At 49.0% G+C, this 57,744-nt stretch overlaps 1 protein-coding gene across 1 annotated transcript; it reads left to right on the top strand.

Moving 5' to 3' along the window:
• Positions 1-5,519: 5,519 nt before the first annotated feature.
• On the top strand, positions 5,520-56,184 carry MGAT4B (alpha-1,3-mannosyl-glycoprotein 4-beta-N-acetylglucosaminyltransferase B). Its single transcript, XM_086470881.1, has 15 exons — positions 5,520-5,616; positions 41,054-41,233; positions 41,930-42,070; positions 42,866-42,999; positions 45,576-45,622; positions 47,748-47,861; positions 48,298-48,373; positions 48,751-48,865; positions 49,626-49,756; positions 52,705-52,812; positions 53,773-53,966; positions 54,339-54,417; positions 54,872-54,959; positions 55,939-56,051; positions 56,161-56,184. Exons 1-15 carry the CDS (start codon positions 5,520-5,522, stop codon positions 56,182-56,184), a joined length of 1,641 nt encoding a protein of 546 aa, XP_086327007.1.
• Positions 56,185-57,744: the final 1,560 nt, after the last annotated feature.

The raw sequence follows: 57,744 nt of genomic DNA on the forward strand, positions 1-57,744 counted from the left end.
CCAGCATGTCCAACTCGTGCCCTATTTCTGAGGACCCCACCGGCCACTTTTGGTATAATTTATAGAGCTAGAGACTTGCATTTTGGGACCCAGCCCCAATGCATTCATTCCTCAGGCACCGGGCTGCTGCAGTCCCAGACAGGACCAACTCCTCATCCCCCTCTCCGTCACTGCCTGGGTGTTTGAGGCACAGCAGGTCATCCTCAAGTTGCTGGGTCTTTTCAAGACAGTTGTGTCTCCAGATTAATTGATGCATTTAAAACTATCAAGCGATGCACCAAATTAAAACCAGAAATCTAAGTTTTCCTCTGTGTGAACTTTAATCCAATTGACAAGTATGGAAGGGGCCAAAAGCCAGAGGGAATTTCCCTTTTTCTGGTGGGGCATGCTGAGTCACGCTCAGCTTTCTGGTCCTGACATCATGCACTTTTACAAAACATAAGGGAAACAAGGCTCTCACCAGCCTGCTGTCAGCTTACCTCACCGGTCACGGGACAGGGGTGACTCAGTGAGCCTCCTACTCCTCGAGGCCAGGGATTTCCTCCCAGCAAGCCCTTCTCTAGCGAAGACCTCGGACCTGTTGCCCCCAGCCTTGGGGATGTGCCTGCGGGTGGTTTCTCAGCCCCCTGGAGAGGCCGTGTGAGCAGCTGTGCTGTATTCCCACGTAATTAACTTGAGGTGATTTTCCCTCTGTTTGCTGGAGGATCTGGGGTTTGGCGTTCTCAGCGTGAAGCACTGGCTGCGTGGATGTTTCCTTACGGTTCTTTTAGAAATCCCATAGCAAGCCCCGCCTAAAACGTGGTTTCTCAGTCCGAGCTGCTGAGCAGCCAGCTTGGCAGATGGATGTGGCAAAGGAACAGCAAAAGGGATGGGAAAAAAAGCTGTTTGAGTTTAAAATTTCAAGGTTACGGAGGAGAGGCTCAAAAAGGAGCAATCAGCATCCCTGCAGTGCTCTGCTTTCTCACTACACCCACTTTCTGCTGGGAAGTGTTTAAAAATATTTGGTGGAGCTCCTGCTCTGAGGGCACCATCCCCAGAACTGCTCTGTATGTCCAAACTTTTCATGTTCGCAGTAAGTCCTGGCGGGGGGTGGGGGGCAGCGGGGGGAGGAGCGGGCAGTGTCCAGTCTTTTCCTTGCTTTCACACGACAACAGAGGCTGCTGCTGATTTTCCAGAGGGAATTCTTCCCCAAATCATTGCTCCAGCCTGAGGCCCCCATCACTGCCTCAGCACTCGTGGTGAGGAGGGGAAGGTTTGGCCCCTGTGCCCCCCCCGGCTCTGGCAGGACGGTGCAGGGCAATGGAGGGATGGTGCAGAGCCCCAGTGAGCCGGCCCTGGCCAGGCTGGACCGGGTGCCGCGGTCCACAGACTGCCACGGTGCCACACGCTCCTTCCAGAGGCTTCTGGAGAGGTGCAGGATCCTCCGGACGCATCGGGTCAGATGCTGGTGACTCAGCCGGGTCCCGTGATGGCTTCCCTCCTCCTCCTCCTCCTCCTCCTCCTCCTCCTCCTCCTCCTCCTCCAGCCCAGCGAAAACATTGTTCGCCGCCCCTGAAGCAGAAACCCTCCTTCCGCAGCAGCGCAGGCAGAAGGGAAAGCCGAGTGGAGTTATTTTGCTGTCTCATTTTTGAGGTTGGGTTTTCCTGAAGGTTCTCTCTGCCACGTCAGGTGTTTACACAGGCTCGGCACCATCGCCTGTTGGTGTGATGTGAAACTTCTAAGGGCAGAAAACTCTGGGACAGTTTTTTTTTATTGAGACAGAGGGAGCAGATAGGGAAAACGGGTGGGGAGCAGGGACAAAGTACAAGCACGCTATCGATGTCATGCCAATGCATAAGGATTTCATGTTCCCAAAGGTCTGAAGGAACTTTTTGCAACCTACTTTGCTCGGGGTGAGCGTTGCTTTGAGAACCTGACTTGTAGCTTTTGCCCTGAATTAAAGCATCAACACATCAACACATCGAAGGTAAGCACCCTGTCGTGATCTCCATCTCGTGGCTGAGGAGAATTTGGAAACCTTTGTACTGCAGTGAAACAAGCCCTGGTGATGTTTGAACAGAGCAACCTGTAAAACACATAGAAAATAAAGTTACTTGGTTTTATTGAAAAACAACAAGTGCTTTTGCTTAAAGCAGCCCAGGAAGGACCGAGCCTGACCTGCTCACAGATGGGCCACACTCCAGAGCCAAGCTCTTTAGAGAGCGAGATAAAATCAGCCATAAATCTGGATTACATTTTATATCTAGACCTAATAAATGTTTTCTCTTTCTAATTTTTGCAAGGGCCTCAGGACCTGTGGATCGCTGTTGGAGTCCTTTCCGTGGAAGGCCCTCATTTCTGCAGCCTGCTTGGTGTTGCCAACATCAGTGGTTCAAAGACCGTGAAATCACCTGAACAAACCATTTTTGCTCTGTTTATTTGCTGCTGGGGTCTTGAGCCTCTGCAGTTCATATGTTAAACTTTGCTCTGCAAAAGGACCAAGGCTCAAAACTTGCTTGTTAAAAACAGAATAAAAGCCAAAACTGGGATAAGAGGGGGGGTTTTGAGAATAAAAGGGAACTTTGCAGATCCGATATAAAAATCACAAGTGCTGGCAATTTTGCTCAGTCCCTCATTTTTTCCTAAGGTTTTTGTCATGCGAGGGTGGTATAAAGCTCATTTGTTTCCACAGACTTTTATGAAGACAAAATATAACAGCAGAAATTAGATTAAGCTTTATCCTTGGGAAAGAGTGTAATTGTCCTGGAGAAATTATTAATGTTATTCTGTTCTCTTCCGCTGCAGACACACCACGTACCCCGAGCAGCGGGAGCGTTTTGCACATCTGAAAATAAACAGCCAACATCTAATGCACTGAAACGTGCCGTGTTGTTTCTCTAAATCTTCAGTAGGAGTTCACACGCCTTTCCCACAAGCAGCTCTCACTTATCTGTCACGTCTGGAGGGGTTTTGCCATTAATTTGTGTGAAACCTCTGTTGTCTCCTGGGTTTGACACGTAGGTTTGAGGCGAGAAAGCAAGCAGCCTGGCTGGGACAGAGCTGCTGGGGCTTGTCTTCTTTGCTCTACTGGTGAAAATGACATTGCTGGTGTGGTTCAGGCTTTACCTGCAGCTGAGGAGAGGGTTGCGGTGGGTGTGCTGGGTTTGGGGTCGGAGCCTGGGGACGTGTCTGCTCTTGGTGGAGCCGAACAAGGACTCAACTGCTCCGGGAGATGGGACGTGCTCCTGGCTCGTGTTCTGCAGTGACGGTCGCTTGGGCAATGCCTTGCAAAATCCAGGTGAGGAAGCACGGATCCAGCCTCCCTCGTTTTTTCCCTATATACCCTAGAGTGATGTTCAGAGCGTTTCCCTACTCAGGGATGTGCCTGGTGTGAGCAACGGCCTGTGCTGGGGCCCCGCAGCCCCTCGCTGGCTTCTGGCAGCGGAGGTGGAAACTTTTGGTTCCACCCAAAGGGCTCCCTCTGCCGAGTTCCCTCACGGATTTTCTCACCACCGGGAGAAGCCGTTTTCAAGACTTGAAAAATGTGGTTTATTTTATAAACTAGAAAAGAGTCTGAGGACGCAGGTAGGCGAGACCATCTCTTGCAGAAACGGGCAGTCTGTGCTTTTCCTCCTACATGTGTACGGCTCTCACAGAGCTCCTCGAGGCAGCCCCTGCACCCACCCCTCCTGGGTGCTGAGCTCTCTTCACCCCTTGCCTTGCCAGAAGCGGAGACCTGGGGATGCGTTCACTGGATTTCCCCGTTTCAGAAGGATTCCCGCGTCGGCTGGAGTGCTGCCCGGAGAAGACGTGCCCGTGGAGCCCGGCTGGCTCCCAGCACATCCCTGCCTGATGCCTGGGCTGGCTCTGAGGTGGCGGCAGAGCATCGCCAAGCGCCTGCATCGCTGCTGCTGCCTCCAGCACGGGCACACACTTTCTTCACGTTCCTCCCTGACTGATCCAAACATTTCCAACAACAGAATTCAGTCGCTGGAAGCCAGTCCTACAATATTTACATGCCTGAGAAATATTTACTCACTAAAAGAGCTCCGGGGATCGGAAGATGACAACTTTCGCCAGAGGAATTATGTACCCGCGTACGGGGCACAGGAGCTGCCGCCTCCTGTTTGACCTCACGAGCAACCGCAGAAGCAAGTTCAGGTGATGGAGGCGTGTAAACCCTGCGTTTCGAACCCCACCTGGCTGCACAGCTCCTCCTGGCCTATGGTGAAATAAAGCCACACACATTAACAGAAGAAAACACAAGAAAAATAATTATTAGATCTGATTTCTTCTGTCCTTCATCCAGGCAAGCAGCTCGAGGCCGTAACCCCTGAACGCCAGGTCCTTTGGAAGAGCAACTTCACCTGGCACCGATTTTCCCTCAATAGGCACCCGACGTTGTTTCCGTAGCCAAGGTGAAACGCTGCTGCGGAACGGCAGCAAACAGGCATCGCACGGCTGCGGGGGCGGCTGCCCCAGCCCTGTCCTGCACCCCCAGCTGGGCACCCGCCTGTACGCGGGGCCGTGGGGGCACCCCTGTGCACAGGGGCTGAGCACACGCCCCCGTCCGTGGGCTGGGACCCCCGCACAGCCCAGGCCTGGGGAGGCGTTTCTGCACACCCCTGTGCACGGAGATGCGCGCGGCCCCGTGCAGGTGTGCGGGTGCATGTGCACACTCCCCCACACACATATGGACCCAGGTGTGTGTACACACACGCACAGGCCCCCACAGGCCCCCATGGCTCTGTCTACACGTGTGCAGGGCCGCAGGCAGCCTGTGCGCAGCCGTGCCGGCAGACCAGTGATGCGGGTGGGTGCATTGATACCCGTAACCCATGAACGTGCACCCGGGCACACACGTACGTGTGCACATGCACATGCACATGTGCAAACATATGCACTCAGACACACACACACACACACAAACGTACACACATAAACATACTCACACACACCCCCCCCACACTCACACACACACACTCTCACACACTCGTGCACACACACTCTCACTCACCCCCCCACAATCTCACACACACACTCACACACTTGCACACGCCCCCCCCCCGCACTCACACACAGACACTCACAGACACTCACACACCCACCCCCCCACAAACACACACACACTCTAAACACACACACAAACACACTCACACACAAATTCACACTTACACACACCCAAATTCACACCCAAACACACACACTCACACGCACAGACACACACACACACACACTGTCACACTCACAAACGCACTCGCACTCTCACCCCCCCGCCCCGCTGCGGCCCCTCAGTCCCCCGCACGGGGGCGCCGTCCGCCCGCTGCCGCCCCGCCCCTTAGCCCCGCCCCCTCGGCCCCGCCCCGCCCGCCCGCCCGGCGCGGCCCGGCCCGGCGCGGCGCGGCCCGGCGCGGGCGCTGCATGGGGGCGGGCGGGCGGTGCGCCCCGCTCCGCTCCGCTCCGCGCTCGCCGGGGCCCCCGGGGCCGCCGAGGCCGCGCCGCGCCCGGGACATGCGGCCGCCCCCGCCGGCGAGGAGGCGATGAGGCTCCGCAGCGGCACGGCGCTCACGCTGCTGCTCGGTTGCCTGTGCGCCCTGCTCTCGCTCTCCTGGTACGGCGCCTTCGGCGGGCACAAAGGTAAGGGGGGCTCGGCCGCCTCCGCCCTGGGAGCCTCGGGCCCGGCCGCGGCCCCGCCGGCGGGGCCGGAGGTGGATGCTCCGGGAGCCGGGCCCGGCTGGAGCCTGGGGGGTCCGGTGGGATGCGAGGCCGGGGGGGCATCCTGGGGGACCCGGGGGATGCTGCCCGGCAGGATCCTGCTGGAGCCTCAGGGGTCCGGACCGGGCGGGATCCTGTGCGCCTCTGGCCCCGCGGGACCCCCAGCCCCAGCGGGACCCCGGTGCGGGTGTGCCCGTGCCCGGCAGGGCGGGAGGGGCCCGGGGGTCCCTGCTCGTCCCCGGGACGCGCTGCGGCCTGGAGCGCCCGCGGGGGGCTGCGGGGGGGACGGGCGGGATGTCGTCCGGGTCGGGGTGCGGTGGGCTTCGCTTCGGTGATGGGCTGCTTCGCACCCCCGTGTTTATGGTGCAAGCCTTCGTGGGCGGTGGGAACCACGCAGTTTAAACCCTCGTGGGGAAGGGGCGACGCCAGCAACTGGGGGAACCCCTGGGCTGGGTGGGTCTGTGGGTAAACTGGAGATGAGGGGAGATCTGAGGAGCCCTGCCCTCCCCACACCGCACACGGCTCTTGCGACTCGATGCCGAGTCCAGTAACTGAAGTGCGTGTGGGATGGGTGCGAGTGCTGCCGGCTCCGGCGCTTAAATATCGGTGCTGGTTTTGCACCGAGTAGGCGGGTGCAAAGCAGGGGTGCAGGGCCCCGTCCCGTCGAGGCGGCGGGGGAATCCCGCAGAGGTATCACAGAGATGCTCGCCGCTGGTTTTGCCTGACAACGTAATAGTTGCTTTCCCCTGTCCTGTCACTCACTAAGGCAGCGCACTGGATTTATCCTGGCTGGAGGACAATTCTGGTAGTTGCTTCTGAATTGTGTATCTGTCTCGTGTCTGGGCGTGCAACTTCTCACGCCTGTGCTAGTCGACTAGCTCAGCTCTTCCAGTTCCTGCAATTTTAGAGGTCACTGAAGGCGGGCGGTCCGGCCATCCAGCCCTTGACCCTCTCTTCCCACTCGCCCTGTAAGCATCTCTCCCCACTACAGATGAGAAGCAGTTTTTGCTCAGCGTAAGATGTGACTTGATGGCTTTGCGGTCCCGCAGCACACCATGTGCAGTCACCAGGCACAGCTTGTGCGTGGTGCAAGGCCAGTGTCAGGGCTGGGGCCTCTGGGAACAGGGGAGGGTTTTTTTGGCTCCAACGGGCAGGATGACACAAGCCCATATAGGTGCCCGTCCAGCCCAGCTCCTTCCCTGGCAGCAGGGCAGGAGCGCCTGGGACATGCTGTCTTCTGGCAGCTCGGATGTCTGACGGGCGGCTGCTTGGACTCCTCTGCCTCGTTCATCAGCTGAAAGGCTCTCCTGTCCTGCTGCTAACGTGATTTAAATCCCACCAGGATGGCAGGCGTTTGTCACGCAGGGGTACCACCGATGGATCCGTTGGCTTCTGCTGGTGGGATTTTTAACTGGACAAAAGGTTTGCACATCCAAGTGGTGGTGTATGTGCTTTCAGCCAGAAATGCTAGACTGTGGTAAGCTGTGCAGAGACAGAGGAGCGCTCTGAGAGCTGCTTTCTTGTGGTTACCGCTGAGCAGTTGCTTTGCTCGTAGCTCCTTCTCATAACTGAAGTGAAACCAGCGTGCGGTGCTGCACAGGCTCCGAGCAGTCGCTCCTGGTTTCTGAAGCAGGGTGACCAGCCCTGTTAGGTAGTCTGTGCCATTTGGACTGTGTCGTCTATTGACTCAATTTTGGTTTTTAACAAGTAGCTTTTCCCCATTGCTAATTCAAGTGCCAAAATAATAACCTTGGGTAGCACCGTCCCTGTCCTTCTTGGTAGGACCCTCCCCAGGATATGCTTTTTCCTCCAACAGCAACAGATTGTTGCTTGCAAACAGCGATCGCTGCAAGAGGTCACGAATAACACAGGTCGGGCTGTGTCAGCACAGCAGGTTTCCGACTATTATGGTCATTTACGTATCAGGCTATTACTCAATACAGAGCTAGAGAAGACCTTGAGAGGTCATTCAACCCATCTCCTGCCCCTACACAGGATCGGTGATAACCAACCCCTTCCTGACAGATGTTTATCGTATTCACTCTTAAAAACCTCTGATGACAGAGATGCCTAAGCTCCCCAGACAATCTCTTTGACATTTAGCAGCCCTGCCATTAGATTTTTTGTACAGTCTGAACAGAAACGTCTTTTCCTTTAGTTTGGTTTCATGATTGCTCTTCTTTTTCCGTTTATTTGGCACAGGCAGAAAAGTTCCTTCGTTCTTTGCAGGAGCCTGTTAGAAATTTAGGAGTTGCTACCGTGTCTCCCCTTAGTCCCTGCTCATATAGATTAAACCACGCTGGTCCCTTTGGTCATTCTTCTTAGGTCAGGTGTTCTTGGTCTGTAGTTGTTCTTGTTACTCTCTTCTGGACCATCATCCTTCATGAAGAGAGATGCTTAACCTGCCATACAGGACTGAAGTCGCTGCCTTATTTTTGCTCAGAAGAGTGAGGGATTACTTCAGGTCTTTTGCATACAATGATCCTGTTTATACATCTCGGTGTGTTTGCTTTTTACTTTTGCCACAGATGACTCTTATTTAATTTTTTTTTTGTCCCATCAGCCCTTCAGCCATTCTTCTCCAGAGCTTTTCCTGCCTTTCATTCCTCATCTTATATTTGCCTGGTTAATTATTCTTACCAAATCACATTACCTCACGCTTGTCCTTGTTGAACAGTGTCCTTTTATTTTCCCAGACCGCTTCTTCTAAAGTGTCAGGATTGTTTTGAATTCTGATCTTGTCGTCCCACGTGCTTGCAGTCCCTCTCAGCTTGGTGTAGCCTTCGAAGGCCATCAGCATGTTTCCTCTGCCGTCGGCCAAGTCGTGGGTGAAAACACCAAGCGGCATCAGATCTGGGATGGGTTCTCCTGCAGCCTGCTTTGGTAAGGTCCTCCCAGTCTGTGCTCAAAGAGCAACGACCTGTTCTCTGGTGGACTTCCCAGCAGCTGTGCACCCACCTTCAGGTGGTTTGGTCCAGCCCATGCGTCCCTAGCTGTGTGATGGGGATGTCCCGTGAGACACTATCAGAGGTCTCTCTGAAATCTTCGTTTCTTCTCCCCTCCCTACAAGTCCTGGTACCCTGTCACAGAAAGAAATATGGTAGATTTGATGTGATTTGTTCTCGATAAACAGGTTAGCTCTTCCTTAAGTCCTCCTTGTCTTCTAAATACTTCAACTGAAGTTAAGCTGATTATTCCATTATTTCCTGGATCCTCTTGATCCCCATCCCCTTATTTTTCAAAGACAGGCTTTGTGTTAGCCAGTCCTCTGTAATATCAGCCATCCCCTGTGAGTAGCTGGAGACAATTTCCAGTGATCCTGAGCTCCTCATATCATTGCATTCTGGGGAAGGCTGGCAAAGTGTCCGCATTGCCTCCAATGGGGAATAAAATGATGTTAAAACACGTGTAAAGCATCACAGAGCCTGCTTGTCTTCCCGCTCTGTGTTGGGAGGACAAAACAATTAGTTGAAAGAAAATAAACCAGGTCAAACCAGCTCTAGAGCTGCTTTCCTGTGACCGACGCAGGGCTTGTTTACCTGCTAATGGTGTTTTGCCGTGCTGTGATTATTAGCAAAGTTTTGACCTGCAAAACCAGATGCTGCCTCTTTCCAATTATAAATGAGGTTTGAAATAGTCTGCTGGAGTAGGAAGAGAAGGGCAGCCTCAAATGGCACAACCAGTCACCCAGACGGCCGGTGTCCAGCATCACGGGGTGGTTCAGAGGTGGACCACATGCTGTGCATCATGGTGGTGGGTGTCTTGGCCAAGGTTTAGTTCTGTCTTTGCTGATATTTGGTTTAAGTATGGCTTAACTTTCAAAAACCAGTAGCTGCCTTGGAAGAAGCTATTCTGTAACCTGCTGTCATGAGGTAGACCTGCAGGGTTTGACTGTGGAGGGGGACCTGCAGTCAGAGGATCAAGCCTTGGGGAAGACACGGGCAGGCTCAGGCATTAGTGTGTCCAATGTGGGGATTACAGGGGCTGTTTTACTGAGGGCTCAGTAATACCAAGAAGCTTTCATGACTTTAGATAAATTACAGATAACAGAGGTACAGAGGGGATGAAGGCAAACAATTTAACCTACCTGCAATTAAGTTGTGGGTTTTTTTCATTCCAATGATGAAAACTCTTCAGTTCTCATCGATAGTGTTTGCTCTCATCTTGACTGACCAACCAGCCATGTACCATCTTTGTAGCCCTTCTCTTTGCTCCTTGCAGCCTACCCCAGAGCCATAAATGCTGCAGTATATTTGGGGTTTAAGTGTTCCGTTGTTTTTTCTATTGCATAGGAAATTCTAAACCTTGTATGAACCTTTAAGGAGACTCACGACGTGCTGCCCCTTGGAAATGCTGTTTTGAAGTTGGGATTGCACCTCCACGGTGTGGCTGCATAGCTCAGGGTGGGCTCTGTACCCACGCTGCCTGTGCGGGCTTCACCTGGCAGGTTTTATCCTCCCCAAATTTTCATGATTTCTAGTTACCCAGTAGCAGCCAGCTCCAGGTTTCCGTTGTAAAACCACACCTGCAGGCACCTCCGTACCTGTAGATTTGCCTGTGAAGTGGCGTGGCTCTTTCCATAGTGGCTTCACACCCCTCAGATCAGTTTTGATTGTGTGGTATTTTGGATGCTCATCCTATGGGAACTGGTCTTCCCATGGGCGTTGTGAAAGTGTTTTGGAATAGCTGTGCAGAGCTCCTTGAAGAACTTGCCGCTCGCATCCCGGGTGGGTATCTCTGTGCAGGTCTGAGCACAGGGTCTCTCCCTTGACTTACCAACGTGGTGGGGAGAGGGGTGCTGGGGTGCTGCTGACTGCGAGGCACCGGCTGCAGCGTGGACATTGCTCCGGTGCCTGTTGCAGCGGGGCAGGCTCAGGCAGCAGGTCTGTAAAGAACTACAGCTCGTTTGGTGCTGTGCACGGTGGGGTGCTCCGCTCGCTCGGGGTGTCCTTTGTGGGAAGCAGACTTTGTCCTGGAGGGAAGTTCCTCTGAGCGTGTTTACAAAGTCGTCTTATATAATGCATAAGAGCCGTGAACGCTAATCCGCTCTAGGAGCAGCAGAGTCAAAGCTTGTGATACCGCTAAATACGAGCCGTATCTTGCGGCATGCGGGGGTTCCCACTGCTTTTTCATTGCTGTTAGCTGCACCAGCTTGACGTCACGTTGTTGTAGTTCCTTTGAGGTCTTGGGAACAGGCTGCAGCTGGACCACTGCGAGTGAAAGCTCTGGTCTGAGCTGGGCTGGTTTCACGGCAACCCTTGGAAGCATTTACCGGGAGGAGAGATGGTGGCAGAGACCCAGCCTGTGCATCTGATGGCTGAGGAGGTGCAGGCGGGGACCTGGCTGAGGAATTGTAGAGTTTGGGATCTGTCATTAAAATGCATGGGGAATAAAAAGATGTGCAGGAGCATTTCTGAGAGCCTTTACTTGGCCCATGTGGTGCTCAGCAGATGTGTGGAATTGGCGGCCGGAATGCAGCAGCATTTATAAAATTATCCTGCATATGATTTGACCGAATTCATCCCAAGTGCGAGTGACATCATACAATCTGTTGATATGCATTTACCAAAATAAATCTTTCGTTGTCTGGAGTCACCTGTATTCCTGTTTTTACTTCTTTGCTGGTTTTGTTGGGTCTTTAAGTGGAGCTCTTGACTTGTACTGCGTGCGTGCTTGCCCGTTGCTGCTCCAGCGATAAGAGTTGCAGTTGTGTGATGGAATTGAAGTTACTGGAAGTGGAGACGTGGATTTGGGTCCCTGCCATGCCATATCCCTCCCAGTCTTGGGAAAGTCAGTCGGCTGGTTTCATGCCTCAGTTCCCATCTGCTCTCTGGGGACAGTGACCTCTCTTGTCACAGGGGTTCGGAGGACACAGCCTTGTTTCTGTGATGGCAGGGTCTGTGTCAGTGCGTGGGAGAGGAGCAGGCAGAGCAGGTTAACATTCCCCTTCCCTCCCCCCAGCTACATCAAGTACTTCTCTTGATTTACTTCTCTAACAGAACAAAACCCGTTCTCATTTGTGATTCCCTTTGATTCGTCTAAAACAAATAATTGATTTGTGCTTATATCCTGAATGTGCATTGATTATTCACTTAGTGTTTAATGTAAAACACATCTATAGCTGGCTAGTTTAAGTGAAGCTGCCAGTCATCTCTAGAAAGCTTCGAAGCCTGCTAAGTGATGGAGAAATTGCTTCAGTGATAGATGGGCAAGGCTGCTAGCTGACTACTGCAGCTGGGCTTGGGTTTTCCCCTGTCTCCCTGTTCACAGAACCCAAAGCAGTCACCAAAATAGCCATTTCTCAGTTCATGGCGTGAAGAAACACAAACAAATATCCATCCTGGGGCACCCGGCTCAGCACGGGCATCCACAGCCACCGGGCGCTTTGCAGGAAACCTTTGCAGAGGTAGGGCCGGGCCACCTATCTAAAAGTGTTTGGAGACGAAGCTTTATGTTTCATGTGAAGATTTTCTGTATCGTTATCATGCCAATTCTGATGTTGATGTTGTATTTTTCACGAGACAAAGCCCAAGAGATCAGGAGGGCTTGGTGGGTGAAGAGGGTTGCTGCAGTGACAGAAATCACTGGTCAAAATAAAGGATTATGGAAACTATTAAAATGAACTAAGGGCTTCAGCAGGGGGTGGCAGGTTAATACTGTTAGGAGGAGAGGCTTTTTGGGGAGTGCTGATCAAGCATCTGCTTAACAGCTTCAGGGAGAGGATTGTTGTCTTTGATGGAGAGAATTTTTCCTGCCTTTTTTATTTGAATTCAAGTGTGGGGGGCTTTTTATTCAGCGATGCCCTTCTTGGGTTTGTTTTGACCTCACGTCAGGCTTCTCTTGCAAAGCGAGAAAATCTGGGAGGGGCAGATTTCTATTTTAAATCACCTCTTTCTGTGTTAATTGTGGCATTGGCCGCTTCTCCTTCTGTTTTTGTCCTGGTGTCAAGTCACACTCGGGTCTCCAGGATCCATGCATTAGCATGGACACATCTCTGAGGCACAGAGGCGGCTCTGTAACTCCATCTTCTCCACTGCCTGCCCCTGCCTTAGAGTGACTCCCCTAATATTTAAATATTCCTGCCCTCTTGTGTTATGTGCAGGATAAATACTTGCCTAAAGGTTAATCTGTATTTTGAAGTGACTAGACACGTTTGTGCAAGATGTTTTCATTTCTGCTTATATTAAAGTGGACAGCAGTAGCATTAAAATGTAAAGCATTAGGCTTTAAAGAAGCTTCTGTGCAGAAATTAATCTCCACCTGTCTTTTATTTTCATTACGAGTTTTGTTGCATTGCAGTGTCCATTTACTTGTAACTGTAATTGTCGCACTGGTGCTTTAGGACTTCTTGATAGTGGGATGGATGCTGAACTGGGGGAAGAGCACAGTGTTGGCTTGGGTCAGTGCTGCTACCTGGTCCACACCTATTCCTCAGTGAGTTTTTAGACCATCCTGATCACATTTGCAAGACTGCCTTAGAGCGCGTAGGTTTTTCTTCTCTCCCTGTGATGGCTTTCTGGAAATAAGGTTTAACCTGGAGACCCTTTTTTGTCGCTCACAACTTGTAGGCACTCTGCAATAAATCCTCTATGTATTGTCATTGCTCTGAGGAATTTCATGGCTTAGGTAGGAGGTCTGTGGTACCAAAAAACTTGTGTAGCCTTCAAAAGCCCTTGTAAATAATGAAAGAAACACTTCCAATACTGAGATATGAGCTACTTAAGTTGTGTGTAATAGCACTGCATGTTTGTACAGCCTGTTCTAGCGAAAGCGTAGTAGCAACCCTAACCCTGCCGGTACCAAGAGCTTTGTATAGAAGAAGCTGGAGAAGTTTTCTGAGTGAGGACTAAATTGCTGTATTCCTTCCCAAAATACGGGTGCTCAGGGGAGCATAGCTGCTGTGTGGTGTCCCCATGTCATGTCCCCAATGCTGGATGTGAAGAGCAAGATCAATATTTGACTGTATGGGTTGTCTGGTGGATGGATGGACCTGGACAGTGTTGGACTCTCTCAGACTCAACCCCTGCCACAGACAAGTACCTGTCAAATGAATTATTCAGTTAATGCTGACGAAAGCGGTGTGGTGGTCTCTCCTCCCTCCTCTCTGTGCCCAGACTCTGATCTTTTGCTTTTATTTGATCTTGCCTTTCGTGTTTCAACTATTCATTTTTCATGCCATCTCTCATTGTGCTCTTTCCGGAGCTGACTTTGATATCTTTTGTCTTTGTCTTCGATTTCCCTTTGTTTCCTCCCTTCCTTCTTCCTTTGATGTTGCAGAAAATGACCAGGATGGATGTCTTCTCACACGTCTCTCCCTCTCTTAATCTTGTCCAGTTTAAGTTATCCACCATTCCAGGAACTTTACCAGATGCTCACCTAATAGTGTGGCTTCGTTAATTCCAAGCAATGATTTTAGGTAGAAGCTGGGAAAGGTTGGGCTGCCCAGGGAGGAGGTGGTGCTGGTCCTTGCACCGGGTGTCAGGGGTTGCTCAGTCCCTCCAGGTCCCAGGAATGGTGGCGAGGCAGGGTGCAGCCCCCCAGGAAAAACCTTCTTGGTTCCATAGCAGGGATGTGCCATGGGGATGCTCGCACGGGCACTGAGTGTGGGTGGCTGGCGCTGCCGGGTGGTGAGAGCTCCTCCCGCACCTCACGGATGGAGCTTGAACTAAATTGAAGGCAAAGCAAGAATCGTGTTTAAAAGCAGATTAATTTGCTGACTTTGGGGAGCGAGAGATATTTAGGAAAAAAATTGGAAATGCAAATCCTAGCTGAGCTCAAACTTCGTCATTTGACGGCTGAAATTCTCTGCTTTGTCGTGCCAGTGAATCTCCATGAAACGTATTTTCCCCGAGCTAAAGAGCTGACCTGGGTGGGGAAAGTAAGTACCCAGAATGGTGGATGAGCATAATTAGGACATGGATTGTGGGTTGGCTCCGTATAGATCAGTTTATGTTTCGTTAATGTCTGGTTCCACCCTGTCTGTCTGGTTTATTAGATTAATTTATTACTTTCTGAAAGTGCCTCTCCAGTGAGCTAAAATATCTATTTACTGGAAGTATTTGGTTACCATGAAAAAGTATATTTGGCTTGTGTTTGGCAAATATTAACTACTTTCTTCTGTTTCTTTTGCAATTTAATTGTCTATTTATCTTGGGTATTGATTGCTGAAGGCCTTGGTAATTATTTGCTGATTTTGGAAAGAATGATTTTAAAGGCTCAGATTACTTTTGTAATATTAATCATTACCTTGGTGTGCTTGCCTGAAAGGATGGGTTCTCTCTGACGGCTCCAGTTGCAATGTGGACATTTACTATCTGAAAGTATGCTGCTGTCTTAAAATAACAAGATGGTTGCTGGCGTTTTGTTGCTGAAACGAAGCAGTTATTTGCAGAGACTCAAACCTGGCAGTTGCAATTAGCTCACAAATTTGCTGTTCCTGTTGGCGGGAGGAGTGGCCAGATTCTGAAGCCAAATAAAAAGATAGTTTTTATTTACTTTCTGCTGTTTCACTCTTTCCAAATCAATTTCATGCTGTACTGATCTCAACTCTGGTGCAGGGTTGGTGGGGCAATGGGCTGCCTCTCTCCAGCGGCAGCACGGCAGCAACGCAGCTTTGCTTTGCGGGAGAGAAGCAATACTCTGAAAGGGTGTTACACTTGCAAGTAAATGCGCTGCTGTGCAGTGGCACATCTTGCTTTGGGGGAAGGTGAGAAATTGGAAAGTCTCTGCTGGGAGCTGAGTAATTGGCACCTGCTATTATTGTGTCCCTCCTCCCTCTTTTAATAACTTGTTTATAAACATAACTCTCCTACAGAGCTCGTTACGCAGCCATAAAGCATGCTTTTTTAAAAAATAGATGCATTCTTATTCATGTCAGGTCTGAATACCTACCTCCTTATGTTTCTGTAAGGAGGAAGGATAATTTTTGTGTCGTCCAGGCATCTTCACTCACTGCTGGGCAGACTCGTGGATGCCCATGGGGAGATGAGCTGTGTCCTCGCCACACCTGGAAGGAGATGTAATTCTTCCATGGGTACACACCCCGGCAGGCAGTTAGAGTGGCTGGGAGGGGAGTTTTGTCTTCTTGTTGTTTTAGGCCTTGAAGCAAGGGATCGTGTTGGCTGTTTGAATGATGTTGGCTTTATCTCCATCAGAGCTTGCATAGTGACATATATTACTAGAGAGCACAAAACGCGACGTTTAGCATACGCCCCTGGGTTCTCTAGTGCAGTGAATCCTACTTCTTTCTCTTGCATCAAGTGATTTGTTTAATTGGTTTTAACACTTACATCCTTGCTCTTTTATTAGTGGATTGTGGCACAAAAGGAAGCTGGGAGCATTTTTGGATCCTGTCCTGGGTAATTTGATGACTAAATCTCATTGAGCTTCATCTCTGTGCAGGTGCAGTAGTGCATCTCCTGCAGGGGATGTGCTGGGAAGAGCATCTCCTCCTCCTCCCGAACACATACATGGGGAAGGAAGAGGAGGAGAGGGCAAAATCATGTCCGTGACAATTGTTCTCTGATTCTTTTCATCACCTTGCAGAACAAAAATGATAAAAGGAGCCTTAGAAAAAGAGGGCATTGCTGCAAGCCCCGGCAGGGATGTAATCTCTTTTCTTCATACCGAGGTATAAAGATAATTCCAATCGGGATTGAAACAGCGGATGGCAAATAATTCTTGAACAATCCGCTTATGGTGTTCCAGGATGCGAATGAAAACCACTAATGGGATAAAGAAGGATCTAGATAATTATCTCGGCTGCATTAGATCCTGTCCTTTCAGGAGAGTACTCTTGTGTGGACACTAATTTCATGTGTATGAAATGCTAAAGCTGACTAGACATTTTCAGAAGTTAGCTGATTCCAAAATAGCCATCATCACTCGGTGATCATCTATCTTTTATCTACCTGGTTGGTCCTAATAAATCTGATTTCTGGTCTGTGCTATTCTGTTTCCTTTTTTTCCCCTCCATACAGCAGGTTAAAGCTGCAACACATATTCTCTCCAGGGTGGATTTGAAATGTCCTTCATACTTTTCTTTTTTCATTTGGTCCGCTGTTTTGGGAGACTTCCTGGGGTTTTTTTCCCTTTTACAGCTGGTAATGTTGTTGTTTTAAGTCTGACGGAAGAGCTGCTTGCAATATTAAGGTATGCAAGATACTTTTTAATTTGATCCATTTTTTTTTGCCCCAGCAAGAGCTCTGCCTTGCAGTGCAGGGGAAGGCACTGTGCTCCAAAATAAATCCAGTTGTACAGTCAGTTAATGAGGCTCTTGTTGTAGGATCTTTGCTGCCTTTGTGTTTGAACCTAAGGGATACCCCATGGATGAAGTGGAGGGTCGCAGGAAGAGAAAGGAACTGTTTTGTATTGACAGCAACTGTGACATTTGGATGGCATCGGATCAGTTAACAGCATTCAGAGATCTGCGTTACAGGATTTCTGTTCTCTACGACCCCGTGGTCAGAAGAAATCTGCTGTTTGGAGGTATGGGTGACGGAAATGCACTTCCAAGGAGCGGCTGGTTCTTCATTATCCCCCATCAGCTGCAGGCAGCTGCATTTGCCAGCTGTCAGAGAGTCAATTCTCTCCAGCCTCGCACTAAGCGAACTGAGGCACGCCTGAACCGGCCGCAGCATCCTTCAGTGAACCAGGCTGTGCATCTGACAACGGGAGCCAGGTCTGGGGACTTCACCTGAGACAGCTGCCCATGAGCCATCCTCCAGCTGGAAGAGGAGGATGGGCAGTCAGCATCATCCCTCTGCACACTGGAGGACAGATGCTGTGCATGGCTGTCTGGTTGGGGAAAGACTCCATCATTCACCGCGTGGAGGGTGCCCAAATGTAGTTTGTGAGCAGTAGGCCCTCTCGAATCACAAGGTTCCCGTCTTTTCTTGCTGGCATGGCAGTACAGTTTTGGAAGTACAGAAGGGCTTTTGCCCTAAAACTGCCAACATGCTGCAAGAGGAGTCTGGTGAGGTCTGGCAGTTGACCCCTAAAAATCGATCAACTGCTGTGTAAGGCAAGATATCCATCTTATCTCTGAGAACACCAGCCCTCCTACATGCTCTTGACTTCCACAGAGATCCTAATGAGGATTTTTACCTGGTTCTTGGTATCACTGCATGCCCTTTGAATGAACTACTTGCTAAGAAATCTCATTACTTGCTCCTCGTTAAAGGTGTCTGGTTAGCTGAGTTGCTAGTTGAAGTCTCCTTTCCTGAGCCCTGTGCTGTGATCAAGTGGTACCTGGAACTGTTATGCCAAGTGTTACCTCCATAGAGGATAATAAACTATCTCCTGCCAGCTCCTGCTTGGGCGAGTTGTACCCAGAGAGAAACGGTGTGTTTTTCTGGATGTCTGCAGAGCTCTCTGTCTGTGCACTGTTCAAATCACTTGAGAAAGGCAAATATTTCACATCTCTTTGGAAATATGTCAAGACAGCAGCAGATCACTTAGCCTGAGTGCTGTTGTCTGGGCTGTGGTTCATAACTTCTAAAATGCAGGTCAAGAAGTATTGCTGCAATAGTTAAAGGTCAGGCAAAATGACAACCTTTAGCCCTTCATAGCAGCTGTGGGCATCAAATGAGGTGTTTTATTGCTGGGATTGAAACTTCAAGCACTCATTTGTTGTTCCAGAGCACTAGTTAATTATTCTTAAAGCCTTCAAACCAAAGGTGGTCATTTCGGCAGCTACCCCTGATGGTGACCCCATGGTGCTCAGAAGCCCCAGCTGAGAGGAGGATCCTCTCTCGTGTGCCCTGAACGTGCTGGGTGCATGGGGGAGCCTTCCACATAGCTTCACCATGAAAGGCTTGGCTAGGAGAAGTGGGTCCGTGAAGGTGAGGCAGTCATCAATGGCAGAATTGGCCATTTGAGGTCCACATCTACTCATCTGCATCATTTGGTGACCAAGATTGCTGCAGTGCCAGGGATGAGTGAAGGGGGGGGTCATTTGTATCAGACTTACAGATTGGGTGGAGAGGAGGAAAGGGGAGGCTGTTGGCAAGATAAGGCTCGTAGGTGGGTAGAAATTGGGTTGCCAAACAGTGCAGAAAAGGTCAAGAACTTCTTTTGTCTGCTGGTGTGTTACGTAGCACATGGGTGAGAAGGTGTGGGTTTATTTGTACGTGCACTCTGTTTGGCTTCCAGGAGAAGTCCTTATCTCTTCTCCTGCTGCCAGCTTCCTCTGAGTTGCCTTCTTTCCCTCTGCTCTGCCTACATTTCTGGCTGTGATTTCCATTATTTATAGTATTCCTTTTCCCCTTAAACTACTCCGCTGTGTGTGCGCTGTTTAAGCAGCTGTCACTTCCCAAGCCCATTCCGCTGATGGGTGAAGAGACGATCCCAGTGCGTACAACTCGTTAAGAGCATTTCAGGGCTCTTCAGCGTGGGCAACAATGTGAATGTAAAATTGCAACTGGGGCTCATCTTATAGAAGGTTTTGATTGCGGCTGGTGAAATAATGATCTGTGTATTAATGTAGAGTAACGGGAGGGAGCTGCCGAGGGGAGAGGAGGAAGAGTTTTGCAGAGGAGCACGCCCCCTTTTTTGGCAAAACTTAAGCAGCCTAAAACTAGAGGCATATTCTCCTCTCGGTTACATCAGTGTGCATTCGGAAGAACCTCATTAAAATAATTTAATTTCTTTTTGACACAGGCTGGTGCCACAGAGAGGGGAGTCCTGGGTGGTGGGGAAGTGCAGGCTTACTGGTCTGGTCTGAATTCCAAGCTGAGGCCGGGAGAGGCAAATTTAGCTGTTGGCTTTAGTACTCCCTCATTTTTACCTCTGCAGTGTCGAGCTTGGAGAATAAGCAGAAAATGTTTAAATCCCTTTCTTCATTGCTGCCATGTCCAAACTAAATTAACTCTCATCCGAAGGAAGCCTGTGCTGTAGGAAACATCTGCCATGGTCCAAATTGTGTTTGAGGTCAGAATTAAAATGTATGTAACTGTTCAGTGGTGAGCAATGAATACACAAATCCTGCTCTTTGCCAACAGTTGTTTGTGAGACATGATTTGTACGCTTCCCTTGTACCTGTGCGGTTACACGAATGTGTTACTGGAATACGAACCAGCACAATGTGTCTCAGGAAATAATGATTATAAGGTGAAGCAGCTTGCTAGAATGTCAAATTATTTCTTATTTCAAGCTTACGTACATTTGTTTATTTATTTGTCTTTTACGAGTGGTGTTTCTGGAGTGTACTAGTAATTGATGTGAGGATGTAATTGTATTCACAGTGCATCTGTTTCAGGGGGCAATATTTATGTGTGATGGCTGCTCTGTGAAATATTTGTTCTCCTCTTGGCTCCTCTGTCCAATGAGTTGACGTAAGCTCTCAGGGAAAGTACGAACAATTTTTGGAGCTGTTCTAGATGTAGTCCTTACAGATTTTCTGATTGTGTAACTGCAAAGAGCTTTTGAAAAGATAGAACAAGTCTCAAGTATAGAGTGGCCAGGGAGAGGCTGGTGCTTTGCTGTATTTGATGAGCTTTCAGTTTGCTGAATTACGAAAAACTAAAGCTCCCATTTTATGGAGTATTGTCTGAGGACTGGGACTCTTGGGGTGTATTTGAGTGCCTAGGCTTCCTTCTGGCTTCTTTTGGGTAAAGACCATTCAAGGTGAAAAAATTGTTCAAGTTCTTTAAATTGTGTCCTGTCTTTCAGCAGGAATTGCAGAGATAATTGTGAAATAAACTGAGGAGCGACTGACAAAAATGAGTAAGGTAGAAGTTTGAGCAGGACTTAGTGGTGTGTGCTGATGCCGTATTCCTGGTGCATGGTGGCAAACGTTGGTACCACATGTATTTCAGAGGTTAGCTACATGATAGTGCCAAATTCCTGATGGATTGACGGATGTTTTGGTTCAGAGTGACAGCTCCCGAGGCCCCAGAGCAGCAGGGTGAGGGTGGTGGCAGTGGACTCCTAGACATGGAAGTGGGTTGATGAAAAGCAAAGCCCTCCACAAAGTTGGCTGGGTATCATCCAGCCCACTTCACCGGTGGGAAGTCAAGGCACAGGAGGGGGGTCGCAACCTGCAAGACGCATAAATCCCTTTGAAGCCTTCCTCTGACCATCCCTCCTGCAGCCCCTCAAACACAGAAGCCATGTCTACAGAAGGATGGGTTTGCATTTCTCTGCTGGCAGGTTTGCTAGCAGAGGAATGGCATTTATTGCGTTGCTCCAGGAGGTCTACGCTTGTACTGGGCTGGAAAGTCTGCAGGGCTCAGGGCAGGGACCTTGAGCTCTGCAGTAGCTTCTGGGAGGACAGCCAGAGAAAGCACCCACGCTGCAGCATCTCGCCCTGCTCAGCTGTATCTTCTTCAGCAAGACGCCAATGCTAGACAAAATACGTGTGTGGGGAGGCAGACGGTGCCAAAGCAGCTCCAGGAAAGCAGCAGTTGGCCATTAATTTGCTCGGAGGTTGGGTCGGGTGGGTTGATTCTGCCATTGTGGAAACCCAGGCAGATGAAAGGGCAGGAGGACAGGGGTGGTAGGTCACACTAGAGTCTGCTGTCGGTGCAGAAGAGAGGGAGATTTTTATGTTTTCTGGCGCCTCTTTTCCTACTTTAGAAAAAGCTTCTTTTTTATGTGCCTTTGTAAATGCTTTATAGCCCGAGAGCTGTGACTTTGAATAGTTCCTTGGAAACTGATGGTGAATTTTGACCACATACAGCCAGTGTCTTCAAGTTCCTGAGGATTTTGCTCTCAGTTTGTGATGTGGTTTTTTACTGCATTTAAATGAGTGATTTTATATAACTTCTGAGTATTGGCAGGCTTGCAATCACTTTCTCCCCCTTTTTTTTTTCTTCTCTTTAAGGCTGGTTTTTCTAAGGGACTGAAGCTATGTCCTTCTTCCCAACAGGTTTCAAACTCCTAGTCTTACTTTAGCCCAGTTGGGCCATGGGATGGAAATCTCGGAGGTGATTTTGAATCCTCTAGTTACTTTCGAAGGTAGCCAGGAGGGCAGAAGATAGAAGGTCTGTGGGTGGCTTTGCTGGAGAATAGTATGAACTCCTTCGTCAGGCGTGGGTGAATCAGTACAGAAGGTGTTATCTTCATAAAGCCCCAGCCATGAGAAATGCTTTAATGAAAGCTTTTGGTTGAGTATGGGACTCCCAGATGTTGGGTACCTCCGCAGGGAGGAATGTGGTGGGGTGGCCGTGGCCACCACTGTTCTCTGCAGCGGTCAACAGCTCAGCTGATCCCTTATGGAGTCCTGCCAAGTGCAAAAAACAAACATGACCGACACTGTTTTTTCCTTCTCACACCTCTAGCAAGAGTTAGTAGTAACCACAGAAAGAAAATAATCATTTTCTTGGTTTTTTCTATAATGGCTGCATCCATTTTGGTATTCCTACCTATGGCTAATGCCTCATTCTCTAATTTTCATTGCTCTGACTGCTTTGTTTTTCTTCATTGCAATCAAGATAATGCAGTACAATATTGCACTAAGAATTTCAGCTATTCAATTACCTTTCAGAAGTTGACTTAATTGGCTCTTTAAGCGATAGCTCTCTATTGTGTGCAATCAGCACGACTCAAGGAGGGAGCAGGAAGAGGATAAGGACTTTGTTTCTAATCAATAAATAAAGCTCTTTGAAATAATACTGCTTGCCATTTGTATCACCGGTTAAATTACGCCGAAGATGATAGTCTGCGCGTTCCTTGCGGAGCACGGCTATAACAGAGCAATAAGCCTTTGCTATCAGCAAGCTTGTGAACTATTTTACTTTGTGTTTCCAGCAAATCCAGTTCTCCCCTTGGATTTTTTTTTTTCCTCCCAAGTATTACAGAGAAAAAAACAAAATAGAACTGCTGCAGAGCCTGGCACAGATGGTTTAGGAAAGTCTAATATGTAATGACTAATCATTTATTTTGCACCTCATAAAGTATGCAAATGAATGTGATACCTGATGATAAATAATTCAAAATGGAGATGCAAGGCAAGAGGAGATTGTAGACAGAATAAATATAGAGTAAACCAACTTTAAAAGAATAAGCAAACTCAAAAGCTTAAGCTCTCCTTCAAGCTACGACCCATAGAAACAGCTGCTGCGTGGTGCAGGTTTGCCTTCAGTCCTTGACTCTAAGGGACCTTGGGCCAGCAGGATTCCTAGAGTTTGCAGTCAGGATTTGGCCAAAGCTACAAATGTCGGGAGCTGCCAACTTTGCATAGCTCTGTGGCACCTCAGGTCATCACTGAGCTTGTTCCTGCCTTGGTTTAGGCAGCAGGAAAGCTTTGCCAAGCGAGGATTTCTCTTAGAAATACCTATTTTTTTCCTAGTTAGAGTGGGGTAAAAGTGATTGGCTCTTCATACTTTTTTTAAAGCTGAAACTACTAATCATAATTGGTGATTTAGTCCTAATTAATAATATTTTTGGTCCAGAAAGGTCTTCTGGAGATTGCAAGAGGCACAAGGCTGGAAGCCACCCTCAGTCCCCTTACACGGGCAGTGCTGCCACTGCCTGGGACAATTGCAGTTCCTGTCACCACAGTCCCTTCCCTGAATCCATCCCCTTCCCAGCTGCAGGGGTAGGTGAGAACTGCAGGGGCAGAACTGAATAGTGCCACAGGTTTTAATGTTTAAGCACCCAGCACACTCCTGGGTACGGTGCGTGTCTCTGCACTCCGTTCCCAACACTTTCTGCACGTGTAGGAAGTTCATTTTTGTTCGGGGGAGCGCAAGGATCAGCTAGCTCAGACCAAGCTGAGGTTTAATGGATTAAAGATGCTTCTTTCTTTGCTCCCTGCCCCATCCTGGTAAGAGATGGATGATTGCCCTTCGGTGCAGTGTTCTTGCTGCAGGAGGGAAGATGGTGGTGATCCAGATTTATAATCCTGCACCAAAGAGCGACTTTAAGACCATTTCATGTGTCAGCTTGTAGGACTTTTCACAAAACCGTAGAAGTGGATTGAGCATGCCCTTTTATCAGCTAGAAATAGTGATGCTACAGTGCCCTGGTCCAGCTCAGCATTAAGCAGGTCCTTAAATTGCCAGCAATCTTCTCCTGGCAGCCACAGGCTGGTGTCAGGCGCCTTCGTGCCCAGACACCCCGACAAGGCTGTGCTTGTTAGCGGGGGGTTGGTACGGTCTTCCCTCGGTGGAGAAGTGGAGCTGAATGGTCATTTTGTGATGACAGTAATTGCAGCATCCATGTAGTTTCACCATCCAAATGTTTTACTGGTGATCCCAAGTGTTGAGTTGATTCCATATTGACTTTGCAGAGCGCTGCAGCGCTGGGAAGGTGTGAAGCATCTATTTATAAGATGCGGTAACTGCTGGTTTGCTAGTAATTTTATTTCTATTGGGTTAAGCAATATAGGGGAAGAAGGGCACTAGACACAACTTTTTTGTTGTAAATTTACTCTATGGCTTCTTGTGGTCCTGGGAGGGGCTGTTATGATAAAGTCTGATATATTTTCACATCTGCCTGTGAAGAATACAGGATTTATCTTTCAAATGAAGTTTGCTTTGCTGCTCTGCCAGCAGGGTTTGGGGTTTTTTTGAGTAGCTATTTTTGTGAAATACAACCTGAGAATTTGTATTGCCTTAGCACTTAAAATGTAGCCAGGGGAAGATGGAATATTCATCTTTATTGTATTTGTTTCTCCCGTAATGAGACTTTACTGTCCGCTGTAAAGGAAGCGGTCCCCGAGCCCAGGGAGCATGCCCAGTTATCTTCTGCTTGCTCCATTAGCTGGTGTGCAGACCTCCTGATTTTTTATGTGCATGTGCTTTTCTACTTGTTTAATCCGGCCAACTGCTCTCTTCTGGTTGGAAATCCATTTCTATAATGCTGGGTATTACACAAATTTGTTGAAGCTCTTAATGCAGATGGGAGGGGGGGTGAGGCTGGCTTGCCCAGTCAGGCTGTGCCAACTTTCTGCTTTCCATTGGAGAGCTTTACGCTGCAGCTCACTGAGGGCATAAAATGCTCGCAGTACAGAAAAATAAAGTTTAAGGAACAACTAGAGAGCTGTAGACATCGCTTGGATTTTGATTTACAAGTCCAAGCACAGCACAAATTGTATGGCTCGCTGTGCCCTGTGGAAATCTCTCTTTGTTTTGAAACATTTCCATAACTAGTAATCATGGGATTGTAGCAGAGAGCCTTTCTGTAAATAGCTTTTTGGTCACCACTGCTGTTTACTATTACTCTGTACAGCGTGGTAGTCGAAGCTCCTCGTTCACGGAATATTCATAATGAGTTGCAGCACGGATGCAGGCGGTGGAGCTTTGCAGCCCCGGATTTTGGGGGTTTGTTGTGTGCGTGGTGCTTTGGGGACCAGAGCTGGGGCGGGTGAGAGGCATCCTCTCTCTCCAAGCGCTGTGTGTGATTTGCAGTGTTTGTGTAGCCGTTTCCAGCAGAACTGAGCCCATCCCTGCCTGTTGTACTGTTCTGGTTGTTTTAATCTGTTGAATTTGTTTGTGGCACTTTGCCTGGTGGAGAGCAGTGGGAATGTTGTCAGCAGTGGCAGAGAAGGATGCCAGGCTGCTTTTTTTTTTTTTAATTTGTAGTGAAGCCATACAAAGTCCATCCAAGGCCTCATGGCAAGGGTTTAAGTAGCTCTCAGGCATGCACATAGCCTTTGTTTAAGCAATAGAGTAGGTGACCTGCTCAAAGCTTAGTGTGAGTTTGTATACTTGAGTTAACTTTGGACTTAACTATCCAGTTTTCTTAAAAATAAAAGGAATTAAGTCATTCTGACAGACTTTGATAGCTACAGCATTTGGAAGCTCTTCGGCTTCTCTCTCTTCTCTTTCCTGATTTCTTCCCAAGAATAGTTGCAACACTTTTCTTTTTTAGGACTTTGCCCTAATAATTACATCCGTGAAGATCTGCTGGGATGGGTTATCCCACAAGCAGAGTTATATCCTTAAATGGAAAATAAGCTGCCGCAACAGCCAAAGTTTGGGAAAAAGTATTGTTGTGGGAAAACTCAGTTGCTGGATGTATTTTTCCATGTTGTGGAGCTGCACAGCCAGGAAATGCTTGTTAGTGCAGAGAGGAAATGCTCGTGTCTTCTAAATGCTTGTTGCATTCTTTTTTAAATTATTGTTAAGATAAGAAAACATACGTCTAATAAAATACCAGCTAATACACCCTCTGTAAAATGGATGGGAGGTGTGAGAAAACATTCGAGGGAGATGGGGAGGCTGGTCTTGCTTTATGAACTCTTTAATTTATTTGCTGGCTCGTGCTTCTCCCTTTCCCTCCCCACAAGCCAGTGGTGGTGCAGGTCTTCTCCAGACTGCCCGGCCGGTTCCCAAACCCCACTGCCTCTCAGCCAACGATTTGGGCTAAATAATCCAATTAAGCTTTGCAGCTTATATAACTCTCTTGGCTTGAGGCAGCAGCTGGACTGACAGGGATACAAAACACATCTGGAAATAGTGTACTAAACATACTACTGAGGCCAGAGCCAAAACGATTTGGACAATTTGCTCATATGCGCAAGATGTCCTTTGAAGAGCAAGACGTGTGCGTCTCCTTGCTGAAGAAGCTGAAGTTAGAAAATGCTGCTATCCATAAATTGTTGTCCTGGCTGGGAAACTTAACTGGCTTTTCTTCTTTCCCTTCATCTTTGGAAGATCATCTGGCTTTTCCTCTTGAGCTCTGGAGGATCAGCCAGCCCCTGTAGTACGCTGATCATAAAAAAACGTGTATGTTTATGTATTTCAAAGGTGGGAAGGACCTCCAGCATCATTTAAACTGGCTTCCTATCTGATACCCATCATAGGAGTTGCTTTTTATTTAAACCTAAATGTAACTTGGTGTATAACTGTAACATCGCTCCGAAGAAACAATCAAGGGTTTTTTCTGAGAAGTCATTATAACTCTGGTAATTTATGCTAATGGTTAATCACACTTACTAATAACACATGGGCATTTTGCGTCAGCTTGAGGTTTGGGGAGAAAGAAGAACTCGTCGATTCTGTATTTCAAGTAGTGTGCCCAGCCCAAGCTTAGGAAAAAAAAACAAACAGTGCACATTTTAACACTCTGAGATGTCTGTTCTCCTGTTGATATCCATTACTCTCAGTAGGGAAGTTGTGGGCATTAGCAGCAGAATGAAGTTCCCTACACGTGTAGTGATATGCTCTTACAGCTTCGTTTTATAGTCTGCTGTCTGATGTAAAAGAATTTGTTTGTCTTTGCAGGTGTGCAAGGCTGGTTTAGCACTCATCTCCTGCCCGTTCCTGGGTGCTTGCACGGCTGCCTGCCCAACACCTTCCAAATCAGTGCTGGGGAAGGGGTGTAGAAATGCCACCCCTCTAAATCTGATACGCCACACACACACACAGAGCTGCCAGGCTTGTCCTCGGGAAAACACAGTCAACGTGCACTGGCCGGGCTGCAAATGAGAGGTGCCAGGGCTGCAGGGGTGCTGGAGGCCGTTTGGCAGAGGGTGCGTTTCGCTCCCGAGAGGGGAGGGGTACAGTGATGCCAAAGCAGCACTCTGGGGCATCCTGACCCCAGTTTGACTTTTGAAATGGTTTCGTCACTTCTGGGTGGTGCCCAAGGATAGACACCCAGGCAAAACCCACAGCGCCAGAGAGGTGGTGCAGAGCACTGGGCGGCTCTGCTCGGGGCTGCCCCGGTCTGCACCAACATAGGGATAATAAATGCTCGACCCACACTGCCAGCATCCAGGATCTCTTCGGTATCCTTGCACTGGCAGGGCTTACTCTGGTTTGTTATGGGAAACTTAAGGTATTTCTTCCAGTGTACTGTCAGAGTGCCCCTTATCTCACCAGGCTTTGGCCATGGGAGTCTTCTAGGAGTATCTTTAGAGTCAAAAATACCTACGTACAAAGTCACGATCTTACAGTTTATACATTTTGGGTTTATTCCATGGTCATATAGCTAAATATTGAGTTCCCCAAAAGAAGCTGTGTATCTTGAACCACTCCTCCCAGCCCGTGACAGCATTGGGGCTCACCTGCCTGCATTGCTCCTCTTCAGACATGGGTTTGCTGGAGATGATGACACAGCTCTGCCTCCACTTCTTCCACATTGCTACTGTATCTGACAGACTGACTGCCCTCTCTTGATGTTTTATCCCTAAAGAAGAAGAAAATTGGATTAGATTTTTTGCAGCAATGCAGAGCGGTGATCCTGGATAACAAAGCTGATCTATGCACGGGGAGCTGTGGAGAGCTGGGTACGAGGGTAAGTTATTAACGGGGGACTCACCCAGGGTGATTTGCTTTACGGACGTCTCATAAAGGCGCTCCAAAGGATGAACCGATTGCTAAACGTTTCTTCACGTGCTCAAATGACAGCTCTGGGCACTTAGAGGTGCTGAGCAGCCTGGGTGGCTGTTGAGAGGCCATTTCCGAAGCGATGTTCGGATGCGTCAGGGGTACGTAAAGCACCCAAGTGCAGAAACGGCCTCCGCGGGCACTGCAGTCCAACAGTAAACCTCTTTGTACAGCGGGAACAGGGGCTCGAATTGAGCTCTAAATAGTCGTGCTGCAAGTTTTAAGGGCAGTTTCCATCGGGTGAGTCACACTGCTTGTTTTCCCTGTGCTGTGCCGAGCCTGGCTCCCCTGCGGTGGGATTTTTCCTGGGTTTTGACCTCCTGGCACCCCTGGGACAGCGGGACTGCAGCAAGCGGGGTCAGGCCCTGCACTCTCTCACTCCCACTGGTGTCGTTTGCTGTGATTTCGTGCAGTTTAACTCTTTCAGTGCAAGCTATGGATTTGCTCAGCTGTGCTTGGGGTTCATCTTGTGCAAAAGCCCTCTCCCTCCTGTGCCTTTGCCGAGCAGCCGTCACCTCTCCGGAGCTCTATGCTCTCTCTTGTCTTCCCCTCACACCTTCCCGAGTTTAAAAATGTCTGGGCTCTTGGTTTGGGCACTCAGCAAATCCTCCTGTACCAGTATAAAGCTGGCTGATTGATGGATTTCATCTGGAGAAGTGGCTGGAGATGGCAAGGTGCTGCTGGGGGAGCCGTGGCTGGATGCTGCAGCGCTTTGCTCTCCAGACAGCCCAATTCGATGTCGTCCTGCATACACTCCTATGAGGACATATGGCTGTGCTGGTGCTTTCTGGACTGCCTAAAATGTAATGGTTTAGTCATGGAAAACTCTCTCTGTGGGCTCTGACACTGTTTGCTGTGCACAGGTCATGGGTTCCTGTGAGGAGACCGGGGCTTTCCTCCTTGCAGCAGGCAGCCCATCCATCTTGTCTTCTCCTTGCAGCACCTAAACATGTCAAATTGAGTCTTTCTGTAACTTAGCTTCCCTCTGGGTGGGAAGTTTGGAAAACTGAGTCACAGAAGCCCACATAGCAATTAGCATTACCTTATATATGCCACCAGTAAAGGTAACGGTGTGTGAAATACTGAAAACCCAAATGCATTTAAATAGATATGTTCGCAGGCAATGAGAGGCGTGAACTGCACATCTTCGCTCACAGGGAGTGTGAAGTGTCCTCTGCCAGGACTAAACAGCACTTTAGGAACAGCCGTCAAACTAAGCATAAATACCGTGGTCTTGTGGTCCCAGGCTACGGGAAGCATACCTATTTTTGGAGGTGGTCAGCAGCATACCGTAAGGCTCGGTGCATTGTCTTTAAGCCGTTAGGTAAACCTGATGTTGCAGGAAAGCAAAACCTCTAGGGGTGTGGTTTCACAAGCCCTTTAAACTGCCTTGCATTTTGGCTGTTGTCCAGAAGGGCATCCTGATTCCCGTGTGCTTCCTTTGCACCACTGGCTCGGTCATCAGGATGATCTGGCCAAAAATTGAGCCCACAGTGAGGATGCTTAATTTTCCAGCTGGATCAGCCCATGGATACATTGGACCATGGGGCCACATGGATGTTGGTGCCGTCCGAAGAGGCGCAGCGCAGGGAGCGCCCTGCCCATGTTGGCACGCCTGGGTTGAGATTGCCGAAGGCCACTCATGACACCGTGCCTGGAGCTTGGCACAGAGGAGTGGGAGATGACAGTAACATTTCAGAGCAGCAGCTTGTTGAGAAGCTTTCAGGCATCATTTAATGAGCAACCAAAGGTCTTAGCAGTAGGACACCCGTGTAGTCAGCATCCTCCTCCTCCCCCAGCTGTTTATTTTCTACCCTTGAAATGTCCTGCAACCCCCACGTTGTGCTGTGCCATCGCCAGCATCTGTGTTGCCTCGCAGCAGAGCCGATCTGCTGGAATAACACTGCTGCTGCTGCGGCTGGCACGGGGCTGGCAGGCAGCTCTGCAGCTGAACTGTTGTCGGATGTAGAACCAAGGCCTCCTAGCTCTGGGTTAGTCCCTGCATTTTAGAATAAGGAAAAGTTAAATTACCGCAGGTTGCTGTTGCTGGCAAGTCGGGAGCTCCATCTTGTTTGTACTTCCAGTGACGTGTTTTCTGCAAGGGGAAGGGGTTTTTTGCACTCCAAAGCAGACTGGTGTGGTTTCGTGGGAAGGGGTGTCGGCATTATTTGATAACCCTTTCTCATGTTTTCTTGGCTGCTGAATGAGAAAAGGGAGAAGTGGGCCTTCCTACTCTTTTAGCAGTATGTTTTTCTTCCCAGTAATTATCCTAGCATATAAAATGAAACAAGACCCCTCAGATAGCATCAACACTTATAGTTGGTCTAAGTGTGCTATTTAATGGCAATGTCTTGTTTTTTCTCTGGAGAGAAGAAAATGTACCCCATTAAGTGCTCATGTTACAAGCCTGCACCCTGGGGGATAAATATTTCAAATATTAATGCTGAGTAATTTTTAAAAGGTTCTGGTGCGTTTTATTTTAAGCATTCTGCAAATTATTTAAGACTACTAGAGCAAAATGCAATTCAGATCAGCTCATCCCGTGATCAGTATGTGGTGATTTAAAAACCTGTTTCTACCCACCAGCACAATCGTGCATCTGATTGGGCATCGGTACAGTAGGGAAATGTAATCTGTTTGCTGCTGCAGGTCTGTAGGTAGACAAGATGTAGAATTTACATAGACAGTGGAGTGAAGGGAACGTTCTAAATATCCTTTCACTCTAATACAGTCGCAGGCATTACAAATTAGTTACTTTTTTGGAAAAAGAAGTCAAACCTGACTTGCATTGAAGTTTTCAGCTATCAACATTGGCGGAGCTGGGGGCTCCAGCCAGAACTTCTGTGATTTCCTTGATATCCCTCTGACTTAGTACATTGCTCTAACTTTTCCATATGTGTTCTGTGATTTATAACACAGCAATACTTTATTTTGCTGTTGTGAAATTCTTTCATACACTCAGCTGTGCCAAAAGCTTCATATGTTATTGATTAAACAAATTCCCTCTGTTCCAGGATTTCGGCTGTTCTGAGCCTGGTGGTAACTTTAGTGGAATGACGAGTGCAATAGTCGATTGTACAAGAAGGAGGGGAAATACACCATCCCAGCACTTATTGCTGCTAATCAATAAGCCATCCTTCAGTTTGCAAAGTGGAACTGCTTTTTCCACCCGACGCTGCCGCATCTCTCCCAGGATGGTCTGAGCTCGTCCATCAGCTGCGAAGTGCCGGTGGCTCGTGGTCATTTGGGGGGGGATGATGATGATGTTGGATTTTAGTAATGTTGGGAGGAGGATTAACAAGAATTTCATTTCAACTCCTTCACAGGCAATTAGCGACAGCTGCAGCTAGAGAAAGGGCATGATGATTAACATGGTGACCTTTGGAAAGATCGGCTTCCCTTCTTGGAGGGATTCCTTTCGGATGGACTTGCGAGCCATCAGCACTAGGCACAACGTGGGATGCGTGGGTGCTGTGGGGTTTGGTGAACAAAGTCTCTGTTTCACGATTAACATAATTAGGTTGTAATAAAAAGGGGGTTCCTATTAGACTGCGAGGCATTTGCTCTGCTTCAGGACTTTCTGCTTCTTTAAAGCTCCAGAGTTTGGCCTTGCCAGCACCCACGGGAACACAGTCCTGCGTGCTCCAGGCATCAGCTGTTTCTTCAGGGTTGTTTCGGTTCATGAGGTTTTACTCGCTAGCTTTGGTACTCGTTGCGAGAACAAGGCAAAAGGGAAAGAAGTCCAGTCTGGAGGTTTGCAAGTGATGAGAGCCAAGCAAATCCAACTTGGGTTTTTACTGCGTGTCACGGTTTGCGATCCAGCGCGAAGCCGATGGCCACAAGGGGCAGGTAAAACAACCCATGGCAGGGCCAGCACCGAGACCGATGTGCAGGCACCTCAGCAGTACACGGACAGGGCTGCTGCATGTTCCTCAAGTGCATTTTCTGTACAGGACAACAACATGCTTTCCACTGCGAGCCTGTTCCTGCTGCCCTTAGGTGCTTCTGAGAGCATTTTCCCTGCCCGGGCCATGGAAGGGCGGTACACTAAGGCAAATAAATTTTCTTTTAAACCATGTACAGGTTTCCTCGGTGAGGACCGACCACGTGTGCAAGCTCCCAGCCTTTCCCGTTCCCCTTTTTCCCCCTTTCTTTCCACCCCTCACCCAGGTTTGCCTGTATGATGTATCTCCTTAAAAATCCTGTAAAGCTGCAATTATTTTGAGGTTTAATGACCCATGATTTCTGTAATGCTTTATTTTGTTCACTTTCAGCATGTTTTTATTCCCCAATCAAATAAGGAGTATTAAAAAACCCACTAAGAACAAAGCCTTTGCTTTCCATTTGAGAGAAAAATGCTTCGAAAGCTGTATTCGTGCTACTCAGGTAAAAAATTAGATTGCTAATTATTAGCTTCACTTTGGAGATAAAAGCTGCAGTGTTCCTAATTAAGTTGTGAGGAGAGACACAGAAATCTGGGGTCTTTCTTCCAAGAAATGGGGAAAAGGGGGACTGCCCACCTGGAGGAGGCTGGGGATCACCAGCGGGGTGGTGATTTACCCCACTTTGGTCTCAGCCCCATCTCGTGGTGCCTCTGTGCTTGCAGCACCTTCCAGCTCTTTGACGTTGTTTAAATTCCTTGTTTCAGTGTTTTTCCGTGGCAGTGAATTCAGAGAAATAATATATTTTCTTTGTGCAACACATTTCCTTTTATCACTTTCAAATTAATATTTGAATCGAATAGTTACTCCTATGTTTTCAGAAGGGGAGAATGGAAGTCTGTGATATATTTTTATTATATCACTATTTTATATGCTTTTCATCATAAGCCCTATTATGCCCATCCTAAGATGAATAATCTCTTTTTTTTTTTCCTTTCCTCACAGAGAAGGGTTTTTTTTTCCAGGCCTTTGATCATTTTCATCACCCTCTCCTAAAGCCCCTTTTAAGTCTGTAATAATACTCTTTTTCAGATGAGGTGAAAACTATTCTGGGATTAGGCAGCATCATTTTAATAATGTTATAATCTTCATACTATTATTCCCCATCCCATTCAGTAAGCAGACTAACATCTTGTTTGACTCCCTCTCCATCCCCCTTTTTTTTCCCTAGATTGCTGCTGCCTGTACAGCAGCATCAAGATGCTCTGATGCTCTGGTCGCCTTCCTAGTTAATATTGTTAATTAAGAACTATGTGAAAATACCTTGATTCCCCCCAAATAATTTACATCTATCAGCTTTAGTGTTAATTTGCCGTTTTGTTGCCTTTTCTCCTGGTCATTTGCTTCTTTTTTGGCTTTGACAAACTTATCTCCATGTCAGCTCTGTATCTGGCTACTTCGCAAACTCATCTCCTTCTCCAGATCCTCACTAAATCTATTAGTTGGTGGCTTTAATACCAATCCACATGGCTTCCCCTTGATAGTTAACCTTTTGCTATGATGAAAATTCACTATTTAATTCCATCTTCTCTTTAGATCAATGACAATATTTGCCCTCTTCTCCTCCTTAGCTGTTTTGCAGCAAAATGAGTTGCCATCTGATTTCTCTGTCTCATTAAATCCCTTGACCGGGTTGATAAAACCCCAGGAAAAATCACAAGGACTAGTTCCTTTTGCAGAAGCTGATGGTGGCTTATACCTCCTGGGGATTTCCTCACCCACCGGTGCTTTTGTTTGCAGCAAAGTAAAACCCAGGGGTTTCGCGGTGATCTTCGAGCTCTTTGCATTGTTCAGTGTGATTCATCCATGGAGCTGGGATGTAGAAAGAGATCCCAAACCTGCTTTGCAAGTACCTGAGAGCTGTCTGAAGGCTTCTGCTGCCTCCTCTGCGCCATCCAAGACACGTTAGGCATAGGTGATGGGCAACACTGTTTGCTTTCCTAATTTCTGAGTTCCTGCATCCTTGCTTTGGAGCCTGCATCTCTCCTGCAGCTCCCTGGGGAGTTTTTTGGGTCCAGACACAGGCACCCCCGCAACTTGCTGTCCTCCATAGAAGGGGAATTATGATGTTCACCATCTGTGTTGTGGTTCACTATCCCCATAACGGGAAACTACTCATCCCCACCCCTGAAAACTTACTACTTAGGACTTTAAAAGTGAAAAAAAAAGGCTTATTTTTGGAAGGATCTATGTGACTGTTGTCTGAACTGGATCTCAAATGCAAACAGTTGCTCCTGCTTTGGAATAATAAGGCGCAGGGGATATGTTATGCATCTCCTCTCTCCTTCTGAGGACATATGTGCTGAGACAACATTAAACTCTATCGAGAAGTTGTGCAACAGGAATATGATAAAAACCTACTGCTGTGAAAAGAAGAAATGGTGACTTAAGGGTGCCCGTGTTCCCTGGGTAGAGCCCGTCAGTGGAGAGATGCATTGCATTTCTATTTCATTACGCAGAGCTGCTGAAGGTTGAAATGCTGTTAAATATACCACAGGCTCTTATTAAATGGCTATATTAAAAAAAAAAAAAAATCCACACACACACCAGATTGCAGCCGGTGGAAGCGCTTGCTTTATTTGAGGATCATTTTTTCAGACAGGCTGACTTTTAATAAGCCTCTTGCGCTGGCTGATGTGTTAGCTCAGCGTGACGGTGGTGTAGCGGGATGCTCAAACCCAGCAGCTGACCCAGGGGCAGCACAAGAGCCTCCGTGGCGCTGGGCTGAGCGGCTGGGTGGGTGCCGGTTGCGAAGTATTGCTCCTGCTGCCATCGCCTTCCAGGGCAGCCAGCGCCTTTTACTGGGTGTGGAGGTTGGATACTGGTTTTTGTAACGCGTCGTAGACCCTGACGCTGCAGAACAGTGCTGCCTGAGCTTGGGATGGTGCTTGAGCACAGGCTTCTAAGCTGGGGCGTAGTGATGGCACCGAGATGTGTGTCGGGGTGGTGGTGCCGTCAACATGGATGTGAACAAAGTCTAGATAAAGGGCAGAGGATGAACATGAGGAACTAAACTCGAGCTGCTGGTTTTGATGGCTGCTTTGGCTGCCCATGGCTGTTACGGTGACTGGGGCTTGTCCCATCGGTGCCAGTGCCAGCACCATCATGGCACAGCCCCTTTGCTTTGAGCTGGGCAACCCACGTGCCGCCTTCTTCCTTCCCTCTTCCCTGCCCTGCCTGCCTCTCTCTGCACCTACAGGTATTTTCCCAATAATAATGAGCTTTCTAGTGGTACCAAAGACTCTACTTTCCATGTTACTTTCTGTCTTGGTGTTAACTGCAAATTATAATATAATAAAGAAACTTGACAAAGTTTCTTTAAAACCCTTTTTCCTTTAAAACCTTTTTTTCTTAAAAAAACACGTTGAAAGAAACTTATAACAAATATACTCAAGGTGCATTTTTGTAAGCAGCAGCTTAAAAAATGTCTGCTTTGACTCAGTATCCTGGTGGTTTGGGACACAGTGGCACTGTAAATATTGCATTATGCTTACTGAATAAAGCATCCATGTTTGCGGTGTGCTGATGGCACTGCTGAAATGCTTTTGCCTTCTATGGGGACGAATCAGCCCCCAGCAGGGTAGTTGCAACTGCTGGAGCCTTTCGGGAGGTCCACCCTGCCAGGTAACGTCCACTCCCTGAAGTCTGGCCTCGACTGTGTTTGATTTGTTGCTCAACATGTCTTGGTGCCCGGTTCCTTAATGCAAACCAAGTTCTCGGTGGCTGCATATATCCTAAGCTGCCAAATTATTTATGATTTTTAAAGATGAGGCTAAGACTGGGAACACTGGCTCAGGGAAGAGGAGGTGATGTATCGCTCATCTTACAGAAGCATGGTTGGTGTTTCTTTAGATTTGAAGGAAGAGACCTGCCACATCTTCATCCCACCTGGCAAGGGCAGTGACTTTGGGGGGGGTATTTTGGATGCTGAACTATCCTCTCTTTTTCTTTCTGCTACTTAAGACAATTTTTTTACTGCTACAACTTACCTGTAGCTCCATGTACCCCAGCAGAGTCACTTCCCTGTGGCTTTTTGGGGGATCCATCTGTTTTTTGTTTATGGTGAGTCTCTAAAGCTGGTCTCTTCCTTCTACAGCCAAATAAGAAAAGGGCAATATTTTATTTCTAATGGTATAAAATGTTTATTGTAGAGTTACTGCTGATCCCTGTTGTACCTGTGTGCAAAGTGTCTAACATCTGTGTGCTATGCTAGCCATCAGATTTCCACGTAAAGCAGGAGTAATCTTTGTTGCGTCTCAGGAGCTGAATTTAATTCACCAATACAGCACGGTAACTCCTTATATCCGTTTTAATGGTCTGGTGAAATTCTGTTAGCGAAATACCTAATGAATGTTGTGATTCATTCAGGGTAATCTAGAGTGTAATGTGTGGAGCAGTGCCAGCATTATATAAATCATTAAACATCAAAATATATTAAAGAAAAATCCCTAATCATCATCCGACTCCAAGAGCACCTGTAAATGGCTGGGGACGAATCCAGGCATGGGCAGCACAGGCACCTGGCTGGGACGGGGATGATGGCGAGCTGGGGTGGGATAGCTTACCAGCTTGATTCCCCGTGCTTCGCCAGCTGCATTTTTGGGTAACATAGATGCTGTAGCATGGGGCAGGGGTTGTTTGTGTGCTCTGGAGTCCCCCCAGGCCCTTGCAAGTGCTAGAGGGGGAATGATTATTAATTAAAGGGTGCTTTAAAAAAAATGAAGGAGCATAGTCATTGCAGAGAAGTTTTCTGTAGACAGTTTAGTTTTCTGCTCCAACTCCATTTGTGTGTGAGCTGGGGCCTACACTTCATTTTGGCTGTTTTGGCCGTGGGAACTCTTGAAGCAGATGGGTCAAAAGGTGCAGTTGTGCTCTTGAAGCCAAGATTTTAGAAAGATAAACGGTTTAGAGGTTTGGGGATTGTTTTTAGTTTTTAAACAAAGTCTCTTGAAAGTCTTCTTAATGAGAAGCAAATCCAGCCAGCAAAGACTTTGCATTTGCTTTTGAAAAGACTGAATTGGAGGGAAATCTCTGGCTTTGGCCACCGGTCTGCTCTGCTGGGAGAGGTTATCTGCGGAGAACAAAACCAAAAGTAATTGGTCCTGAAATATGGACATGTTTAAAATGCACTACAGGCTCCCTGGGAGGTTGGAGTGCCATTTGAAAGACTAATGCAGAATACAAATACAGAATTATAACATTCCTGACTGTATGCATAGTTATAGATATATGGATGACCATATGAGATTTCAGAGTGGGGGTTTTATCAGCACTGGTCTGATTTTGTACCCATCTGCTGGTTTAGGATCAGATGAGGTATTTTGCTTTCACTCAGAAACTGAAGATGGATAAAAAGAGAGGATGCAGGTGTCCCAGCCCTCCCCTCTGCTAGCAAACATGGGGTTTGCACTTAATGATCACTTAAATAAGAATGAAGCCACAGAATTCTCCATTATGGAGAAATACTTTTTATTAAAGAGTTGCTGTCTTGGATGGACGAAAACCTTTGGGAAGGCTGCAGGAGATCAGCGCTGCAGAGCCCGCGTAAGGCTGCTGGGGAGCAGCCGGGGAGCCCCACCAGTGTGAGCCCATCTGCTGCGCACCGCTGCGTCCCAGCTGCTGGGAGAGGAGCCCCTTCAAGCCGTCGCTGCCAGCTGCCTCACCAGCAGCCGTGCAGGATGTCACAGCAAACCCAGCGCAGGGATCTCAGCTGGAGGCCCCCAGCTAAAAAAACCCGAAGCCTGGCAGCTGCGGCCGGGCACAGCCGGGGCGAGAGAAGGGAGCAGAGCGGGGAGCCGTCAGTCAGCGAGCAATGCTCAGCCGGGCGCGTCCTACGGCCACCGTCCCTCCACCGCAGGCTGCTCCCCCCCCTCAGCCATAACCCCCCAGGTCTGGCCGGTGAGCGCCGGGATGGACAGATGGTGCTGGCGCCCAGCTGCGCCCAGCGCCGCCTTCGCTGGCCCGCAGAGAGCCGGCTTGGATGAGGCTGCTCGCTGCACGCTCGGAGCCTTGCAGCCGGCCTGTTCGAAAGAGGGCTTGTGAAAGGCGGCTGAGTGCAAATACGAGGCACGGCGAGGTGAGAAATGGGTTCTTTGCGGGGTACTGGGTGCGCACCATGTGTGCTGCAAGTGCTGCAAGTTTGAGAGGTTTTGGGTCTGTCCTGCGGAGCATCAACCCAACACCGACATTCTTTCTTTATTAAACCAGTGGGTTTTAAGCCCGAAGCAATGTGTTATCTCTCAAGAAAAAGTAAGCTGAGTTTTTTAATATAGTTCTAGCTAGGAGGTTTTGTCCTGCAATGCTTGAGCCTGGAGGTATTTTAAGAGCTCTGCTGTCTTGTGCTGGGAGGGAATACAAAAAATATGTAGATAGGGAGTGCTGCTGCTTTGAAAGGTAAGTAAAGGGTCTGTGCTGAACTGACAGTAGCTGAAAAATTTGTTCAGCTTAATTAGCAGCAAATCACTTCTGTGTCTAACCTTGCTTGTAGAGATAGGAGCCAATTTCCCCTCCCCCTTATCCCCTGCTGCCCTTCGTGGCTTTTCAGAGCCCTCCCTGGCTGAGCGGCTGAGGCATTTTGCGAGGACGGCAGAGCTGCATCCATGTGTCGTCGCAGACCGACAAGTGCAAAATGGCATTACTGGAAATTCATGGGAAACTGTACACCCATCTTGGGCTTTGTCTCTGACTGTTCAAGCTGTCACTGGAACCGGTCGCGATCGATCAGCTTTTAAATTTCATGAAATTTTAATTAAAGAATGGAAAGCTTACGAAGACATCATAGGACAAGAGCACTGAAAACAAATACAATTTCACTTCCAACCATTAGCCAGAAAAGCAGCAAATGGTTGACTGCACATCACCATTGCAGTCTAATGAAAAGTACGGCTCTTGGCTTCGGCGGGCAGGTCATTAGTGACTGAATAATCAGTGACATTTCCCTTCTAAATCTGCACAAACGAAGTGCAGTGCTCTGGAAAAAGCCATTAAGTGCAAAGCCTTGCCTTTACTCTGCTCCAGGTATTGCAGAACAAGATCTAATGGCAGCCTTTAGCTCTGAGTTAGCACTGATAGCATCCACGGGATAGTAACCCCGCGGTATGCCGAGAGCCAAATCCTTTCAGCCTTGCACAAACATGGTTTTGCCATCGTGTCATGCAACAGCAGAAAGTGAGACTTGTTTCTTGCTGGTGTTCAAGATGCAGCTGGGGAAAGATACAGGTAGGAAGACCTATAATCTAGAGTGCTGGGAAGCTGAAAGGTATATTCTTATGTCTGAGAGGTACCAGCAGGTACAGGTCTAGCTCATTGTGGATTCAATTTAAAGCCTGACAGCCTCCTGTGAATTCCTGTGGCAGCTTCCAAAGCTGGGTGTTAACCTGTGTTTCTGCAAATTTTTAAATATTTTCTTGATGGGAGTGGAAAGCGAGCGGCACCGCACAGGAAAAAGGAAGGACTGGTCTTGTTTATGTCTATCCCTCGACTTTCTCTGAATAACGTGTTGTGAGATGGACAGAGTAATCAAATGGGTGTAACTTCCTCCACTCTCTCCCCATGTGCCAGTGGCTTTGAAATAATGCTGAAAGGTTAATAGGAGCCAGACTGCCTTGTGGGGGGGTCCCTTGTGTTGAAGCAGTGAGTCTTTAAGAAGGTTTTTTTGGGGGTAAGAGTCCCCATGGGGGAACTTTTCCTAGGCAAAAGCATTACTGGGAGCTGGACTGGGAAGCACTGTTGTCTTGGAAACTCTGTACTTTGGAGCTGGGTATGTCTGATCTTCAAAATTCTTTTTTCTTGTTTTTTATGGACCCCAAAATAGAAGTTGTCAATGCAGTCAGTGTGTCTTTTTTCAATGTCTCTGATTTATATTTAGCCCTGTGTTGGGAAGTTCCAGCGCAGTATTTTTGGTCATTAGCTCTCCTGGTCATGTTTGGGCTAAGGGTCTACTGTTTAGTGAATAAATCTGTTTCAGGTGTAGTCCTGTGAGTTATAGCCTTATGGCAGACACATGAGTGACCACAGATAAAAGTGTATTTTTAACAAGTAGTTTCATTAATAATGGGGTAAAAAACAGCCTGGGAAGGTTCATTAATGGCTAACCGATTCCACTCCCAGCTATTGTATAATTAGTTCTGGCTGAAGGCTCTCGATAGTTTTATTGCTTAAAAAGGGCATGGTCATAAGATGTTGTTTCAAAATAAAAAGCTTTATGACCCTATCAAAACTTTCTTTTTTTTGTGTATTACATTTATGATGCATCCTTAAGGTGTATATCCAAACTCTTGGATTTATATAAGCGTCCAGGCAGCTGTTGCCATGTGATATTCTTTGTCCTGACATGTTTCAGAGAGGTCAGGTTCCCAAAATCCCTTTTGGCCATTAGAATTTGGGACTCTCTTCTGAAGCTGGAGGAGGTGCTGTCCCCATCCTCGTCTCACTGCAGAGCAGCATCCCCCTTGCCAGCATCTCGCTTTCCATCACTTGGGGTCACCCAGGAGATGCCCTGTGCCAGCTGGAAAAGGCCTTTGAGATGCTGTCCAGGAGTTCTCCCAAATGACCCACTTGAATACTCTTTGACGTGTGCTCTTAACGTCTTTCCTGTGTGTGCATAAGGAAACCAAAGCAAGGTGATTAAAAATATTGATATTCCTTGCATTTGTCATGGCTTTAACTGAAACCACCAGTGCTTTCAGTTCTTTTTCACTTGACTCCAGTTCCCTGCTACTCACTCCAGTGGTTGCCATCTCATGCAACCAAACTTCTGGAGCTACAGAGGGATGCTGAATATTGCTCGTAAAATTAATGCCAGCAGCTGACTCCTCTTTCCCAAATATATGGTGAAGAAGAACTGCCATGCAATTTATTTTTTGCTGCCTGCTTTGGTCAGAGAGAACCAGGTCATATTTCTATATGACCCAGAAACCCAAGTTAAAGAGAAAAATGGGAGTAACTTTTTAATTTAAGTTCTTCACCTTAAACTGCCCTCTCTCCAACCCTCTCACCAGTGGGTGCGTCCTGGACCACAGCTCCCTAAATCCATGTTTTAAGGATGGTGGAGGTAGAGGTGGTATGAGTGATGGGCATTGCTTTTGCAGCTGGAAATCCTTCAAAGCACAGAGGAGAAAGCTTCTCTCTCTTTTCCATCCGCAGGTGATGTTGTGGACATCTACCAGCGGGAGTTTCTCGCCCTCCGGGACCGACTGCACGCAGCCGAGCAGGAGAGCCTGAAGCGCTCGAAGGAGCTCAACCTGGTTCTGGAGGAGATCAAGAGAGCGATCTCAGAGAAGCAGGCCCTGCGGGATATAAACCGGACCTGGAGCAGCTTATCTGGTGAATAAACAGAGAAGTTGAGGATCTTGGGCTGTTTTGAAGCAGTTGCTAATGAGGAGGTAGAGAGGTGTGTGTGTGTGTGTGTGCGTGTGTGCAGGGCTGCGGACAGGACGTGCTCTTCTCTCCCCCCAGTGCAAGCAAATTGTGGAGTTCAGAGAGACTTGGGGACTCTTAAACTCCTGTTTAATTAGAGGTGCATATGCATCATTAAACATTGAGATTTGCCTCTGCCAAGGATATTTGCCAGTTTGCTTGCTTACAAGTTTTGTGTTTTTTTTCTTGCAAGTCATACATGCCATTTCCTATGGCTGTATTGAATCCATATGGAAAATGGGTATCCAAAGAGAGGGTGGAGGAATGAATTAGGCTGGCTGAGCACCCCGTACCAATTTATTTGTTCTTTTTTTGTTTTAAGTTGCTCAGTGGAAGAAAATTGGATCTGTACAGAAAGATCTGATTTGACCTTCATTTGATCTTCATTCTCCCCGCTCTTTCCCAAATATTTTGGGACTTCTTTAAGGCCCTCCTGGCTCCTGCTGAACTGTAATTGGGTTTGTGGTAGCACGTTAAAGGTTGGCCTGATTTTTTATAACCCAGCAATAGTCTCGGGTGGCCAGGCTGCTCTAAAAAGGCTTTTTGCCTTGCAGTCTCTTCCTACCTACCATGCCTTGCAATTGATTCCCTTTTCCTTTTAAGACGAAACCAAGTTAAAACTGTGGAATATCACCAACAAGAATGTGCTGCACCTTCCCACCATCTTCCATCATTTGCCACATTTGCTGTCAAAGGAGAACAGTCTGCAGCCAGCCGTGCATGTGGGACAGGGGCGCACTGGAGGTAAATGGGAATTAGTGCTGCTTCTGGTGCTCTTCCTCACCTTGGTGCCCCTCCCTCCCCTTTCCTCTGGGCCTGGCTGTGGTACGGATATGAGCAGGACTGGAGGAATGGCTGCATGCATCATGCAAGCTTCCTTGGTATCGTGACACGCGGGGTGGGTAAGCCATGTCACCTCTACAGGAGAGTGCTGTCTGTGCTCTGAGTGACACTAAAATGTTCTCAATGCTTCTGCCAGATGTTTTTTGCTGCTTTCCATCTCCAGAGTGCTCTAGACTTTGCCTGGAAGGTGGTCAGATGAAAGCATAGTTTGCAGGGTGTTTCATGGAGGCTCTAAACAGTTGTAGGAGACCAATCCCATCTGGAATAGGACTTTGGTTACTAGACGATTGCCCCCTCCTCCCAAATCCCAACCCAAAGCCAAAGACTTGACTTGCCCCTCCTAAACTGAGGTGCTTCTGGCCATGGGAAGGCTTTGGAGAACAAGAGTGGTCTTGATGTTGCTGTTCACAGGCTGAAAAGGCCCCTAGGAGGGGGAGGGCTTTTGGGTGTTCCCTTAGACAACAGTTTTTCAGGGAGAAAAGAAAGAGTCTGTCTGACTGCCATGGGTGCCCTGCCAGCCTGGCGCACTGGGGTGCTGCTGGTGGGTACTGGGCTCGGGGATAAGAGTATGGGAACCTGCTGATCACTGCTGGTTTTTAATGATGGAGCGTGGCACCGAGCAGGTCATGGGAGCAGAGCGAAATGTCTTGTCCCAGCACACCCCCCTCTCTAAAATCTCTCCGTGGCCCTGGGCAGTGTCCGTCGTGATGGGAATCCCTAGCGTGAAGCGTGAGGTGCATTCCTACCTCACCGACACCCTCAACTCCCTCATCTCAGAACTCACTCAGCAGGAGAAGGAGGACTCCGTCATCGTCGTTCTCATCGCCGAGGTAAGACAGAGCTTTGCCTGTTTACCCCGTTTCCCTGGCCCCCATCCCGCTGCCTGCCAAACTCTAGGGTGGCTGCCCACCTGGAGGCCAGCTCTGCCTCTTGCTGGGGCAGATAAGCCCAGCCTTGGGCTGCGGTCTGACCGGGGTCATTAGGTGCATCCTGGCCAAAATGAAACACCGGCTGGGCCGGAGAGGGTCAGGATGCGAGCAGGCAAGCATGTCGTGTTAGCAGCTGCCAGTGCAGCACGTGCATTTATCTTTCTGATCTAAATCGTGATGGCTCTTGCAGGGTGCTTGAGTGGTTATTCTCAAAATGTGCCGGAGCAGCCCCATGGCTATGTCTAGGGAAGCTCTCAGACCTGCTCCTGAAGCAGCTTCATTTCTCCATGTACCTGTAAGACAGCACTAACCCCCTCTTGAAACCCAAAAGCCTGCTGATTTGGGTCTGAGACTAATACGCCTCTTCATACTGGTGTCTGGAGCCCGGAATCAGTTGCTGAATCCGAGGGCTAAAAAGCCTTGATACATTAATCCGCAAGAGCTGCTTTTATCTATGGGTTTAGATGGTTATTTTTCTCCATGGCTTTCCCCTCAGGATTATTTTCTTGAGCCTGAAGTGCATTTGTCTTAATTTCCAGAAATCCGGTGAGAAAGATAAACCTCGGTAGCATGTCACTGGGAGTGGAACAAAGATAAATGTCTGGGTTTACTGCCTGTTTACCTGTAACTTGACGTTCTGAGTAGCATTTGGCCTTTGAGTCTCTGGCTGGTACTTTGTACAGGAAGGTTTGCACAGATGGGTGCAGCCCAAAGTGCTCAGGACAAGGTTCGGCCCTGGCTGACAGGTTTGATGGCTGGTTTTGCAGCGAGTGAGTTAAAGCATGAGAAGTTTTAAGCGACTTGACCAAAACCATCTCCTGTTTTGGGCTGCAGTAATGTATTTTTTTAGTTGACTTGAAAATAGGTTGCCTGCTGTGATGGCAGCTCCTGACTTTCCATGTGTATCCGTGACGAGGGAAGTGAACCACAAATAAAGTAATTCTGATACCGTGAAGTGCAGGAGCACACATGCCATATCCCGGTAACAGCGATGGTAGTTGTTGCAGATCACCACCGCTGCCACTGTCTTCTCTTGCCAAGCTTGCTCTTGTAGCTACACAACGTCCTCCTTCTGAGCAAGGGTCAGCCCCGCTGTGCCTGCTCTGCCTTTTCCCAAAGCATTTCTCGATGTGCCTGCACTTGGCGTTGCTTGTTAGGGCTCCTCAGGCACGGGGTGAAGAGTAAATAGCGGAGAGGGTGGTGTGAACCGGGAGTGGACGCTGGGTGACTTGGAGACTCAGGACAACAAGTGGAGCGACTGAATGTCCGTTTTGGGATGGGGGCTTCTCATTTCTGAGTGCCACCGGTGGGTGTCATCCACGGTGGCTGGGCTGCCTGGGAGAGCCAGGGGCTCCTCGACAGGCGGAGGGGAGCCCTGGGGCGAGCTGGGCAGCTCGTCTGTCACCACCCCACTATTTCGGTGGCAGCCGGGCGCTTGGAGCGGAGCTGTGTGTCTGCACCCAAAGCCAGGAGCATCTTTCTTGCCGTTGTTTTTCCCACTGATGTTTTCTTCTCAGCGCTGGGGTAAGAAATCAGTCCAGCACGGGGACCCTGAGCCCTGTTTGGGAAAGGGACCTTTTTCCTCTTGAGAAAACCCTCCCTTGTCACCGTTCCAGCGTGGAAGCGCTGTCCTCAGCTTGTGACACACGTACCCAGCATCTCACTTCTCACCTCCGCCCACCGCTGAGCGCAGCGGCAGCCAGTCCTGGCTTCTGCGGTGCTGTGTCTGCAGATCCGCCCAGGGCACGCGGTCCTGTGATCTGTGCGACCGCCCAAAACAATGCTGCCACCAGGAAACAGGCACAGTTTTTGCTCCTGGCTCTCCTGCCCTTTGTTCTTAGGTTTTGTTTTCCCAATCACTGTGCAAATGATTTCTGTCCGGTGCCTGTCCCTGTGTTTGCACTTATCTCACCTGCAGATAGCGGCATGCAGTGCTGCTGACCTTTGCCTTCCAGTTGTTACGGGCTGCCAGGTTGATTGTGGGAACTAACTGGTTTTTTAGGAATAAAAGCATTGAAATGAACCTGAAATTAAAAATGCACACTTATAAATCGACCCCTCTTTTTCACCAAAAGGTTGGAGAGCCTTTTCTGCAAGAGTGTTCACTTGGATGAAAGCCAGCATGTATAGAGAAAAAAGAGAAATAGCCCAGAAGTTGATGCTTTGTGCGAATGCTTGGTGCTGGCAGGGGCAGAAGTGCAAGGAGAGCACGTGGGGAAGACGTTCAGGGTCTTGAGGCCTTTGGGGTGGATTTTGGTGTGTGATGCCTTTGGTTAACACTGACCACAACAGAGGGTTCCTAGGAGTCCGTCAGCATGGGGAGGGCGGTTACAGTGGATAAAAGGAGGCATGAAGATGAATGAAGGTGGTACAGAGGTGCTGACAGTACCTCCGGGGTGCGTTCAAGGTGATTTCCAAGCCACGGCAGGCTGAGGCTGAGGCTGAAGGATCTAACACTGCTTCTCTTTTATTTTCAGACAGATCCACAGTACACAGCTGGAGTGGCCGAAAATATCAAAAACTTGTAAGCACTTCCAAATGACTACGGCGGTACGCTCTGTGCCTGTAGCAAGGCCAGGGAATGGCTTCATCAAGGGGAAAAGACAAGCTTTTCTGCTTCCCCTTTTTATGTTTGGGTTTGAGGGTTTTTTTGTTGTTTTTTTTTTTTTTCTGTTCTTAAACCCTGGGCTGTCTTTGCTATCGCTGCTTCCTTCTAAAATGCATCCCATCTGTAGCTTCCAGTAGGCTGCTTTGTGCTCGCAGTGTTTAACACACGGAGTCATGCCATTTCATTTTGCTTTCCGTCCTGTGGCATTGCGAGAAGATGGATTATTTAGATTTCCAGTGATCCTGGCAATTGTTTCTGTGTCTAGTGCAGCCCTCTACCTGCTCTGCGGAGTCAGAGCAACTGAGCAGCGTAGTAAGCACACCCAAATGCTCCTGCCTTCTTTTGCTTTAAAATCCATGATCCATTTTTCTTCCTGCTCCAGCCTGTTTGTTTTTCCCTTGTTCTAGGCGCTAGTTACATTTGTCTCTCACGCTAGCTGCTATTTATGTCCTGGAGTCTTAGTGGCTTTTGCAGCTTCGTCTGTGGTTGTTTAGGCAGAAGCCGGTGATGGATTATTAACCGTGAGCCAGTCCAGGCGTTAACAGCATCAGAGCTTGGAAGCAAAAGAAAAAGGTGGTGAGAGAAGAGGCTGTGACTCCCGTCCAGCTCCTGTGATTGCATGTTTCCAAAGGATCACAGTTGCCATAAGAAGGGGATGCAAAAGGGCAGCACATTCTCCTGGCGCCCCGTCCCTGAGCCAATGATGGGAGAGGGGCTGGGACAGACGCGGGGAGGGTTGTGTTCCCCAGGCACTTGGGGAAGAGCTGAAACAGAGCCCTCCATCTTGCTGAGCAGGAGCTGGCAGAGCTCCTCTCCTTCTGCTTTCTGGCAGGAGGACGCACTTATCGGGGGATAATGGCCTGATTGTCCGATGGATCCTGATGAAATTACTGGGCGCTGCTGCAGGGAGTGCCTCTGCGTAGAAGGCCTGAAACTTTAATTGACTTAATGATTTGATTTCTTGCCATCCCCCTCCCCAGTGCCTCCTGCCCTCCCTGATTCACTGAAATTATTTTTCTTCCAAATTGAATTGAGGTGGTGTGGGGCCAGGGCAGGCTGAGCTCATACCGCAGGAGGGAGAAAGCTGTTGCTGCTTAAGTGCAGGTTTTGTCAGCTCAATGAGAAGCTTCTGTTTCACTGCTGCCTGAGGAAGGGAAGATTTGAAAGTGTTAGCTGAAAATCTTGTCAGTCCCAAGGAGGGAATAAGGAAGGGAAAAATAAGTGAAAAGTTTTTGGCAGTCTCGCTGCTTTGTCTCCCTCTGCCCCATCTCCCGTCCGCCAGGCTCTGCACAAACAAAGGAAATCAGCCTTGCACCAAATGTTCTCAGAAAGGCAGTATAAAAATAACTGGGTTTTCCGCTTATCTCTCACAGTTACAGTAGTCTCTGGGTATTGCTTGCGAGGCTGTTGTAGGTACCTGTTTTTCAGATGGGTGACATTTTTTTCTGTTCGAGTTTGACTCTTTAAAGGGTTCTTAACCGCATTGTAGGGAAAATAAATGCTGATTTTATCAGCATAAGGGAACTAGGTAGAATTCCCGCTGGCTGCCCTAACTACAGCAGAGCAGTGTTTTAAGTAACTTATCAGAAATGCATAACATAATCTCTGCAAAATGGCTTTTAATTACTGATGCATTTGGAAAATCTCTAAATGCTGGTAATGCCAGCAAGTCCGTTCTTTGGTGCACCAGTCTGCAGGTCCATTTAATCCCGTAGAGGGTACATGGTGCTCGCGGCTGGTCTTTGTAGCTGACCCGTGTGTACGTGCAGCAGGGAGGAGGGATGCTTGAGGGGGGGAGCACGCAAACATGGGGCTATTAGAGACCGTGGGAGGGAGAGAGCAGCTTTAAAACTGCGTGGCAGTCCCTGCTGATGTCCTTTGGTCCAGAGGCCTGGAAGCACACTAACTGCTGGGGAGGTTTTGTCTTAGAGGCTGTATTTTTTTGTTTGGTTCTGCGGCTCAGTGTTTACCCAGCAATTTGGGCTATGAAATGGTGTGTCAGACATGGAGGTATTTGTTTACTGCTGCTTTTCTCCCTCAGATTCCCAAAGGAAATACACTCAGGTCTCCTGGAGGTAATTTCCCCGTCTCCGCATTTCTATCCTGATTTTTCCCACCTGCGGGAATCCTTTGGGGACCCCAAGGAAAGAGTCAGGTAAGAATCAGTGAGTTAAAACCAAGCAAGCCCTGAATTAAGTAGCTGCAGCATCTCCCCCCCTGACTCCAGCAGGGAAAGCGCTTCTGCAGGGCCAGGCAAGGCCCTTAAACTTGCTTCATCCAAGAGCTGGAAGGACGTGGTGTGTTGGGGGGGTGAACTGGTGCCAGCTTTTCAGGGCTTGCCTTGTGCTGCGGTGTTTCCATCACCAAGCGAGGGGGTCATTTTAACCCGGACGATGTTCATTTTGGAAGTCCCTGAGTTTTCCAGTAACTCTTAGCTGACCAGTTTGAGGCCAGGAGGGAGAGGCCCTATGCCATCCCCTACTCAGAGAGCTGTGTCGCCTTCCTGGCTTAAACCCAGCCTTGGCTGGCTCCCCCGAGCAGTCCAGTATCCCAGGAGAGATCGGTGCTCCCATGATGTTTGTCTCTTGCAGGTGGAGGACAAAGCAGAACCTTGACTACTGCTTTTTAATGATGTATGCCCAGTCCAAAGGCATATATTACGTGCAGGTGGGTTCGGTGCTGGAAGCGGAGGGGAGGTGGGTGTACCTGTGAGTTCGCTGTGGCTCGTACCCTGCTAAGAGAGGGCAAAGAGCATGTTCAGTTGTGTGATGCAGCAGAGTGGGAGCGGGTTTTAACCAGACGGATTCAAAAGCTAGGATTCTAAAATGCTTTAGACTTGGAGACCTCCCGCCTAGGGAGGGCAGGGTTCCTTGTTTCATTTACCTGTTAGATTGGGTGAGAAAAATCTGCTTGGACCATCTTCCAAAGTAAACTAGGTCTGTGCCAAAGCTTTCCTCCAGTCTACGGCATGATTGCTCTGCACAGAGAGCCTCTTACTGGAACCTGGATGGGTCATTGGCACTGAGTGTCCTTTCCTCTTGCAGCTGGAGGATGATATTGTGGCCAAACCAAACTATCTCAGCACGATGAAGAACTTTGCCTTGCAGCAGCCCTCCGAGGAGTGGATGATCCTGGAGTTTTCTCAGCTGGGGTTTATTGGTAACATTCTCCCCTGCTCACCCCAGTCCCATCAGGCACGGGCACAAGTGCCTGCTGGTTCTTGCAGGCTCTTACACTCTTGGTCCAACGAGTTGTCCCCACAAGATGGTAAAATACTTGGGCTTGATCCCTCCCTGTTTTTGCAGCGACCCTTGCATTTGCACAGGGGAGAAAGATCCTCACAGCTGGCACTGCTGATACTCACTTTTAATAAAAATAAACCTGATCGGTGGCCCAGCTGACAGCCAAATAGCTTCGATGTGACCAGTAGCTTTTAGACTGGATGGGATCTGGAGTTGCCTGAGAGTGCGCAAAAGGAAGTTTACATCAGCACAGAACTATTTTGGGAACGGCAGTACATGGTTGCAGTAGCAGCTTGATCTGTTATTTTGGATACTGGTTTGACTGGCTTAAATCTTGTAGTTTTCAGGGCAGGAAATGGTCTGTCCTGCAGCTGGCTGAATGTTTTTCATCCTGATTTCTCCCTACTGAATGGAAGAGTTTTAGACCTTTTGATACTGCTGTGACCTGTGAGACACTAATGCTTTCTAATTCTGCGATGAATATTAAATCCGGAACTGTATTAGCAATGCCAGCAGCACTGGTACATAAAACAGAGCTGCATGCTATTTCCTTTACGTAGGGAGATGGACACATCCAGCCTCCACAGCCCAGTCTCCCAAGTTTTTTCTTCCCAGCTCTGATTCTTGACCGTTTCCTACTGTAGCTGCTCTCTCTTCTCGCTTCGTTTGTGCTGTAGGAAAAATGTTCAAGTCTCTGGATCTGAGCTTGATCGTGGAGTTCATCCTGATGTTCTATAAGGACAAGCCCATTGACTGGCTGCTGGATCACATCCTTTGGGTGAAAGTCTGCAATCCTGAGAAAGATGCAGTACGTAAACAACCTCTGTTGAAGGGAAACCTTTTTTTTTGTATGTGGGCAGATGTGTGCTTGGTCTATGTCTCCAGAGGCTCTTTCCTGTGAGCTCTGGTGCTAACTGACTTTGCACCGAACCATGCCGTCCCTGTGGAGTGTGCCGCGGGGTGTCCTTGTGGATTGTGTAAGCGAAGACCTGGGAGTTCAGGCTTTTGTAGTCTGCAGCTGCCAGAAAAGGCATTATTTCTGCATCTAAGCACTAACAGGGTATTCTTCCTCACATCCTCGAGGAGAGTAGCTGTTCCCCCTTCTTCTGTGCTCTTTTTCATTCCCGTGTGCTTCTCTCCCTGAAGCCATTCCCTGTCACTGACTATAACCCCAGAATAACCCTTTGGCTCTGGGCTCGTATGCCGTACCCTCGTGGAGCACACACACAGGCTGCCCAGAGAGCTCACCCCAGATGACCCAAGAGCAAGTCTGCCATGCCTAGTGTGCCAAAATGAAGCTAGAGCACGCAGAGCTCTTGTCGGGGTTTCTAGGAGGGTGTAGAGAGGTGAAGTGGTCTCCATTTTCACACTGCCGTCTCATTTGCGGAGCTGCACCTGCGGCAGCCTTGCAGACAGCAGCACAGAAGCCCCCGTGCCCTGCGGAGGTTGTGTTTGAACTCCCAGCAGCAGCGAGGGGCTAAAGTGCGTGGGAAGGGCAGAGGAGGAGTGTGTGTGACAGTGAGTGTAAGATGAGCTCACCACCAGATACTCTCCTGTCTCCTCTCTGAACATATTGTATTTACTCATACGCTCATTCGCCTTCCTCCCCCAGCAGGGAATGAGCAGTGGAGTCCCTGTGCAGAGCTCGAAGCCAGTTGCATAGGACAGACCTCCTGGCCACAACTACTTTGTGGTGACAAATGCCAGAGCAAACGGTCACTCTGGGGATAAATACTGTATTTATGTGTTGTGGGTGGCAGGGCATCCTCAGGGCTCTGCAGAATTTGGGCAAGGATGTGGTTTAATTTGGCCTGAGCCATGGCAGAGACCGTGACGTCGGCTCCAGTCCCCCATGTGCTGCAGGACCGGTCTCAGATGACGTCCATCATGTCCTGGAAGTTCAAACCGTGTGCTCAGGTGTGACAGAACAGCCCCCAGGCCTGTCCGGCAGTCCCCAGGGTCCTCACAGCCATGAGCAAAGCTGGGGTGGTGGGATGCTGGGACGGAGCTGCGAACGATGCTGCTGTCTGTGCCCCCGCCCCCTTCACAATCTTCAGCTTGAGCATTGATTAAATGCAGATCCTGCTGCGCAGGATCATCATCTCCTTAGCTTATCTGTCATCTTCTCCTACCTGGTGGAGCCAAGGTTTTCCCCAGGGAAACTGCAAACCTCTTAAACGTGTTGCCTTTTTAAAAATTAACCTACTTTCCATGTGGATTTCTGGCTCCTTTCCCCCACTGTTTGCATGATTAACTCTGCACAGCGCCCTTTCAAACATGACTTTCCCTTGTAAATCCCACTGTGCAGAATCAAATTGGTAGCAGGGAGGATTTGTCTTTTTGATTGAAAGTTTGTTTGACCTGAGCTTTTGGTAAGTGCTTTGCCTGCTCTGGATATATTCTTCTATTCCTTTTTTAACTAATTTTAGATTTACCTGGGGTGGAGCTGTGTGAAAGGATGACCTTCTTACCACCAACTGAGCCATTCCCCCTCCTGGCTCGACTGTGACCATGCTGCTTTCAGCAAATGCTTCTTTAGCAGGAGGAGAAAAGGGGAGAAAGAGAAACCAGGAGATGCTGTAGCTCCCTCCATTCCCGTCCTCCTCCTCTCCCCATCCAGAGCGAGATCAGGCCTGATGGGGTTGCATCTAGGGTTGCTGGCAATAAGTAGGGTCTCTCCCATTAGCATGGCTAGTTTTAATTTTCTAATGTAACGTGAGCTGGATTAGGGGATTATCTCCTCTGCAGCTCTCAGGGGTCATGCCTGGAATTTCCCAGCTCCCGGCATGGTGGCGGTGGCCCGTGCAGGCTGCCCATCGCCGAGGCTCGGTGTGCCTGGCTTTCCCTGCTGCGCCCTGCCTGGGGCCAGGCAGCCGGTGACGCAGCGCCCGGCAGTGGGATTTCTGCCGGGGTTTCTCTTGGGTGGGAGGCTGTGAGAGCAGATGGTGGTCGGGGTGTGCATGCATTTCTTTTCTTGGAAAAAGCAGAAGTCGGAAAACAAATACCTTCTCCCTCCAGTTTTTAGCCCTGTATTTTTGTCCTGCTCCGCCAAACTGAGGGAAATGAACTGTTTTTAAAATGTGAGTTCTTGTCTCCATGCTCTCAGGGTTTTTTCCCCTTGTCCTTCATTCCCTCTCCATCATCTGTCTCCCACCACCCCATGGAAAATCACTGGCTGGATCTGAGTTGCGTCTTCGAGTTTATTCACATGGTGGGATGGGCATGAAACAGCCCAACAGCTTTGACAATGGCACGTGCCGTACATCTGCTTAACAGCACCTGCCAATAAGCTGAGAACTCCCCCTCTCTGAAAAGAGCCCACACTTGTTCTGAATCATCCCAGGACTTGCTGTACCTTCAGACATCGATGATCCCAGGCGCTGGGTTGTAGGAAGAAGGCTTTCCCGATAGGCCAAGGACAAAAGACACTACATTTTCTGGCTGTCCCTACCTGACAGCACAGAGGAGATTTGCTCAGCATTTGCTAAGCTATGCTTGGCAAGGAGAAATTTGGCACTTAAACCTGGGCACTCCGGCTGCCCAGCAGAGCCCGGTGGGTGAGCAGCCAAGAGTCACGGTCAGGTTCCTCCAGAGTGCAGTTAAAAGCCCTCTTGCCAAAATAACACAGAAAGGCGTAGAGATGGAGGGGCAGGGATGTTTCTCACTCCTTGTGCTCTTGGCCGTTCCTCTTGTGGGTCACAGTTGACCTTCCCCAGAGGTTTAAGCATGGGGCACTGTGGGATTGTCTCGTTTCAGAAACACTGCGACAGGCAGAAGGCAAACCTGAGGATCCGCTTCAAGCCCTCGCTCTTCCAGCACGTGGGAACCCACTCCTCCTTGGCTGGGAAGATACAGAAGCTGAAGGTGGGTGCCAGCTGCCTGTCCAAGCCACAAACGGCCTTTCTGCCAGGCCTGGCACGCACACACCCAGGAACTGGCTGCTTTTGGGGTGGGAACAACAGTGGCAGCAGCTGTTGGGACAGTGGTAGCTGGATTTCTGGGCAGTGGTTGCGTTTTATTCTGAATTACAGTGAGCTCACATAGCTCCTGCTTCTCAGAATGGCAATGACGTGCACCAAGAGTCACTGCAAGCTTTTAAGCCTTGGTACTGGTCCTGGCCGCCCGTCCTGAGTGCTGAACCATGGACCAGGCAAGTGATTTCAAAGCATCTACTGAAAAACCCTGGAGGGGTGACTCCTGGGTTGATCTGACTGCCTTCCCACCCCCCTCCTTGTTCCTGGGATTTGCTGATAGACAAACTAGAGCTTGCTGTGTAAGAGCTTAAATTGTTTATGTGTGTTTAAACATCAACAAATGCAAGTTTCCCACAGCCATATGTGCAGGAGCTGTAGACACGCAGATCCTTGGGCTGTGCTCAGTCCTGTCTCTGTCCGATCCCCAGGTAAATGGATGGTGTAATCCAGTTTGTATCGCAGCGCCGTGCCTGTCTGGCTGTGTGACCCAGTCATTTTAGGCTGTTGCCACCCTCCCAGCCACCTTCTCCTCAGGTGTAAGGACTGTTTGCAGAGCTCCTGGGGCAGGGACATGCATTTGGAGATGCTTGGACAATGAAAGGCTCTTTGGTGCTGGATCAGAGTGCGCAGCACTGGTGCTTCTCTGTGCTGCCTCTCCTGAAGGTGTGTCCTCCTGGGATCCAGCCATGTATTGCCCTGTCTGATGCCTTCCCCAGACCATCCCTCATCTTTCTGTGCTGTGCAAATCGAGAGCTTTTAATTTGCAGTGCCTTGTTGCTGGGACATCTGTTCCTCACGGGCAAGAGCAGCTCATGACCCTTTTCTGCCCTTTTGGTTTGCACCCACCAAGGATAAGGACTTTGGCAAGCAGGCCCTGCGGAAAGAGCACGTCAACCCTCCTGCAGAGGTGAGCACTAGCCTGAAAACCTACCAGCACTTCACCTTGGAGAAGGCTTACCTGCGGGAGGACTTCTTCTGGGCCTTCACTCCCACTGCTGGAGACTTCATCAGATTCAGATTCTTCAAACCACTCCGCATCGAAAGGCCAGTGCTTGGGGGTGTTGGAGGTGGGGGGATATGGGGACAGCCTGGAACAGAGACACTTTGCTTTTGCTCTTCTGGCTCATGTTGAATTTCCTGCCTGGCTGCCCAGGAGGAGGGCGCAGTGCTCTTCCAGGGGGAGGATAATGTCACTCTCTTTTTTTTTGGAGGGGCCATGTTTGCCCTTTGCTTTCCTGCGCTTGTGAGCAATCCATGATCTAGCTAACCTGGCGCAGAAGGTCTCCTTCCAAACCATGTACCTGTGGGCTTTTTTGGGAAGGTGCCTGTTAGGTTGTGCTGTTTGATGGTTCAGCTGGGACAAATGCCATCATGTCCCACTTTGCTCAGTGTGGCTTTCTATGGCTTCTGTCACAGGTTCTTCTTCCGCAGCGGGAACATCGAGCACCCAGAAGACAAACTCTTCAATACGACTGTGGAGGTTTTGCCATTTGACGTAAGTGTTTTATTGAGAAGTGAGACGGGGGCGGAGTGGGAAGCAAAAGAGGTTTGAGAGAAGGGAACTGCTTAAAGCCATCAAGAAAATCTTTACAAGACTCAAGTGCCTTTGAGAGGTGCTGGGTGGGAACTAGGGGGGATTACGCCTGGTGTGGTACCACCTTGGGAGCGGGGATGCTGCGCTGAGCAGTCACTGTGGGAGCCGTCCCTGCCTGCAGAGGGGACGCTCAGATGGGTGGGATGGCAGCAGAGGCAGGCATGGAGCCAGGATGGTGCAGGGGAAGCAGCAGCATGGGGGCAGCAAACGTCCTCTTGTTTTGGGGCATGATGCTCAGGGTGCTAGGCGGCAGGGGGTGAGATGCCAAGCGCTGCTGGTGAGGGCAGCCCCAGGGTTGCTGCTGTTGCTGGGGCTTTTGGATGGGTCTTGCACAAAGCTCCTCTCCTTCCTGCAGAGCCTGCAGTCAGATAAGGAAGCCTTGCAGGAGGGAAGAGGCACAGTTGTCAAATACCGCAGGACGACGGATGGCTACATCCAGATAGGTATAGCAGAGTGTGTGGGGTGGTAAACTGCCCGCTGGGTTGGATAACACAGTCCATAGCCTCACCTTCAACTGAATCAAGACCCTTAGTGCTGTTTGCTTGGCAAAGAGTAATTTCTGCTTGCCAGGAGCCAGGTTGGAACAGGATTTAATTGACACTGTCTCCTCTCCTCCCCTCTTAGATTGGGTGTTCTCTTCAGGTGGTTTTCTGCCCTACGTTTCTGCCTGTCTCTGCTTAGAGCTTGGACCAAATTATTCAAATTATCCATTTGCCTAACCTGGTACTAAAAACCTCCACCATGAGCAAGTTCATGCTCTTCCCACCACAGTCTCTGTACTCACACCACTTGTAGCTTGGACTTTGTCTCTTGCCACCTGAGCTTGTTGTAGTGCTTATCCCTGCCCTTGGACAAGAACAAATGATTGCAGCCTACGGGGACCCGCTGGTGTGTGTCAAAGCCCTGGTGTTCCTGCTAAGACTTTTTTTTTTTTTTTTTTTTAATAGACAAATAAAAGAAAAATTCCGTGGCATGCGTTGCTTTTTGCCATTTTAGCACTCCTCTGCGTGCTGCCTGGTTTCTCCCAGCTGCATTTTTCCCCAAAAAAAAAAAAAAAAAAATCACACCCAAAATATAGGACATAGCAACAGGCAGAGACCTTGCTAGAACTATGGATGTAAGACTTGCCTCCACAGTGCGGATCCCGAACAGACATTTGTCTCTTACAGGACAGTGCTGCCATCAGGCCATTCTGCCCCCTCCAGCTTTTGCACAGGGGTGATGTGTAGCCAAATATTCCCCATTTTGTTTTGTTTAGCTGGTTTTTTTGGTCCCCAAAGTGTAGCATTCTGCACTGTATTGATGTCCACACTGCTGGTTTTCAGCCTGTCTCGTGTCGAGGAGCTGCGGGCAAGGGGCTGCCGTGGCTGCTGGATGCCAGGGGTCCGTCCCCGTGTCACCCATGTGCTTTCCCCCCACCAGGCTCCTTCTCCAAGGGCATCGCGGAGGGCGAGGTGGACCCGTCCTTCGGGCCGCTGGAGGCCATCAGGCTGTCCATCCAGACTGACTCCCCGGTGTGGATCATCCTGAGCGAGGTAAGCTGGGCTTCAGCACCACAGGGACGGCCCTGCCCAGCCCTCACCCCGGGGCTCCCCGCCGCCTCCCCCCTGCTTCTCGCTGATTCCGGCCCACCTCTTCTTTCAGATTTTTATCAAAAAAGCGGAGTGAAACGGGCGTGAGGAAGGGTGGACACACGCGTGGATCCCGGTCCTGCTCCCTCCCCTCCTGCTCCCTCCTCCCCGCGGCGCCTTGCCCGGGCGCAAGGATGGCACAGGCCCGGCTGCCGGGAGGCGGCAGGCGCCGACGGGCCTCGGCAAACCGGCTGCCAGGCCGGCACCGCCATCCCCAGCCGGTGCTGCGGGGCCAGGACATCGTCTTCTCCAGAAGAAGAGCAAAGCAGCAAAACCCAATACCCCGTGCAGAGAGGGCTGGCTTCGCTCCCCGCAGCCCCTCGTGCCACGCGTGCCGCGCTGGTGCAGGGGACAGTTTGGGGTCGTGATGAGCTTTAGCAAGAGTGGGGACAAAAAGCACCTTCCGCCCCAGGACAGGGCGATCTCTGGCTGTATTTGGGGACAGAGGAGGGGCTTGGTCACGTTGAGTCCTGCCGGCCGGCCCCACAGGGATGGAGACGGCCAGGGAGCGAGGTTGGCCTTGCCTTCGCCCAGGCGACAGTCCTGGCCACAGCCGAGGATTAAGTGGGGTGAAGACTGACCCTGCTTCAGCAGAGGAGGAACGAATCCAAAGGGGTTGGAGCTATGAGTATGGCAGGGAAAACAAACAAAAAAAACAAAATACGCCACACTGTGCCTGCCAGCATTGAATACAGCCCCTTAACTCACAGTGAAGTCTCCAGTGTCTTCATGCCTTGAGATTGAGTGCAGAAACCGTCTTTTTAAATAACTATTTCAGTTATTGATTGGTGTGAATTTTTTGGGAGGAAAAAAGAAAAAAAAAAAGCAGAAGTAGCCCAGTTCAAAAATAGTAGGGATTAGTGTAAATCCCAATGTCTCTTCAGCTATACACTGGAATGCATTATACTACTTTAATGTGCTGTATTTTTTATTATTGGATACATTTGATTTTTCAAGTACATCTCTATATATAAATATATAAAATAATGTGCACTGTAATAAAAGCTAAATTTAAACCTTTGGTGTAGCAGTGAGAGTCACTCGTGGCAGAAAGGCACTTGCTCTGGCTCTGCCCACCTCTTCCCCTCCCCAGGACAGGTGGGCATCCTTGGGGGCCAGGGACCAGCTGTAGCCGCTACACCCAAAATGGAGTCATTCCTCAGTGCTCACCAGTACCTGATACTCCCAAAGCATCGCTCATGCTGGGGAAGGCACTTAGAGCAGATGGGCTTTGGTTAGTTTTTGCCCCAGGGCCACAGGAACATTCACCAGTTATTAAGAAAAGAAAGGTTGGTCGGGTTTTTCCTCACCAGGGAGCAAGGAAGGTGCTTGAGCACCCGTACAGCTGAGGGTGCAGTGCTGGAAGAGTTGTCTGTCTTACAAAATACGTTGGTTTTCTTATACCTATGTACAACTTAGCAAGGAGCTGCTGGCTCGATGCCTGCTGCAGTTACCTGTGAACCCTGGGTTTGCAGTGGAGGTTGAAAGCCAGAGAGAGGGCAAAGTCTTCCTGGTGGATAAGTGATGAGTGAAGTCAGGGCCAAGTCAAGATCATTCAAGTCCATGCCAAACACAGGCACTAGCATTTTGACTCGTC

The sequence above is a fragment of the Leptosomus discolor genome, chromosome 10 (genome assembly GCF_034619465.1).
Source record: "Leptosomus discolor isolate bLepDis1 chromosome 10, bLepDis1.hap2, whole genome shotgun sequence".
NCBI lineage: Eukaryota > Metazoa > Chordata > Aves > Leptosomiformes > Leptosomidae > Leptosomus > Leptosomus discolor.

Excerpts from the sequence above, each read along its gene's own strand:
- MGAT4B (XM_086470881.1), top strand. The coding sequence starts at position 5,520 with ATGAGGCTCCGCAGCGGCACGGCGCTCACGCTGCTGCTCGGTTGCCTG. Across the intron at positions 47,862-48,297 it reads GACCCCAAGGAAAGAGTCAG|GTGGAGGACAAAGCAGAACC; the intron begins GTAAGAATCAGT and ends TGTCTCTTGCAG. Across the intron at positions 49,757-52,704 it reads GCAATCCTGAGAAAGATGCA|AAACACTGCGACAGGCAGAA; the intron begins GTACGTAAACAA and ends GTCTCGTTTCAG.